The sequence below is a fragment of the Nicotiana tomentosiformis genome, chromosome 6 (assembly GCF_000390325.3).
Source record: "Nicotiana tomentosiformis chromosome 6, ASM39032v3, whole genome shotgun sequence".
Lineage (NCBI taxonomy): Eukaryota > Viridiplantae > Streptophyta > Magnoliopsida > Solanales > Solanaceae > Nicotiana > Nicotiana tomentosiformis.
In genome coordinates this window covers 114,524,007-114,584,954 of record NC_090817.1, presented here as the reverse complement: position 1 = coordinate 114,584,954, position 60,948 = coordinate 114,524,007, and the positions used below count along the sequence as shown (strand labels likewise).

At 38.9% G+C, this 60,948-nt stretch overlaps 3 protein-coding genes across 10 annotated transcripts; 1 reads left to right on the top strand and 2 right to left on the bottom strand.

The window, feature by feature from the left end:
- The first annotated feature begins 4,183 nt into the window (after positions 1-4,183).
- LOC104096847 (uncharacterized) lies at positions 4,184-7,230 on the top strand. Its single transcript, XM_009603284.4, has 2 exons — positions 4,184-4,653; positions 6,646-7,230. Exons 1-2 carry the CDS (start codon positions 4,429-4,431, stop codon positions 6,880-6,882), a joined length of 462 nt encoding a protein of 153 aa, XP_009601579.1. The 5' UTR covers positions 4,184-4,428; the 3' UTR covers positions 6,883-7,230.
- Positions 7,231-9,309: 2,079 nt separating this feature from the next.
- On the bottom strand, positions 9,310-16,111 carry LOC104096846 (uncharacterized). Of its 8 annotated transcripts, none has more exons than XM_033656307.2 (10): positions 15,729-16,079; positions 15,495-15,599; positions 13,297-13,357; positions 13,149-13,191; positions 12,279-12,374; positions 11,170-11,223; positions 11,010-11,075; positions 9,946-10,024; positions 9,739-9,867; positions 9,310-9,639 (listed from the first exon to the last, which is right to left on the bottom strand). In XM_033656307.2, exons 1-9 carry the CDS (start codon positions 15,861-15,863, stop codon positions 9,790-9,792), a joined length of 717 nt encoding a protein of 238 aa, XP_033512198.1. In that variant the 5' UTR covers positions 15,864-16,079; the 3' UTR covers positions 9,310-9,639; positions 9,739-9,789. The 8 variants fall into 8 exon arrangements, with proteins under 8 accessions (XP_033512198.1, XP_033512197.1, XP_033512199.1 ...); XM_033656306.2 differs by having other exon boundaries at positions 13,149-13,200; positions 15,729-16,072; XM_033656308.2 differs by having other exon boundaries at positions 13,149-13,200; positions 13,312-13,357; positions 15,729-16,066.
- Positions 16,112-25,480: 9,369 nt separating this feature from the next.
- LOC104108181 (SAC3 family protein C) lies at positions 25,481-32,242 on the bottom strand. Its single transcript, XM_009617169.4, has 9 exons — positions 31,884-32,242; positions 31,358-31,458; positions 29,838-30,059; positions 28,427-28,645; positions 28,205-28,290; positions 27,999-28,095; positions 27,484-27,576; positions 27,235-27,389; positions 25,481-26,390 (listed from the first exon to the last, which is right to left on the bottom strand). Exons 1-9 carry the CDS (start codon positions 32,113-32,115, stop codon positions 26,372-26,374), a joined length of 1,224 nt encoding a protein of 407 aa, XP_009615464.1. The 5' UTR covers positions 32,116-32,242; the 3' UTR covers positions 25,481-26,371.
- Between the last annotated feature and the right edge of the window lie 28,706 nt (positions 32,243-60,948).

Below are 60,948 nucleotides of genomic sequence, written 5' to 3'. Positions count from 1 at the left end.
TGGGTTACTCTAACCCCAGCTGGATCCTGATATCATATCCTTCTCTAAAACTATATCTGTTGGCTCCCACAGGGCATAATTAAGATGAGTGTGACCAATTGTATATAACTCTATTACTGTTGAAAGTAACTCACAATGCTTGTATTTCTCTGTCTGAATTACAAATACTGATAATCTTCATTAATTAGGTACCTCGTGCCCTTCTTCATCTTGCTTCTTTTACTTCCCGAAACTTGTATCCACCTTCTAATTCTCTTATTTCGTTTTTACCATATGGGTGGATAGATATTTATGCATTAGGACTCCTTATCAAGAAGCTTACACATCTTAGTAAAACACATGATCTGCTGAAGACTTCACATTTACTCATCATAAGCATGATGCAAAATCGAGTTCCTCTGACTCAACTCTTCCACAACCACATTCAATATCTTACCAACTGTCTTTCTGGATATAGGTATCGTTGTATTACGAATAAAATAAAATTTAGGAGTTTGAATTCTTCCAACTGAGCTCTACCACACGATCTAGAGTAAGAAGAAAGAGTGACAGTCTTAAATGCCTTGTAGCCTCATGCTTATAAGTGTGGTGCACAACATACCCATAAATAAGACTCTACTAGACATGACTTGTATACTCCCTAGGACAGAACTGCTCTGATACCACTTTATCACGACCCAAACTGTAGGCCCGCGACGGGCACCCGATGCCTAAATCAACCGAGTACCAACGTAATGTATCATTCTTATCATACTATCATGGTAAATGAACCGTAAATGCTGTCATGAGATAACTAGAATTAAACATAAGAGAATACTCGACATGGGATGACCTAACATGATATAGAATCTTATGCATGCGACATACGGGCCTATAAGGCCGACATAATCATTTGTATACTCAAAACATAGAACGACAAGGCTATACAAGTATCCATATACATGACATCCGTCTACAAGTCTCTATGAGTACATAAATATTATAAAGTTTGAGATATGGCCCCGTCATACCAATCAATATATGTCCAAACCATATTGACCATATAGGAAACTGAGGAGCAAGTGGAGTGCACCAACACCTTCTGCTGAGCTGATAGCCTACTAGGAGGACTCTCAACCTGTCTATCGGGACCTGCGGGCATGAAACACAGCATCCCCAGGCAAAAGGGACGTCAGTACAAATAAAGTACCGAGTATGTAAGGCATGGCAGTAATATATAAAAGACATGAAAGAAACATGGAGTAAAGAACTCAACCTGTAATTCTGAATAGCTCTGTGAATCATGAAAAATTTATAATGTCATGCATGTGCGTATAAATGCCATAACATGCGTAGGTATATGCATATATAACATCATCAAGCATATGAGGGCATCCCATCATATCATCTCAGCCATTGTGGGCGAAATCATCAACGTATACCAGCTGATCATGTGGTGGTGCGTATATAACGCCATAACATTTCCCCCATATACATATATTATACGCGTATATAACGACATCTGGTCATGGGATATACATGTATAAATGGATGCAATGCATAATGAAATAAGTCAATAAGGTCTCTCAGAATGTCATGAGACCCCTGAACAGACGATATGATAGTAGGACATATGGGGAATCAAGAACATAGGTAACCCTAGTACTTCTAGGAATAGAATCATTCGTGAAAGTGGCGTGCTTGCTCGTTTTGTTGTATCATATGGATCATGCCAAAAGGAAAGAAGGGATAGCTTTAACATACCTTAATTCCATTAAGTCCTTAATACCTTCCAAGCAATTCTTCAAACAACTCAACTCAATCTTTGAGTAAAGGCTAAGTCCACAACTTAAATTAGTAGCTCGTTTATGTAAATTTGGGCAGCATCTCCCCTGTAACAAGAGCCTCCTCTAATACCATATACCAAAAACAATGACCAGAGAAATTCAGAAATACATAATTATCAATAACAAAATACCATATAACAACAACAAGTCACAACTACTTCACGAAGAGCGACAAGCTCCGATTTAAAACCGTATACCCCATATCACCCTTATAGACTTCTTAACTTAACTTAACAGTATCATTAACATGATAATGAATTCATTAATCAATGATTCCATCCTTATACCAGATATTTATAACAAAAAAAATAATCCACAACTCCAACTATCCTCAATTAACAACTTTATTCACTAGTTCATGTCCTGTCTATCCATTTAACTTAATCAACATTAAGATAAACTTAAGCACATGAAAGAACATAATATAATTACCTCCTAAAGCGGATTCAAGTCGAAATCCATGTTATATATAGCTTACAATAGCCCAACATACCCCAATCACTTTATACCCAAAAGGACAACTATAATAGTGTCAAACACCCCGAAAATGTTACAAAGAACGACTAATCCACCATTTCGCCATTATGTGGTATTTATCCACACCATTTCTCCTCCACAACTCCATTAAACAGTAGAAAAATAGAAATCCCAAAAGCAACACGAAACATCCCACAAAACAGTCCACTACAAGTCAAATAACTCGAACTCACGACTTCCGATCACCGTCCCGTGAGTTCTAACTATTAGGAAACGAATTTATCAACCTTCCTTGATATTTAAAAGCTTAAATACAGAAAGTAGATATTTTCTTAACTATTAAATACATTCCAAAACTCAAACTACAAAGAAAAAGAGAGGCGATATAGCGATACTTACGTCGTAAAGATCGTTTTAATGTTATCGCTTCTTGATTTCGTGCCCGGGATGATAATCTTGTTTGAAGCCCTTGTAGAGAGCTTACGGGTAAGGTTAGGGGTGTTATTTGGTCGTGCTCTCTGGAAAAATGGAGAAAGAGACGAGATAAGGGATGGAAATCTCCCCTTTTTTTAAAAGTCAAAAAGGTGCTACTTGGCACCCTAGCATTGGTCCTTCTTCAGACGCTTATATCTTTTCATCTGGACGTCGTATGAACGAACGGTTAAGAGCATTGGAAACTAAATTCCAAGACCTTCGATTTGATATATAATATGTCCCAAAAAGACCCCATATAGCACACGAAATATATTGCTCAAAAAGCTCCATTACAAGACAAATCCTTAGTCGGTTTTTTCGTAACTTTAATCCGATTTTTCCCAAACTTTTATATTTCATATCCAAACATCATATATAGTCATATCATGACTTTAAACTCATTTAAATCATGATTAACAACTCATTTAAATCATGATTAACAAGTCTCATATTCATCTTAACTTACTTAAGATTTCGGTAAACCTTTCTTATCCTTGTAGAAGAATTTCGTCCTTTTAAAGCTTAAATTAGATAATCCTATAATGACAGTGACGTCTGAAGTATGGGGTGTAACAACATGTTCCCTTAGAAACATTTGTCCCCAAAAGATAACTCTTAAAGGCTTGCGAAAATGGGACGTAATATCATTAAATCACTTTATATACTTTCAAAAAGGATCTTATTTTCAAGCTTACATCAATTGACTTACGACGTACTTTCACGTACAAAAACATGAGGTGTAACATAAAATTATGAAAATGTTTAAGAAATATTTATAAACTACACTACAATAAATATTTTAACGTATTAACAACTTGTTTGGATGGTTGTTACCCATTGTACTGTATTGTATTGTTACTTTAAATACGATGTTTGTTTTGATTGTTACTAAAATTTTATTGTATAGTATCGTTAAATCCGTCGTTACATAACGACGAAATGTGCCACTTTATGTAACGACCGATTAGCATCATTACTTAGTCTTTTTATCTCAATCTCACCCTTACATTTTCTTTATAATATTGCAAGTTTATTCTTCATATTGCTGGTGTGTGATGAAACGATGGCAAACGATACAATCTATCCAAATATTGTATTTATCAAACGATACAGTACAATACAATACAGTACGATACATTATGAAACGATACATTACAACCATCCAAACAAGCTGTAAATATATTTAAAACTTGTATATATATAATGCCGGGTTGATTTGATTTCGATTTAATTTTTTTTAGTTAAAACCAAACCAAACCAATTATGATCGAGTTTTTTTTCTCAACACCAAATTAAATCAAATTATAGTCGGGTTTTTTTTCTCGATTTTATACGGTTTCTCGGTTTTGTTGTTGACGCTCCCTCCAATATTGACCATGACCCTTTCCGATCTTTTGTGGTCAATTGAGGTAGTGAAAAAGGAAAAGAAAAAGCTAAATTAGGCATTTTTTCCAGCTCGTGGCACAACTAAACTAGTCATCATCATTCATCGTCAATCGTCATCTCTACTTAGCGATTCGCCGATCACCAGTTACGACGAAGACGTAAGACTTAAGATCTGCCGCCGATTGTGGATTTGTGAGCCATTCACTGCTGCCTTCAGTTTCTGGTACTTGAAATGCATGTGTATCTATTTAGAACTAGAAAGTGAATGGGTATATTTAGGAGATTAGCTGGGTTTCTAGGGTTTTCAAAGGACGAAGGGCAGGAAGTGAGAGAAGATGTAGAAGAAGAGGATAACATAGGTGGAGGAGCTCAAAATAATAATAATGTACCTCTTCGCAAAGGATTCAGTGTCCCTGTTCAAGTTGCTGTTCCCAGAGATGTACCTGGTCCTATCCTTATTCCCTGTAATACAGGCCATGGCGGCGTTCAGGTAATTAACTGGAGAAAAAATAAACAGTGATAAGAAATGAAATTAGAAAATAGTTAGAAAAACTGGTCATTAAATTTGTCACTTAAAAATGCATCGTTACATCTAAATGAGAATCTTAAAATTGGTTTGAATTTGATTGCCATAACGTTTACTTCTTATGTTTCACTTCATGGTGTTTTTCTTTCAATTTTATCCAAATAACTGTTTTTTGGTGTGTACAAGTATTTTTCTGGCGTTATATACAATTATAAGCACATGCATATATTTCCTCCATTTGCGTCTTCTTAACTGAAATCCATGCTTTAATTGTGCCTTGTGCTTAAAGCCATCGCAACTTGGTGCTTTTCTACGGTTTCCGACAATACTACCTAGATGAAATGGCGTTTCAACCGTGATAATTTGGTGGTTGAAAACATTATCTTATAAATTCTAAATGAACGAGTGGAAGTTCAAATTACATATTCTGTTATAGAGCTAATAATCAATTTCTCTGGATATGAGGATTACTAAGAAGTAAAAAGGAGAGGATGTGATAAGAAAGAAGGTGAAATCCACCCAGTAGCTGTGCTGGTGGAAGGTAGGGTGGAAGGTAGCAGGTAAGTACTCCTTGGAATTAGTTGAGATGCGCGCAAACTGGCTCAGATACCACTGTTATCTGGAAAAAGGGAAGATGAAATCCCTTCAAAGCTATTTTGCGTCGCTCATATAAGTATTCTCTCTCATTAAATACCCCTACATATGATGTGTTGGACTTCTTGCCATTTCCTTTCTTTTAATAGCTCATGTTACTATTCTTTTGTTCTAAAAACCTATGGTGGCTAGTGGCTAGTGGCCACCTCTTTAAGAAAATTACTATTTGGTGTTGGGGAGGATGCACTTCCAGGCCAATTTTGGGGATTTACCAACTAAATGCATGTTAAATGAGTGCATCTGGTCACCTAAAAGGCTTCTATGCTCTTTTAAGCTTTTGTAATGCATGTCCTGTAGGCAATTGGAAGTGCATACAGCCATAAACTACTAGACTCAAAGTCAGAGAGTACCACTGAATACTGTAATATGCCTACACACTCTTCTCGGAACCTGGTATTGTTTGTGGCTAGGTTTCTAAGTTCCAGGGACTTGTTGAGATAAGGAGGGGAAGTCCTCTGGAGATCTCACTCCTAGCTTGTTATTGAACAAATACTGATGACTCTGGAGATAAGGTGTCTTTCCATTAGGGGCGGCCCATCATCCCGAGTTATGAAGGCTGCAGTTGGCCCAAAGGTCGGCTCCAAACTGATTTCTCGGACATTAAAAAAAATCAGGTGTCTTTCCATTAACCTTCTGTGGTATGAGCTCTGATGTTACGTGAAAGCCGGAAAGAAGAGTTCATTCATTAATTTGTTATTTCTCATATTCTTTTAACTTCTAGGACTTCTTAGTGCTCTCTATCATACTCAAAATTCCTATATAGCCAACCTTCTTCTTCCTCTAAAACGTACTTAAGAAATAGGAAAAAGGCGTCTAGTAAAAAAATTGATTTTCTAGGTTACAGAAGACATGGGAGATTGTTTAAAAGAGGATTCACTTTTTTGGGGTTTCTTCACTTGAGGTGTAGTCAATTAACTTCTTGAGACCATGGGTCCTGCTGCAGTTTTGTTAATGCCCGTCTGTGCTTCTTTGCTGGAAACTTTGGTGGTTGTGCATTTTCTTCTCCTTGCGTTTTCAAAAACCCAAAGTTAAGCTCATAATGTTACAAATGACACGAGTATTTAAGTTTCTTTATTCAATTAGAATCATGAGTAAAGGTGCATGTTCTTGGATGGTGAAGAGTGAATGACAACTTTGTTTGACAGTCCATAATCTATATCATGATCAACTTGTTCATATAACTATGATTTCTTGACTGATGCTGAGTGCATCCTGTTTTGTGGTTTCGTTGTCTGAAATTTAGAATAACTTGTTAGTTTGCGAGGCACATGTTCAATAGTTCAAATTTTTATCCATGCTTAGGGATTGAGATGGTATGCCAAGCGTCTTAGGATAGATGAAGATGGAGATGTGGCAAACGAGTTCCTAAGTGAGATCCAGCGGGATACACCTTCTAGTACAGAAGAGAACCACAGAAAATTCCCTAGGTTTGAATTGAAGTACAGTACGAAGCCTGCGAAGGTAACAAGCCAGGCACTCTCAACTTCTGGAACAATTAAACATCGTGTGGAATATCTAGGCAGATTGGAGTGGATTTGAACTTACTCTGGGTAGTTATTGAATTTGAGATGGGGGTTTCACTAAAATGACTGCAGCTACGTAGCTTGATATTTTTGTTTTATTCTCAAGGACTAACAGTGTGTTTACATGGGGTGGTATTGATGGATTCATTTTCCTGTTGGCTCTGATTTGTGGGAAGCTGGTGCCAGGGAGTGATGAAACGTGGAACAGCACGACTGTACTCTTAAAAATTTGCAGTACACACATACTATTGAACTGTCAAGAATATCATGTCTTGTTAGCTATTCACTGTATCATTGTATGTATTGAGAAATATTAGTTTGAGCATAAATTACCACATCCAACAAGCACTTTTGCAGATTTCCATTTTCCTTTTCTAACCAAAAGATTGTACGGTGTAGTGGTTTCTTTGATAGTTTGCTTATTGCAATCACATTTCTTTGATAGTTTGCTTATTGCAATCACAAAGATTGAAATCTCTTTTTGTGTTTTCAATAGCTGTAGTATGCCAATCTTACTTGCTTTGCTGTTTGAATTTATGAATGCCGAAATGCATAATACATGAATTTTAGACTCGGATAAATTAATTATGCTTCAAACAACGTTTTCTGAAAGTGGTTAGCATTGTTGGGTTTTTAATAATGTGATTCAGATTTTAAATAGCGGCAAAGGGCCAAATATACCTATGTACTTTCGAAAATGGTCTAAGAATATCCATCGTTATACTATTGGGTTATATATACCCTTCCCGTCATCATACTTTGGAACAAATATACCCTTATTTTGGATGGAGTGTCATGTGTCAGCACCAGATGAAAATGACCCTTTTTTTTTTTTACCCGATCCGTTTTAAAAAAACCATCACCCGACCTGTTTTAAAATTCAGTTTTTTTAAAGCATATATTTTGTAAAAACTGAAATTTCTTTTTGTAAAAACTGAAGAAAAAAAAAAGAATTTGCAAAATATATATTTTTAAGTCTTTTCAGTTTTTTTTAAAGTATGTTTTTGTAAAAACTGAAAAAAAAAAATATTTTTTTTAAAATGCTTTAAAAACTGAAAAATATATATTCTGTAAAAACTGAAAAAAAGGAATTTGCAAAATATATATTTTTCAGTTTTTTCAGTTTTTTAAAGTATTGTTTTTGTAAAAATTGAAACAAAAAAAAAAGATTTTGCAAAATATTTTTATTTTTTTAAAACTAATACATATGTAGTCCACTGCTTTAGGAGAGTCTTTTTTTTTCCAGTTTTTTTAAAAAATATTTTTTTCTTCAGTTTTTACAAAAAAAATACTTTTAAAAAAAAGACTTAAAAATATATATTTTGCAAATTCCTTTTTTTTTTTTCCAGTTTTTACAGAATATATATTTTTCAGATTTTAAAGCATTTTTTTAAAAAATAATTTTTTTCCAATTTTTACAAAAATAATACTTTAAAAAAACTGAAAAGACTTAAAATATATATTTTGCAAATTCCTTTTTTTTTTTCCAGTTTTTACAAAAACAAAATTCAATTTTTACAAAATATATGCTTTAAAAAAACTGAATTTTAAAACGGGTCGGGGTGGGTTTTTTAAAACGGATCGGGTAAAAAAGAAATGGGTAGTTTTCATCTGGTGCTGACACATGGCAATCCATCCAAAATAAGGGTATATTTGTTCCAAAGTATGACGGAAAGGGTATATATAGCCCAATAGTATAATGAGAGGTATTTTTAGACAATTTTCAAAAGTACAAGGGTATATTTGGTCCTTCGCAGTTTAAATAAATAGTTATTTCATGAAGTAACATACTTTCAAGAAAAAACACGTCAGTATGCTCGTGTATCTTTGTGAATACTTGCATAATGAAGAAGTCGGAAACAGTTCATCGCCTGTGGGCTTGATCTCATCTCTCCTCTTGTTTTGAAAGTTTAGTACTATTGTGTACAAGACCCTGGAAGGAATTCACCGTCTATGGCTCACTGGGCACTGGCGATTACATTTAAAAGTACACATTATCAAGAATCTTTTTTTCAAAATATAAATGGAAGTGTCTAATCTCGAGTTAGCATCTCTGAGGGGACTAAAAGATTGTTGAGTTAAAGACTATTTTCTGGAGTGCACATTAAGACACTTAAAGAAGGTCAATATCTACTCTGTGCTACAATAATTTGCAGATGCTAAGGTAAATATTACTCAATGCTTCTTGGTTAGAGTTGCTTTTGTGAGAGAAAACTGAACTCAGGAAAATATACCGTTGGTTAAGGAAATAGGAGCTGTGTTGAAGAGGAAACTCAATTTTGCTTCTCCTTGCACTACAGCACTTGCAAAGTTTTAAGGAAAAACAGATGAGAGAAAAAAAATAACCTAAGTATAATCCCCACCAGTACATATGAACACTTAAACAGAAGTATTGCATCAGTTTGCAGATTATGAAAATCAATAGCAATGCATGAATTCAGTATTTCAGATGAAAAATTTCTCACTGAAAAGCTAATTACTTGAACAATATCAAAGCATGATTTTATGACTGGCAGATTACAAGACGAAGGGGCTATTTTGAACATACAGAGGAAGCATTACAAGTAATATCAGATGCAATAAGACGAAGGGGCTATTTTAAACATACACGCAGCGCATTACAAGTAATATCAGATGTAATAAGTTTTAGGGAACAATCTACAAGTATTTTCAATATCCCTATCCTGATAAAAGTAGGAAGCTTATGCAGCATCTTTTGTTAGATCCTCCTAGGGCATGTACAAAATCCGCCTAGATAGTGGTAACTTTGTGACTGAAGATGAAATACAAGAAAAATCAGCCAATGAGTTTTACAAAAGTAAATAACAAAAGAAACAATGGCAAAAACATGGTGATTAAAGCATTTGCTCACCTCGACAAGCACTACCTTCAGCAGAACTCAGGAAAAGTGAACAACAGAAGGTCATGCCCAGAGTAGCGTAACTATGAGAAACATCATAAAAGCCAAACCAAAGCAAAACCCAGCAATAACCATGAAAGCCTGGATTACAAAGTCACATGGTTAATTGCAAAAAGCTTGTTACATTGACGATGCTGGAAAAATTCATAATTCACTTACTTTCCCTTGTGATTCAAAATTCATCTTGGTTGTAAACCATGATAATCCTCTGTCCACAAAAGGAGCGAGAGCTAAAGCCCTACGGAGAATCAACATGTGTCTAGATTTCAAATTCTCACAGATAAGATACATACCATGCAGAAGAGCTAAAATGTTTTTGCAGAGCTAAAATGTTTTTGCAGAGCTAACTTTTTAAGACTGAACCTCATACCGGAGAGAATCTAACAAAGAAATAAATTCTGTAAAAGCCCAAAAATTAAAATAAAATTTCAGGAAATCCCATTTTATGTAATAACGACCCGTACACATGGTGAGAATGTGTGCATTGGGTGACAGAAATAGTTTAATCACTCTGGAAAAATACAACCAGATCAGTTCTATCTGAAACGTGATCCATTATTTCCTCCTTTATTCTCGTTTCCTTGGGAAAATCTAAAAGGAAGGAAGAAAGATGTATAAACTAAGCATGTCCAGAAATGCAAAAAGTATGTGAAAGTACATGAAGCAGACACATACTATTCACTCCTAGAAACATTGATGATAAGGGTGGACTCACAGCTCATAATTCCAAATTTTCTCATATTAAATAAGCTGTAGAAATCAGAAAAGTTCTCTCATGACAGAAAATTCATTTTTGTTATGTCTGTTAAATGAATTCTACATGAACAGGAACCTATCTTGTGCATGCTGTAATATTGGTGCTTTTATCAGATGCAAAATGTCAGCTTAAGAGGCTGATCCAAGTTGTAGGATCATACGCAAACTGTCCTCTTCTTTGTCTACACTCGATTACTTCCTTTTACATGCATGTTCACTTCTTATATGATATGCTGGTTTCATCGTTTGTCTCTAAAGACATACATAGAATGAAAACATATTCAATTAATCAAACTAAAAGACAGTAAACAGATTTGTTTTATCTGAACTAGAAATAATGAAATAGACGATTCCAACAGAAACTTTTGCAGTTTGAAGGCTCTCACACTAACTCCAAACAAAGGCAAGGGACCAAGGACACATAGTACTCTATTCTGACGCTAACATGTACATCGTTAGATTCTCACCCTCCTGCTCTGACAAGCTTCGTAACTTGGCTACCAGCCCATACCATGGCCATTACTTTGAGAAACCTGCTGATGAACCGGAACAACTTAAATTTCTCCAAAGAAGCCAAACATAGATCTATCTACTGGAAAGGAAAAGAACTCATTAAGTTACAGTTACCGTTCAACTGCAGCAAGGTAACCCATTCTTCCAGGTGATGGAGCAACATAAAACCTAGAAACAAACAAAAGTTGATGAGAATGAAATGGACAAACCATATGATACAGTGTAACAGAGCATCTTTATCATGTCTGAATAGTCAGACAGATAGATGTGATTCTGGTCTTTCAAACAAATTTTATTATTATGAGAGACTAGCTGTGGATAGGAGTAAAACATTGTATGTTTTCTCCCCCTCGCCACCGCTTGGTAATATTACTCTTATACCTACCCCTGAAACTTCGTTGAAGTAATGCCTCTGGACAGAAATCGATTTTCACATTGGATAGCAGCAGGCATTGCACATTTGATATGTAAACTATGGCAGCTTGAAGAGAGGAGGCACAGTTTTTATTGATACCCTGAAATTTAATCACTGAAGTCTTGTCTGTCACCATTTTCAAATGTTTACCTTAGGCCTTGCATGCAAAGGCAACCAACCAAACTTTTTTTGGTGTGTTTGTGTGTGTGTGTATGTCTTTGAATGCATGTATGTATAAACAAATCAATGATCTAGTTTCTCATGCATAAATTTGCATAGGAATCCAAAGGATCAATTAACTGAGATTTTTTAAAAATCAGAGATTTCTCTTAGAAATGAAATGAACTTCTTTGTATATTATCTTTCCACGAATGAGTTGACGGAAAATGAACATACGCTTCCTTTGAAAGTACAATGAGATCTTTTCATGAGAGGAAGAAAATCTGAAACTTCTCTAGTAAAGATTAAATATTCCTCATGCGCAATCTTTATTGACAGAACTACTTTTCCTCTCCAGCCATGTCCACAAGAACTCACTAGAAAATCGATAGAACAAAAATGTTCATGTTTTTTGCACAACAAAATCTTTTTTATTCTATTTTAATGTTGTTTACCTATGAAATTGAAAGATGGATTTCTCCACAGGGTACAATTGAGGTGTGTAAGAATCTCCAAAGTCAGGCTTATAAGTTATCTAAGGACCGAATAGCTGATGGAAATAGAGTATCGCTGGTCAACTATGCTATTAAATATCGGAATTAGAAGTACAAATAATTACTGGTCCTGTTGTTCACATCACATGACATACCACACGATAAGAAAGGTAGTAAGATAGTATGCAGTATTCAGTAGTCCATATGATAATACTCCTGCAACGCCATATCTTCTCAATCTTGTCAGAATACTGAAATGCAGCAAGGGAAAAGAATTAGATCTCAAAATTAGGTGTTCCATAAAACTGGATATTGCAACTTTCACCTCAGCATAAGAAAGATGTGAAGGGAAACCTAATTCATCCTTTCATTCCACGAGAAAAATTAAACATATACCAAGACCATATTAGAATTTTCTGTCAATAAAGCGAAAGAGAAGAGGCAAAAGATGTTAAGAAAACTTGAAAATGCGGCCCCTATCATCAATTTAAAAACACATGAACCAATAGGTAATAAAAGATATTACTACAGTCCAGAAATAGATCATGAAAGACGTTACCAGGAGAAATAGCACTTCTGGCATAGTTTGATACAACATATAGCATAAGTCAAAGGTTTTATGGTTTTTTTTGGTGGTGTCATTTTTTAGAAGAGATGTATGTTTGGTATCATGTCTTTCAAAAGTGGAGATTTAGGAGAATTCCAATAACATTGTTCCACCAGAATTATATAGTCACGACTTATGGTATCCTCCGATTGAACCTATGTTTGTATGACATTCCACTTTATAAAACATTTGTTCAATATGTGAAGGAGGTAATTGTTAATGAGCCATAGCAAACAATATTTCTGCTAACTAACGGAGGAGAAAATACCAAATGGCACAATATTCTTACACATATTGAACTCTCAATAGTCAAAATAAAGAAGAGTCGAACATGGAAAGCTGTATAGATAGCAATATCAAGCATGTCTCAACTTTTCCACGCATTGTTGGTCAAAGCAGTGCAAGAAGTGGCACTTACTTGTTTGATGTGAGTGATTCTGTTTGACTAATTTCATGGTTTCCTGCAGTACCTAACAAGACATAAAAGCATACCCAATTATAAGGTTCGGCTGGTATGGAAAACAATATTCATTAACTGTTACAAGGTCATCAAATACATACTTTACTTTTTAGGGAAATACCTTTCTGATCTAGAGGACTATTTTGAAATTCTGGTGACTCGTAAACCTTGACTTGCACAACAGTAGAGAGGTTAGCTACGAGATAAATCACCACATCATGAAACATAGAAGTAGTACCAAGCTTAGGGACTTCATAAGGATAAGATTGGGGAAACATTAAAGAAAGACGAACGAAGACATATTTGATATTCCAAACAGGGGTACTGTGTAAGTTTGACACATAAAATGCATGACATGATCATCCGCAATACCATGTATTATTAGTCCTAAAGTGCATGCATTCCTTAATATGACAACCAATAACAACTACGCCAAAATCCAAAACTAGTTAAGTCTGCTACATGAATCCCCTATATCCATTCCACTTCCTTTTTGGCTCGGTTCCGTCAACTCAATAATTGTTTTTTTAGGAAACATACCAGTTTTCAATGAATCCAGCAAGACCGATCGAACCAAATAGTGGAGTTCTAGCTACAACGTAGATTGGTGCTTAAAGGACTGAAAGACCTATGCAACTCATGGAATAAAGCTGGGAAGGGGGCTTGAAGAGTCAAGCTTGTCCTGGATCGAAAAATGAAGCAAGCAAGAGGGATCAAAGCTATTGGAAATGCAAATGCACCCCATCTCTAATGCAATTGCATCAGGTATTTCCTAAGGTAACATGAAGCTAGTGAGTTCATTTGCGCCTACGCCAACTTTATTATGTGCAGTCACATGACTGAGCCATAATGATCCAGTGGCTTCCGGAACCAAATGTATGAAGAGTGAATGCAACTCCCTTAGATGCGTTAGCATCTCTTCTCCAAAGCTGAAACATGGACAAGGTTGTATTTTGAGCCTAGTCTTAGACACTCAATGCTTTGTATTAGTTCTCAATGGGCCTAACACCTAAACACTACAGTATAGAGTCAGATTTCATTTTGAATAGTCAACTTTTGATGAATTGAGGAGTTTCCAAGTTTATCTTAAAAATCCTCTTGTGACATTGTCCTCTATCTCTCCCTGTTGAATCGTAACTTGGATTAATTGAGATGACTAAGTATGAGTTCCATTATTTAGGTTCCTATCTAAGATTGTGTTTGAGATTAAGTTTAAGAGTTGGATTACCTCAGTCTAACGCTCATGGTTGTTAACAACAACAATAACAAGAAACCCAGTGTAATCCCACAAGTGGGGTCTGGGGAGGGTAGTGTGTACGCAGACCTTACCCCTACCTTTAAGAAGGCAGAGAGGCTGTTTCCGATAGACCTTCAGCTCAGGAAAGATAAAAAGGAAGGAGCAACAACACCAACAGACCAATCAGAAAACCGAAGCGAAAGAAACAACAAGTAATAACAGAAATCTAAGAAAAAGAAAATACAAGACTAACACTAAGTAATACACTAAAACTACTGATGAGAGCAAGGACAATGCTCGGCTACCTAACAGGTGTTGATTATTTGTATTATCAGGGCAAGGCTGCCAACAATGCTTGGATTTGTGCAAAATTTCATCCTTTAGTTAATATCCGTTTTATCCTTAGGTTCTACATCTGTGCTCATTCAGTAATTCTCCAAATTAGTGAAACCAAATAATTGTAAATAATTTACTCTCAAGTGTAGGCACTCTAGTCCAAGGAATTCGAGAAACGCTAATCAAATCAATCAATCAAGAATAGACTCCTCAACTTCAATAGTACGATGTGTGAACAATCAATCAACTACGCCTTAAACCCAAATCAGTCAGGGTTGGTTATATAAATCCTCTATATCCATTCCAGTCTATTCAGGTAATAGCATTAAGTATAAACAAGTCACCTAAAAACCAGAAACATTGCTGTAAATTGAGTCACATTAGAACTCATCTCTACCGAGAGATTACTACTTCCCCTTCACTAATACATTACCTCATTAGTTGGGCACAACAATGTAGTAGAAAATAGATCAGCTGTATCTCTCTGCTCTGAAAAAGACCAGCTAACAATTGAACTAACAACTACATGAAAATGATTGTATAAAAGAAAAAGAATTACCAATTGAATTTCTTTCAAAATGTACAAATTTAGTACAATATAGTGATACTTAGCACCCACGGATTTAAATCCTAAATCGACAGAAGGCAATGCACAGCAATATTTTAAGATACAAGATGAAGTCAGCGAATAAATTAACAAAAAACAAAAGGAAAAGAGAAGAGGCAGTTACACTATTATCTGCATTAATAGAACAGCGACGTAGCAGATGCCTCGAAGTTAACTGCTTTTGCGGTAGGTACAAGTGACGAGTACACAGCACGCTGGAATTGTTAACCTTCAAATTTATATGAAATTAAACAAAACAATCTGTCATATATCAACTAGTACGTCTTAATCTAAAATTCTTAAATTCAAATTATTTTTTTATTCAGGTAGAGGAACCACCATACTTAGCCAAACTCACATAGGTAGAATTAAGGGAAAAAAAATTGGTTAATTTTTGTATGAAGAATTGAGAGCAGAAAGGGCTTACGTGGCGATGGAGAAGGAGAGGTAATGAAGATGAAGAGAGTGTAATGGTAAGAGAGGAAGAAGACATGAATGGGAATTTAGAAAACAAAGGGAGCAAATTATAAACCGCTATTCTGTTAAAATGCCAAAGAGGATTGAAAAGAAGATGGAGACTTCTCGTTTCAAGATGGTTAAAGAGGGAAAATAATGGGGATGTTTACCCCAAACCAACTCTTAATAAAAGTCGCTCAAATCTTTTGGTGTAAACAGCAAAAACGGGGAACTTGTTAAAGGAATACCGGTAGAAGTCTTTTATTAATTTTCCTTTTCTTTTCGGTTACTTTTAATTTGAAAAATAAATGTTCATAACAAAGGGAGAACGGAATTAGAAACTGTGGGAATAGAACTAAAATGATTATGTGAAAAATTCCTATGAATACCATCGGACGATAATCTTTGATAGTTCATAAAATTCCTTTCGAATCACAATAATCATGCTTAACCTATTTAATTCTTTTTCTTATTAACTAGTGCAGTTGGTCGCGCTTCGCGCGATTAGAGCACTTCATTAAATTTGAATAATTATTATTTTATAAATATTTGAATATTAAAAATGACCAAAATGTACAAATATATAATTTTGCACGCACTTAATTCTCTGGTTTTGTACACGTCTTTACATACATATTCGTTCATAGAAGTGTATATATATTTTATTTTATTTTCTTAAAAAATATTCTTTAATTTCTCCTATATCCTTTTCAGTTTAATTTTTAAAATTAAATCTTTTAGATTTATATCAGTTTTATATGGTTACTTGTTTTATTCTAATTAGTTTTCTAAATTATATAGTTAAAGTATAGAAGATAAATAAACCTACAGTATTACATAAACAAAGTAGGAAAGAAAATGAAAAAGAAAAGGGAAAGAGCTACGTCTCATAAGGTAAAAAGAAAGGAAACAAAAAATCCAATAGAATATAGAATTGCATCGCAGAGAATAAATTAATGAATCTTCTAATGTCTCAAAACTACAATTAATAATAAAAATGGAACCCTCTACTGGTAGTACTAATAGCTAGGGCGGACCCTGAATATATTCAAGAGTTCATTAAGATATGGTAAACATTAGATGATGATAGTCTATAATATATATATATATATATATATATATATATATATATATATATATATATATATATATATTATTTTTAACCCGTTATTAGATTATAAATTTTCCTTTAAATTCTTCAGTTTTAAAATTTTATGATTTACTCAAAAGATAAGTTAATACAATAACATTCTAACAATTTTGAAGCACCATAAATATAAATAAAATAAGAATTAAAATTAACAGAGAATTTACTTGATCAATAAATAAATAAACACACAACTTAATAAAATAGTAAATAAATTTTAAAAGAGCTAATTGCAAAAAAGAAGAAGTGAAAAAATGCAATTTTATAACGTATGAAAGTACTCAAGTAATATAATCGACACTAAATAAATTTCACACAAACATAACTTTTAAAAGCTAAGTGTTATTTACAAACAATAAATAATATAATCTAAACAGATAACAATTAAAACTAACTTCTATATGACAATGGCAAATAATAAAATTCAAAACGAAAAATAATCTAACATTTTTAACATATTAGTAGATTAAACTAATTTAACAATAGTCACAATAGTCAGATGTCAAACAAGTAGGCCGGTCCCGGGCCTAAACGGGTTAAGTGGGCCGGTCCAAACGGTCCCGGGTCGGTCCCAAATTAAACGGGCCCGGGCCTAAAAGGGTTTTTTGTAGAGACCGGCCCGGGACGGGAACCGTTTGGTCCCGGGCTAAACGGGCTAAGTGGGCCCAACATATATTTAAAAAAAAAAAATTAAATAGATATTAAAGACAAAAGAATGTTAAAAAAAATATCTAAGGCAATGCTTTGTAAATTTTATTATAGAATTGTGACCTAAATTTTATTGAACTTCCTAAATTTTAATATTCAATATTTAATATCGAATATATATATAGTATATATATATATATATATATATATATATATATATATATATATATAAGTTATATTCGATAAGCTATATATACATCTTATATACTATATATATATATATATATTATATAGTATAAGGTATTTATAGTTGAAAATAGGGAAAAAGTGTAATTATAAAAAGTTTGGGATTAAAACAAAGTTGGGGGGGTTAAATGGCTATTTTATAAATAGCCAACGGCTATTTTTGACAGCCCAACGGCTATATTTTATTTTTATTTTTTTTAAAAAAAAAAATTAAAAAAAAATAGCCGTTGGGACCGTTTGGCCCGCTAAGGGACCGGGCCGGTCCCGGACCCTTGCGGGCTAAATGGTCCCGGGCCTGACGGACCCAAATCATAGGACCGGCCCACGAGACCGTTTGGCCCGTGGTCCCAGGCCTGGACCGGCCCACTTGCCACCCTTATGTCAAAGTGAGTAGCCGGTTACAGTTGTACTGTGCAAACATGTGCATTCCTCGTGATTTCAGAAATTTAAAATATAGGGAAGAGTCTGAACATAGCATATAATCGAATCCACATTCTATATCTTAAAATGACCTCACTTGACCATCGAGCTAACATTCCTCGTCGGTCCAAGTAGATTCATTTTATTTACATATTTGTTTATGAGTATAATTTATACGTATAAATAATAATAAAAATTGGCAAAGCAAGTTCAATTGAACCAACTTGATACAACGTGGGTCTGCCCCGGCTATTAGCACAACTATGAAAAATAAAGCAGCTTGTTTGATTAAATGACACCAAACACAAAAAGAAAAAGCGTTTTATGTAAAATATAAGGAATTGTCAGACTCTCTTTCCTTTTTCTTGAATAAACAATCTGAATAATTGTTAGTATAAAAAACTCTATTTGATAATTTGTCCATTTTGATCATAATCACAAAGAATAATTACACATACTGATTCTTCTATTTTTTATTTATGAATGTCGAATGAAATATGGGACGCCTATTTCAAAGATACACTTGTAGATTCTTTTTTTTCTGATTCACTGCACAAACAAATATAAAGAAATAGGAAATTTTACCAATTTTTTGTCAAATTATATATCCCAATCTTATTTTAAACGTCTGTTTCACACATATACTACAAATGTATAAATGAATCTACTAATTAAAGAGATTCTTTTGGTTTACTTCCTTTTTCTTTTCTCTATTTTCTTTATTCTCTCTCCTCCATTTATTCAACAAAATTGATTAACTTGGAATATACAAAGACGTGAAATTAAAGGAGAAAAAACTAAAACATGTAGATATTTGAACTTTCTTACATAAAACAAATGACGGGAAAACCCAAAATTAGAGGGAAAAGATAAATTCATGGGCATGCATGTAATGGAAATGGGATAATCATTCATTGTTTAGAAAGTTGTTGTTAATGTCGTAAAACATAAGGGGGTTTTGTGTTAAAAGTTATCAACAAACAATATTTAATGATTGTCTAATAAAAGCATGGTTGACTTACAAAAATTACATAAAAAATAGGAGAGACATAAAGAAAAAAAAAGTTACTAACCGTTCATCTAATTCTTCTAGCCTGAAAATGGATGGACGTTCTTTGCCAGGCTAACAATTATTTCGTCCATGAAAGCGAACGTGCTCCCAAGAAACGACCACACGTGACTTGGCGGAGACGCCTTATACAAGTATGTGCCACCGTCCTCATGGTATTAAACGGCGTTATATTAGAACCAAGCATATTACATACGATTTCTTGTGGTGGCACTGGTTCTGAATTTACATACTCCTCCTGGAAAATTTCATATTTCATTGCCACAAAATCACAAATCCTGTTAATACTATGAACGTCGGTATCTCGCGAGAGAATTATTGGAATAGTTATGATGGGATAATGGAGTTTAAGGCACGCAACTGTTTGATTCCTTTTTATTAGTCTGAACAGGTGCAATCATGTAGAGAGGTGACTTTTGGGCTTTCTAAAATATCACATAAATTAAAAAAGGTGATTAAAGTAAAAGAAATTGAGGTAAAAGATAAATAGAAATTCTAGTTGGAGAGAGTGCCACATCACCTCTCTTATGTCCTTCAATTATATATATATAGATTTTGAATTGGGTTGGCCATGAATATTCGAGTAAAACTTATTACCTAATTGACATTAGTGAAATTTTCATACAATACGTCTCAGTTCAATTCTCATTGTTCTTTAGCATCAAAAACGAATCTACTTATATACGTGGTTTCACGTGAATCCATCCTATTACTTCTCTAAATCTAGTATATTAGTGAACTTAATTCTAATAAATAATAATAAAAATGTTCTTGTGAACCCAATAACCACCAAGTAATGTGGTGCACTTGTAAATAATTTTTTTATAGTCACGGATTTTGGGTTGTGATAAGTAAATTTTTATATTATTAGTATAGTCACCGATGGTGGAATGGAGAGGTGCAAGAAAAAGTGAAGACCAAGAAAGCAGCGTATCTGAAGCTAGTGGATTGTGTAGACGAGGAGGAGAGAAGAGTGAATAAGGAGCAATATAAGTTAGCTAAGAAGGAGGCGAAATTAGTAGTTACAGCGATCAAGACGGCAGCTTTTGGTCGTTTGTATGAAGAACTCGAGGGCCGAGGCGCAAATAAGAGGTTGTTCAGGTTAGCCAAGGTGAGAGAAAGGAAGACCCGTGACTTGGACCAAGTGAAGTGTATCAAGGACGAAGAAGGTAGAATTTTGTTGGATGGGGGGCTTATCCGTAGGAGATGGCAGACCTACTTCTATAGTCTCTTGAACGAGCAGGGGGGACATGAACATTGTACTAGGTAATTTGGAACTCTCCGGGAGTCATTGCGACTTTGGGTATTGTAGGCAGATTAGAATTGAGGAGGTTGAGGGGGCTATGCATAAAATAAGCAGGGGCAAAGCGACCGGGCCGGATGAAATTCCGATGGAGTTTTTGAAGAGTGCGGGCAACGCGGGCTTGGAGTAGCTCACTAGTTTTTTTTATGTCATTTTTAGAATGAAGAAGATGCCTGAAGAGTGGAGGTGGAGCACGATGGTTCCTTTATACAAGAGCAATGGTGATATCCAGAATTGCAATAACTATCGGGGTATCAAGTTGCTTAACCATGAAAATCTGGGAGAAAGTGATGGAGCTAAGGGTGAGGAGGAGTATGTCTATTTCCGAGAACCAATTCGGGTTTATGCCAGGGCGTTCGACTACGGAGGTCATTCACCTTGTTAGGAGTTTGATGGAGCAGTATAAGGAGAGGAAAAGAGACTTGCATATAGTGTTCATCGACTTAAAAAAGACATACTATAAAGTCCCGATGGTATTTTTGTGGAGGTGTTTGAAGTCTAAAGGTGTACATGTTGCCTATATTAGGGTAATTAAGGACATGTATGATGAAGCAAAGACCCGAGTGAGGATGGTGGGAGGGGATTCAGACCATTTTCCGGTCATGATGGGGTTGCACCATGGGTCGACACTCAACCCTTTTTTGTTTGCCCTGATGATGGACGTTCTGACGTGCCACATCCAAGGGGAGGTGCCGTAGTGCATGTTATTTGCAAATGATATTGTATTGATTGACGAGACACAAGGCGGTGTGAACGCGAGGTTAGAGGTGTGGAGATAGACCCTAGAGTCTAAAGGTTTCAAGCTGAGTAGGACCAAGACAGAATACTTGGAGTGTAAGTTCAGTGTTGAGACATAGGGAGGGGAAGGGGAGGTGAGGCTGGACTCGCAAGTCATCCCTAGGAGAGGAAATTTTAAGTACCTTGGGTCTATTATTCAGGGGGATGGGGATATTGATGAAGATGTCACACATCGTATTGGAGCGGGATTGATGAAATGGAGACTCGCTTCTGGTATTTCGTGTGACAAGAAGGTGCCACCAAAACTTAAAGGTAAGTTATACATAGTGGTGGTCAGACCGACTATATTGTATGTGGCTGAGTGTTTGCATGTCAAGATAGTCCATGTACAGAAGATGAAGGTAGCAGAGATAAGGATGTTGAGATGGATGTGCGGGCACACTAAGTTAGATAGGATTAAGAATGAGGTTATGTCACGACCCAAATCGATGGGCTGTGACGAGTGCCCGAGTTTTACCTATCCTAAGCATTCGTCTAAGATATAAACATTAAATAAGTGTAGGTCATGCATAAAGTCTGAAAATAAACTACTAATTCCTATGAACAACCTACGTGAGAAAACATGCCCAAAAACATATATATACATATATATATATATATATATATATATATATATATATATATATATATATATATATATATATATACGGAATACGGTAGGGTTAGCCGACAAGGCCACATACTATCTAACTATACATGACTATCTATGGACCTTTATTAGAGTGTACAACTGTATAAAGGACAGGACTGGGCCCCGTTGTACCCATATATGTATGCAAACACATCGTACCAAAACTCAAAGCAGCTCCGGATCAAATGGAGCACACCAACTCTCGCTGATCAAGGATCCTAAGAAGGGAGACCGTCAACCTGTCTACCTGCACCTGCGGGCATGAAACGCAGCGTTCCCCAGGCAAAAAAAGACGTCAGTACGAATAATGTACTGAGTATGTAAAGCATGAAAATCAGTACATAAAAGACATAGATGAAACATAGGGTAAAGAATTTCACATGTGAGTCTAAATAACTTTGTGAATTCTGAAACATTTATAATGTCATGCACGTGTGTGTAAATGCCGTATCATGCATAGGTATAGGTGTACATAACATCATCAAGCCTCTGAGGTCATTCCATCGTACCATCTCGGCCACTGTGGGCAAAATCATCAACATATACCAGCTGATCAGGTGGTGGTGCGTATATAACGCCTTAATCTTTTTTCATATCCTATTTACATATAATATACGCGTATATAACGCCTTCTGGTCATGGGTCAATGTACATGTATAAATGCATGAAATGTATAAGAAATACGTTAATAAGATTTCTCGAATATCATAAAATTAATATTCCTTTCGGACAAACTTTATCAAATACGTATTTTTCTGGGATCCATGAATAAAGGATATAATAATAATTCACATGGGGAATCAAGAATATAGACACCCCTAATATTTCTATGAATAGAGTCATTTATGAAAGTTGCGTATTTTGCTTGTGTTGTTTGTATCATTTGGATCATGCCAAAAGGAAAGAAGGGATGGCCTTAACATACCTCAAGTCGTCAATGCAACTCAACAACAAGCTTATGACAACTAGCGCGCCAACCCTATAACAAAGAAATACGTATACAATTTAGATGGCGGTAGTATATTACGTATCTCAAACGATAACTCGATTATAAAATAAAACGGGCAGCATCTCCCCTGATTTTACTGCTCCCTCAAGCCTACTATAGGCGAGACACAAACATAATAAAATCAGCAACTCAAAACCAACCTAATTACAATTCGGGACCTTCAATACAACAAACCTCCCAAATATACCATAATACATCCAAACAACAAGTTATCAATTAGCATGTAACTACAATGACGAGCGACCAACCTACTACCCTATCACATGTGGCGTTTCTCCACGCCCTTTTTATCCTTCCAAACTCCATAAATCAGCAGCACAATAGACAACCCAAAAACAACACGAAACAACCCACAAAACAGTCCACTATAAGTCAAATAACTCAAACTCACGACTTCCGATCACCGTCCGCGAGGTCTAACTATTAGGAAACGAATTTGTCAACTTTTCTTGATATTTTAAAGCTTAAATACAGAAATTAAGAATTTTTATTAACTATTAAATACATTCCAAAACTCAAACTACAAAGAAAAAGAGAGGCGATATAGCGATACTTACGTCGTAGGGATCGTTTTAATGTTATCGCTTCTTGATTTCGTGTCCGAGATGATAGTCTTGTTTGAAGCAATATTAGAGAGCTCAAGGACCGTTTATGGTGTCCTCTGGTCAGATGCTATGTAAAAATGAAGAGAGAGAGACGAGTAAAAAATAATATATCAACTTTTGAAAAGTCAAAAGGTGCTAGCTTGGCACCCTCTGATTCGCCCATCTTCCGACGCTTATATCTTTTTATCCGGATATCGTATGAATGAACGGTTAAGAGCGTTGGAAACTACATTCCAAGACCCTCAATTTGATATATAATATGTCCCAAAATACCTAATATAACATACAAAATATATTTCTCAAAAAGCTCTGTTACATGGCAAATCCTTAGTTGGTTTTTCCGCAACTTTAATCCGATTTTTCCCAAACTTTATATGTTTTATCCAAACATCATATATAGTCATATTATGACTTTAAACTCATTTAAATCATGATTAACAAGTCTCATATTCATTATACGTCACCTTGAGACGCACATGGTGTAACAGGTTATTCGCGACAAGGTGGGTGTGGCTCCCATTGAGGGCAAGATGCGGGAAGCGATGCTTAGGTGGTTTGGACATGTGAGGAGGAGGAAAATATATGCCCTGGTGAGAAGGCGTGAGAGGTTGACATTGGAGGGCCTATAGAGAGGTAGATGTAGGTCGAAGTAGAAGTGGTGAGAGGTGATTAGGTAAGACATGACGCAGTTTCAGCTGACCGAGGACATGACCCTTGATAGGAAGGTGTGAAGGTCGAGGATTAAGGTAGTGGGGTAGGTGGTAGATTGTTCATACCAGTAGTATTAGTACCCACTCTCGCATTCTGTTAGTAGTAGGTTTCTATGACTACCTGTCGTTTTCCTTCATTTTGATTATCTTATCATCGTGTTGTTTTTATGCTGCTTTTACATGGCGTTTTGGTATTGTTCCTCCTTGTCTATCTTTTAATTAATGTGGTGCTTATGTTTTCCTGAGCCGAGGGTCTATTGGAAACAGTCTCTCTACCTTAACAAGGTAGGGGTAAGGTCTACGTACACACTACCCTCCCCAAACCCCTCGATATGGGATAATATTGGGTATGTTGTTGTTGTTAGCACAGTTGACTTGATAGTACAAATATTTTTACAGTATTAGCATATAAAAACTAACTAAAATTAAATTCATTTGGGAAAAGAAATGACTATTTTCCCGTTTCTATCGTGCAACTCCCAACCCTCCACCAATTACTTACAGATCTCAGCTCGACTACCCCAGAGTCACATGTTTGGCATCTATGCCTTTTCAATTAGTAATGTGTGCACCCATCTTGTTAAAATTCTGGATCTGCCCATGTTTTCCATTCCCCTGGTCCTGTAAAAAAGATGGTATCGAACTATGTTGTTCCCTGTTATAAACCAGGCATACCTAATGAAAAGGATGCAAAGAATTACTTTGTTAATACTAGCAAAACTTATTAGCGCCGTATCATGTCAAATTCCATTTTGAAATGATCCAATAATCAAATAAGAGACATTCATAGTCGTTATATCCATCGCTTTATTCTACTGGTCTCCTTGTGTTTGAAAAGAATTATTCTCAAACTCCTATATCCAAAGGACCACAAACTCTACCCTCGCTTTCTTAACTTGATCTTTTGCCATCTGAAGAAAAAACCTTGATCTTTTCGAAACAACCTTGGGACAAGGAAACAGTTACCAAGTGAATGCGCAGGCCTATAAATTAATGGCAAATTGGTATTTGCTATTACCGTTACCCATCAAATACTGCTCAATTGACTGAAAATGAGAAAAAAGAGAGTGCAATAGGCAATTTTGGGTAGTGGATTTGAATAAAAAACTTGGAGGGATAAGACAAATGAGAGAGAGTACCTATGTTATAGCGTACACTGTTAAAATTTGACATTAGAAAATAAATGATAAAAAGGTTCAAATGCTGAAGTTCATATAAACGATCAAAGCCAGCACTAAATATCCTTGAATTGCCACTCCCCTTCTTGATAATTGAGTACGTAGTTTTTGGTTTCTGTACTAATTCAAGCAATATCTCCTGTAAGACGCTTACAAAATTCCAACGAGCTAAGAAGATGGCATTAAGTTGACAAGATTCTCGTTTTCTCAACAATCCACTATAAGAGTTGATTTGCCGTTTGATAGCCACTGTGCTTCCAGCCCTTGTCTGATGAAAGCCTCGCGTCTTGGTCCGACAGAATCACGCTAGCGTTAGATGATCCCAATCCCGCAGGTCCCGTTGATAGAAAAAAAGAAGTAAATTCAACAAATATCTTTATCCCATCAACTAAGACTCTTGTATAAGAAACATATTTGTAAGCACAACTACTCGGCCAGCTTTGTTCTTTGTTGTTCTTTCTATATGGTATAAAGTGACAGGAATTATGATACAATGCCTCCTGAGGGAAAAGAGGAAAGGGGGAGGAAGGACAGAAATAGACTACTAAATTCAAGAAGTATGCAAAATGCAAACCTTAAAACACATCTAAATGGAATGGTTTAAGGATCTTTTGGTGATGCACATTACTTTCAAAATGAGGCATGTATGAAGATCAGAATACTGTCATGTAAACTAGATCTAGAGCTCTTCTTATGCTGAATCTGAAGTCTCAAACTAGCTCGACCAAGCCAATCGAATGGCTTTAACACACAACTTTTCGTGTCGCGTCCACCTAAGCTCTTACAGTTCAACAGATAACCTGAAACAAAAAGGTTGACTTAGCAGTTAGCAGGGAGCCTGCACTGTTTGTGCAGCAACCATCAAGTTCCGAGAATGCAGTAATTTTGCTTTCTGCAATTAGCTGAGGATCAAGATATAGTAATCACTTTGTTCGTAAGAATGTGAAAAATTAATTTTTTTTTATAACTGTAGTGTCCGGGCCAGCTCGTGTGCACCTTGACTAATTCCGGGGTACCTCCTACCTCCCACCAGTGCAGGTACTAGGTAATATTATCCACCAAGGCTTGGACAGATGGGATCCAAAATCCCAAGTACTTCAAAAATGTATGTCGGTCAACTACGGATTTCGAGCATAGCAAAAGCAAGTGAGCAGGTAATCACTATGGCCCGGAAATCCATTTACTCCCTTCTTCAGGGTTATGTATTGCTAGAGAGTAATAAATCAATGCCAGAGAAGATCGACCAATCAGCCTTGGCATCAGATAGTAAAGGTCCAATTAAATTACTTTAGAATCTTCAAGTAATTTTCATTCGCTACCAGAAGCATAAAATTTAATTATACATCCATCTACATACATACATACGTGAGAATTCTTTTTAGCAACATGATGGTTGACTTAGTGATAAATTGCTCCATATTTATAGTGAAGTTGGTCCCTGTCACACTAGTACAAGGTTATGCTCTTACTTGGACTCCCACATATTCTAATTTACCTGGTAACTTAGAGCTCATACAGCCAGCCTACTTTCGCAAAAGGAAGAAGTGTTTAAGTTTGTTCTCATAATTTAAGATCTTTCAGCTTTGCTTCAACGATTTTAATTGTTCCTGTAGGGGAATGAATGAAGAAATTTGTAGGACTCACCTCTCGAACCGATCTGACTCCAGAGGATAATACTTGTGCAACCCTCCTTTTGGATGGATAAGAGTTGTTTGCTTGGTAGGCAAGCAACTATTTCCTTCTTCATCGATGGAGGTCTGAAGGCCACTGTCATTGCAGAAAGACTCTAACTCCCATTCCTAAATAACCATGCATTAGAGCAGCCAAATTCAGAATGTGGAGAGCTGAACTTTTTTTTCTAATCAAAATCCTTAATACTAGATAGGATTTTACCTTCATCATTAGGAACTTGGAAAGAGCCGCCAGGGGAAAAGGCTGAAGCTTGTATCCTCCGTAATTCACACAGGAAATAGCTAGTGCTCGAACCTTAGTAACACAAATGGAGCAAATTAAGGGGAATCAAACTTATCCATAAAATAAAACATAAAAAAAATAAAAATAATAATAAATAGGGGGGGGGGGTGGGGAGCAGAAAAAGTTAAGAAGGGAATTCTATTTAAGTAGAGAAAATTGTTAAAGCACTTAAAAGTTGGAGCATTTTGCTTCTCAATGCCAGCATTAGTCAGGGATGCTTCAAACTAGACGTTAAAGGCTGCCATTTTAGACAGGCCTTAGTTTCCTGTTTTCTTCTCAGTAAGAAGCAGACTAATATGGTGGGAGAAGGATCAAACCCCAATTTTCTTCCAACAGTAACGAAAAGCAGGGGAGGAGTGAAAACAATATTTATCAGGCAAATGAGAGAGAGCATATGCCACAGAAATATAATTTGCTGATATATAAGAACTCACCTCATTGATAGAAGGTTCAATAATGCAATACTGCAGGTAGGATGCTTCAGACTCTGTTATATGGATAAATTTCTTGTAGAAGCCCAATTTAAAGTATCTGTCACAAAATAATTTACAAATAAGAATAAAAGGTTGAACTTCCCATATACAAAAATAAAAAGTATTCTACTAGCAACTATAATTGATACTAAATGCCTTTGATCTACCTCAAGATCTTCCGAGCAAAATTCATTTCTGTTGACTTCATAATGTGAGAAGGAACACGGCGGAACCATAAAGATAGTGTCTCCCCCTGCAAATCAAGAAGAACAATGTTTAATGAAATTGAATGAAGAAAACGGTCTCTGAGTAAGCTCCTGATAGTTATCAACAATTCACAATCTTTGATAAATTCAGAAAGAGGAAGGAAAAAAAAATGAAAACCTAACTGTTCCTTGGGTTTTAGAATCAAGGCGGAGAAGCACATAAAATGAAAAAAATTCAGCTTCATTTTCAAAGATGGATTCTGAAGTTCGACTTGCTTCATAAAGATTAAATAAAGTTGCCAATGCTTTCGTAAGCTGCTCCATGTTGAGGTATGACAGCGAAGAAATACTTGAACCGCTACATCTTCTAAGCTTATGCTGGGATATTATATGAAATTTAACCTGTGGAGAAAACCATATTAGAGCTACATATTTCTAAACATTCTGCAATCTGCATTAATACTAAAAGAAGGAGTACTTGAACATTTTAAGCTTAGAATCTATACGAAAAAATTATTTGCTTGGTTTCCTAAATAAGATGTTTCCTTGTCATACCAGCCAAACGAAAGATTACCAAAGAAGGGGGTTATATATCGAATGAGGAGGATATTCTCTACATTGAAGGAAATAAATACTTAGCCTACAAGAAGAGAAAAAAATACTTATTTGTTGTATCAGATTAAGATCACAATATAAGGAGGCGGGTACTGTGTAATGTCAGCAATCAAGTCACAGAAGAAGATGGAATGGGATGTCGATCCTCTAGCACTTATGTGAATCGTTTGGTGGGAGAGAAATATGAGAGCTTTTGAGGGAGTAGAAGAAGACTTTATACAATTAAGGAATAGCCTTTTTTCCCTTATTTCCTTTTCGTGCACCCATGAGGTTCCTATTTGTGGAGGTAATTGGGTGTCTTTAGCAGAAAACCATTTCTTCTTGTAAGGTTTAAAATGGTTTTCTATTTTTTGATATACTTGTATACGAGCACGTTTTTTGCCCTTCTTAATGAAACTATTACCTTATAAAAAAATGTTCTTCCCTCTTCTACTCCTTCACAATTTTTTTTCCTTCTTTTTTTTTTTGAGAAAAAGGTAAAGAAAATCATTAACAAAAGCACTCTGGAGGTACATAATTACTAAGCTATTTACATCAAAATTCAGTTGTTCCCTTAAACACACAGGGAACTGATGAAAGTCAACATGCAAGAAACTAGCAGAGTGATTGGGAGAACATGGCCAAGTGGTTAAGGTGGCCCAATGGCTAAATTTGTATCAACAAATTGGTTAAAAATTGTATCTAGTAGGGGATACAACATCCACATCTAACAACATATTCACTTCTTATTATCAAATCAATTCATCTTTTGAATTCAATCTACAAGCTTCTCAAGTTCCTTTATTGATCTTTTTCTGCTTTCTGCAATGTTAAAAATTTGCTCGCAGTGGATTTAAGACTCGAGGAAAGAAGATTGAGATGCAGGAACCGTAGGATGGTAAGATGCAACCATATCATGATTCATGCATCTAGACACACATATTCCATTCAGCTCTAATTCAAGTTCTTTTGGATAAGATAACCTGATTAATGAGCATACCATTCTCTCATACATAGAGACCGCTCGACTGCAAGCGATATTTTGCATGCTTAGATCTTGTCTAATGGCTCTCATCCTATCAAAGATGAAGTCATGAACCACCTCAAAGGGATGCTCTGTAGAATCCAGCAAGTTACTCAGATAATTTAAAGTGTCTTCCAACACTGAGAGAGGCCTCACGTCAGAATCTTGCACAGTCTTTCCAGATATAGTCCTGCAGAACTAACAAGAGAAAAATTCAATAAACCATCATTGCGACAATTGACAAAGACTGAGGAGTGAATTAAATTTTGCTAAAGTATCAAAAGTAGGTAAGAAAAGACTCTGAAATCACTTCCGCCGCAACTAACACTTGGCTTATAAGTATTACAACAATGAAAATGAAGTCTGAAAGGAGTACAACTGTTAGAATCTGTAATGTACTGCTTTGGGGTATATTTTGACACGATAAAAATGAAAATTTTCAGTGATCTATCTTTGTTTATCCCTTCAGAGCTCTACATTTTATTGCAAGTTCAGTTCCTTTTGAAACTTTCTGCACAAAATTTCTTTTGTCCTAAGCGATGTTGTTGATCTTTTATCCTCTCCAACATTATGGAATAGCGTTTCAATTTGATGCTTTTAGCTATGGACTACAACGTTAATAATTCTTACACGTGAAAGTTGAAGCAGGTGGTCTTCTACGTTCAAAATTCAAAGAGAAAAAAAAGAGGCCCTCTAACTTCTAGGGAACAAGCATGTTCTGTTATCCTTTGATGAAATGCGCTTGACTTGTACTAATATCTACAAATTTGGCAGTAATTAGTCAATGCATGGTAGGGAAAATTGTTTGATATTGTCCAAGTCACCAACTTTGTTCTACTTCCTTATATTGAGTTGCTTTACATTTGTTGTATTCACCAGCTCATCATCTTTCGTACAAAACCTCAAAACTGAATAGTCACTTAGCATTACCTAAAGAAGTTTTGAGGGGGTGGGGTGGGGGGCATTGTAGTGTCGTAAAACTCTTATACGACAGTCCAAGCTAACTATTAACTTTTATGGCCCAAAAGACAACAAAAATACGGTCTATCACCTGTATTATCACTGAACATCAAAACATTTACTTTCTAATCCATTATTTTATATTGATGCTCACAAAAGGGCCATTAGATGCTTGAAGAGCTATTACAACTTAAACTCTTTCCACATTTTTTGACAAGCTGGTTACAATCTAGAAATGCTTTGTCAAGTGAAACACAGAGCTAGTTAAGATCAGCCAATCAAACAAATTAATTTCAACTATCAACTAAACCTCAATATCAATCCAGTGTTGGCTATGCGAATCTGTGTATCCATTTGGCTATTTCAGTATTCAGAAGATTCATCAAAGATAAATTCTTTTATACTGGTCATCAACCTACCAATCTTCCTCTTTCTAGACCAGCTATGCTTGGAGTTCAGTAGATCAAACAAAAAGGGTAAAGAAATAAGCTAATCAAAATTATTCCTACTCACTAGAATACCCAAAATATTACTACCTTTTTAACAGCAAGGCTTGGTGATGATTTGGCAGGATTTCCATATAGCCTCTCGAACACAGCTAAGTCCCGCAGCCTCTCTCGCTTTTCCCTCTCCTCAACTGCAATTTATTTTTCCAAGAAAAAGACAAACTTATTTCAAGTTGCAGGTGCACATGGACCAGGATTTAAATGTATCAACTGCACCTCTTTATACAGACACAAACGCAGATAGAGAAATACAACAAACATACTTTATAAAAATTTATACTTCAAATATTCTATATTATCCAGTTAGACTAACAATGGGTACAGGAAGCAGAAAAAATTCCTGTTTACAACGAGCCAGTTAATTTACCCTGGTTAAGTGATAAATTAAATCATGTTAAAAGTTTATGTATTTATTGATTAGATACAAACATAGTGTAAGAAAGGTTTTTTTCTTTTTGTGTGTGTACCAGGTTATATGCTAGATTCCATCTTTGCGCACACAAAAAAGCATAATATGTCAACACAGAAAGAGGAAAAGTGAGGAAATAGGTGGTACCAGGACACATGAAAGGGCAGGTTCCAACTAAGGAAGGTAAATTCTGAATATCATCAATATCTCCATCAATGGCGGCTTTGTTGTCCCAATTGCTAGAGCTTGTCTTCTTCCGTTCTTCTGAATTGACATTTTTGGTTGAGTTGCGGGAAGGATGGAAGGATCTGGAAGAAGAAGAAGATGAAAAGTTGACTCCTCCTCTTGGCCTGTACGGCGGTTGATTCCTCCCCGCCATGGATCGGCCGTCTGCCTAATTAACTACCACTTGATCGGAAACAGAAAAACGAGCTACAGTTTTATTTTTTATTTTCAATAAAGGGCAATTCAAGTCACCTGAGATTCTGCAATTTCAAAAAAGAAAAGAAAAATATATTTTAAATTAGGTCTCATTTTATGCGACTTATAGTTAAAACCAATTCATCGCTTTCCATTTCTCTACAATTATATGTAAACCCCTCGATTTCGCCTCTATCTTCGTTTAGTCTCAATTTCAACTCCCAATGGACGAATATCATCCTTTTTTTCCGAGTAGAATGTGCAATAAAATTATAATAAATACTAGTAATATAACTGTTTACCCGAAAAATGGATAGAGTTGAATTTATATGCAGTTCCGAGGATATGTGGCGTAACTTAACACAAAATATAAGGATCAATAGAAATGTAAATATAAATTGCAGAGAGTACGAAATAGATAAGGTTGTCAGGAACAGTGAATCTTAGGATTCAACAAATAGTATCAATGTAAGAAATCTGAAAGAACGATTCTTTATTGTAGAAGAATATAACACTTTTATTACAATGTAAGCTTGAGAAAAACTTGTTGTACAGAAATAGTGACCAAGCCCTTTTATAGTGGAGGGATTTGGCTCTAAGCATAATAATATAAACATTCAGTGGGAGACCCATAATAAGTCAGCTTTTTTATAGTTTCTGCCAAGATTCTCTCTAGTGGGATTGCAACAGCTTTTGTCTGCGAGCTCGATCTTGCTTGGTACCCTCGATTTTTGTTTGAGCTTGATTTCGGCTCGAACTCGTGATATTGGTTCGAGCCCGATCCTGGCTCAAACCCTCGAATTGATTCGAAGTCAACGTTGGTTGGTCTCTGGATTATCAGCATGATAGATCTACTCTGCATCATGGTTCTATTTTGATTCGAGCTCGATAATGATATCGAACTCGACACGGATCAGCCTCCCCCGGTTCGAGGTTAGTTTGTTCCACCTTCGGGATCTTACTTAGATAAATTATCGTTCGAACTCGATCGGACGTGCTAAGGCCGAAATCTATTTCGACCGTATACAGATAGTCCCCTAGTTTCTTAGAAAGAATGTGGCGAGAAACGATATGACTTTTTTTTAACAACTCGATCGGATTATATCCTGTCATTTCCATCGGATTCGACCATGACGCATCTGATAGCTGTCCCGTCGGTTTAGCCTTTCAAGGTATTTAATGCATGTCAGGCGGTGGTCGGCCACTGTTGATACTGAACCGCCATCGCTTGAACCTATAAATAACCCTTTCTTTTATCTTTTACCATTTTTACATCTTATTTCTTCCAAATTTCCCAAGTTATTCTTCGTACTCTCCAACTTACCAGTAAATCTGTGATTTCTTTCCGCAAAAATCCCTCTTCAATTCCACCAAATCTTTGTCACTTTCTTCTACTCCTCACCCTTGAATTCGAAAATGGCGAAAACATCGCAAACCATTCCTTAGAAAGAGAAGGCTTCATCTTCACAGTGTGCCGCCGATAAGACACCGGCAAAACCACGGCCCGAGGAGTGTGTTCCCGGGGAGTATGTCCTTACTTCAGATTTTAAGGTCGATAAAGGTTCATCGGTCCCTGGCAGGTGTGAGCCGGTATCGAGGTACATGTGTTCGATAACCGAGAAGTACCTCGAACAGCTAAAGAAGGATTGCAATTGGGGTGAGAAGGAAATAATAATTCCTACGCCCGACGAAGATATCACTTCTTACTTGAAAGGGTTTTTGAATATGTATACTTACCCTTTCACTTTGGGACCCCTCGATTCCGTTATTATTGACTTTTGTCGACAATACCAGGTAACCCTAGGCCAGGTCCATCATTCTTTGTGGCGAATCATTATCCTGATCCGATATTTTGTGAGCAAGATCGAGGGGATGCCGTTCACCCTCGATCATCTTATCCGATTGTACCGTCCTCGACTTTTTCGAGGAGGGTTAATAAAACTCCAGCGTCGGGCTACCAAGGCTCTATTCTCAAGTATTGACGAGGACAGGGACCGGGGTTGGATGGGCAGGTTCATTCGAGTAAGGACTTTGGACCTGATTCCGACTGAAAAGATGCCCTTTCCCGAGGAGTGAAATATGAAACGTAAGTGTGATCTTGCTGTTACTTCTATTTTCTTCTTTCATTTATTCTCTTATCGACACTCCTTTTTTTTGTAGCGGTTCTCTGGATGCCCGGAGTAATTCCCAATCTCAAGAACTGGGTACGAGCCCTTGTTTTGACCTCCACATATGCCGAGCGCTCATGGCGTGATTTGTCAAAGGGTCGGTGGGAGGCCAAAAATCACGATAAACCCATTTCTCGGACTCTTTGATGATCCGAACGAGGTAGTTTTTAAAAAAAATATTTTATTAAAGTTTTCCATATGCAGGTTTGGGTAAAGATACGGTTTGGAGGCCCTTGTCCGATGAGGAGAAAATTTCGGCCTCCGTCCCAAAGCCAATGAAGGAACATAAAAGGAAAAGAGCCTCGGTTCCCGGAGATCAAAAATCGAAGAAGAGGATGGCTCGTAAGCCGAATAAGAATGTCATCCCTTTGACCGTGGAATCCATTCTGCGTCTAAGGGATGAAGATGAAGAAGAAGAAGAAGAAGAAGAAGAAGAAGAAGAAGAAGAAGAGAACGATGAGTCCGCGCTGGCGGTCCGAACGAAGAGAACCACCGATGCCTCATCGCCGGCTGGATCGATGATGCTCCATGAGGCTCTGCCTCGAACTGAAGATATACCGAAGAAAGATTCGGGTAGAGTCCCCGAAATATCAGATATCGAAGACACATCTCATCAGAGTCAACCGGCAGGGGATATTACCGAAGAGGCCCTTGAACCCCTTCAAACCGAGGAGCATCAATCGAGGATTCGCCTACCTTTCCCGCTTTTTCTACAGGGGTGATTCGGGAAGCCCAAGATCTGGGATCCCTCGATCTAGACAGGCCTCACGATAAAGAAGATCCCTTTTGTGACCTGTTTACCGGTATTGAGGACGTTGTCGGTGCTGGTGATGAATCAGATATTTTTCACGGATTGCGGCAGGCTCTGAATCAGGTGAGCTTTTAAAATTATTTTGTCGGTACTATCTTTATGTTCGTTTTTTGTTAACTCCGCTTCTTATTTCTTTGTAGGCAGCGACAGTTCATCAAGAACAATGTTCTCGATCCCAGAATGAGCTGCATCGATACGCGGCCGACCTATAACGGGCTACTGATGAGAGGAACTCCCTTAGTATTTCCCTAGGGCAGAGAGAAGAGGAAATAAAAGACCTCCGAGTTGAGCTGGCCAAAGCTTATCGAGATCAGACCGATTTGTCTGAGCAGGTAATAATGCTTTTGAAAGCCTATGGGCTTGATACCGGAACGATAGCTAACATTTCGGTCTTACAGCTGCAGCAAAAAATCGAGATGATCGGGAAGCTTCGTGAGGAGGTCGACGTGATAAGAACAGAGTCTTTGCGGTGGAAAGAAGGTATGGACCGCTTTGCTGCAGAAAAAGAGATTGCTCGAGCCCAGTTATCATCGTCCAAAACCCAGCTTCAGAAAATGAAGGAAAAAGGCCTGGTTCAAGCAAGAAGAATTGAGGAGCTTGAGGCTTTGTTGGCCTCTGTACTTGCCAAGGCCGAATCCGATGCCGAAAAGGCAAAGGCCGATGCGGATGAGCTCGTGGCCATCTTTCGGGTCAATGCCGAAGCTGCCCAAGTCCAGGCAAGAGAGGCAGCCGAGTCCACTGATATTCGAGCGCATTGGGTCGCCGAACTTGCTAAGTGACGATCCAGAAGGGAAACTCTCGAGGAGATCCATGCTCGTGGCTTCGATCTCGCTGAAGAGATAAAAAGGGCCAAAGAACTCGAAACCGATGCCGAAGCTCTGGTTTTTGATGGCGATGACGATGACGATGCGAGCAAAAGCGGATCCGAAAATTGGGGGGGGAGCCTGATAAAGACCGCTCCTGACCGAGAAGTTTAGTTCTTAGTTTTTACGTTGTAATCACCTATGCAGATAAATTTGTATATAGACATATCTCCCCTTTTGCCGACTTGCTTCTGATTTTGTTTTCTGTCTTGTGACGACTTTATTCATGCCTTATGAATGTTTTCACAATGATTTAAACAACTTAATCAAATTTGGACTTCGTACCCTCTGTAACCGAGCGAGCGCTTACTCAAACTTGGAGCGATGTAGCCCTTAGGCTTTTTAGTTGTCAATGGTTTAATCTTGAAGAAATATAGCCCGTAGGCATAATGGACGAGTTAGTGCTTGCTCGAACTTGAAATAAAAGTAGCCCGTAGGCTTAATCGAATGAGTGATTTGAACTCGAAATAATGTAGCCCGTAGGCGTAATGGTCGAGTGATTGTTTGCTTGAACTCGAAATAAAAGTAGCCCGTAGGCTTAATCGAAATGAATGATTCGAACTTGAAGTAATGTAGCCCGTAGGCGTAATGGTCGAGTGAATATTTGCTTGAACTTGAAATAAAAGTAGCCCGTAGGCTTAATCGAATGAATGATTTGAACTCGAAGTAATGTAGCCCGTATGCGTAATGGTCGAGTGAGTGTTAGCTCGAACTCGAAATAAAAGTAACCCGTAGGCTTAATGGTCGAGTGAGTGTTAGCTCGAACTCGAAATAAAAGTAGCCGTTAGGCTTAATGGTCGAGTGAGTATTTGCTTGAACTCGAAATAAAAGTAGCCCGTAGGCTTAATCGAATGAATGATTCGAACTCGAAGTAATGTAGCCCGTAGGCGTAATGGTCAAGTGAGTGTTTGCTCGAACTCGAAATAAAAAATAGCCCGTAAGCTAAGTCGAGTGAATGATTCAAACTCGAAGTAGTGTAGCCCGTAGGCGTAATGGTCGAGTGAGTGTTAGCTCGAACTCGAAATAAAAGTAGCCCATAGGCTTAATGGTCGAGTGAGTGTTTGCTCGAACTCGAAATAAAAGTAGCCCGTAGGCTTAGTGGTCAAGTTTATCTTAATTCTGATTGCATAATAAATCTCAAAATAGAGGAATTTTCCTTGGATATAAGAAGCCGATAAAGAAGAGAGCTTTCTTCGCACGTTATTACACGCCTGGGTTCGGGCCAATCTATATGAGCATGGTTCGCTTCGACCATTTGGCTCTTACAATTTTTCCTATTGGAACCCTGTTGTTGTGAAATAACTTTCTTGCGAGGCCTCAGATATTGTTGTAAATGCTGCACGATCAATGGTTGCCTCATTAAAAACCTTGTCGAAAAACCCATTTGGGATAAAACTGGTTTAAGGGAAAAAGAGTGCAATGCGTGCTTTCAAGCGAGAGAGCCATCTTAGCCCTTGTTCGGACTTCTGCAGGGGTCAGTTTTGAGATATAAAAGAATATGGAAAGGTTGTACCTTAGCAATAATACCGTTTTAGATGTGATACATTCCAGCTGCTTGATAGCTGTTTGCCGTTTATAATGTCGAGCTTGTACGATCCCTTTTCGATGTTCTCGAGCACCTGATATGGCCCTTCCCAATTCGGTCCTAGTTTTCCTTCATTCGGATTTCGGGTATTGATGGTAATTTTTCTTAACACTAAGTCCCCAGGCTTAAAATGGCGGAGCTTGGTTCTTCGGTTATAATATCTTTTGATTCGCTGCTTTTGGGTGGCCAATCGGACGAGAGCAACTTCTCGTCTTTTGTCCGATAGTTCGAGGATGGTATTCATGGCCTCGTTATTTGATTCTTCCAGCGCGAATCGAAATCTGGCACTGGGTTCACCAACTTCGACTGGTATCAATGCTTTGGACCTATATACTAAGGAGAATGGGGTCGCCCCCGTACTGGATTTTGACGTCGTACGATATGCCCAAAGGACTTCGGGTAGGATTTCTCTCCATTTCCCTTTAGCGTCATTCAACCTCTTCTTTAAGTTTTGAATGACAGTTTTGTTCGTTGATTCGGCCTGTCCATTCCCATTGGGGTGGTATGGCGTCGATAGTATCCTTCTTATCTTATGGTCTTCAAGGAATCTTGTTACTTTGCTGCCAACGAATTGTTTTCCATTGTCACACACTATTTCGGCGGGTATCCCGAATCGGCATATGATATGATCCCAAATAAAGTCTATGACTTCTTTCTCTCTTATTTTTTTGAACGCCTGCGCTTCAACCCATTTAGAAAAATAGTCAGTCATAAATAAAATAAATTTGGCTTTACTTGGAGTTGATGGCAGAGGGCCGGCGATATCCATTCCCCACTTCATGAACGACCATGGGGATAGGACTGAGTGAAGTCGCTCTCCGGGTTGGTAGATCATTGGTGCAAACCTTTGACATTTTTCACATTTACGAACAAATTCCATTGCATTTTTTCCCATATCGATCCAATAATACCCTGCTCTGATTATTTTTTGAACTAATGTATTGGCTCCAGAGTGATTCCCGCAAGTACCCTCGTGCACTTCCCGTAGGATGTAATCGGTATCTCCCGGACCCAAGCATACTGCCAACGGTCCATCGAACGTTCTTCGGTACAGAGTTCCATCCGAAGCCACCGTGAATTGAGCAGCTTTAGTCCGTAGGGTTCTGGAATCTTTAGGGTTCGATGGGAGTTTTCCGCTCTTCAAGTATTCAATATACTTGTTTCTCCAATCCCAGGTTAAGCTTGTAGAATTTATTTCGGCCTGACCTTCTTCAATTACCGATCTCGAAAGTTGATCAACATTCCCCAAGACCGAATCATTTACCTCGACCGACGACCCCAAATTCACAATCGCATCGGTCTCATTGTTCTGTTCCCTTGGTACATGCTGTAAAGTCCATTGTTTGAAATGGTGCAAAGTGGCAAGCAGTTTATCTAAATACCTTTACATTCTTCCTTCTCGAACTTCGAACGTTTTGTTTACTTGACCCACCACCAGCAAGGAGTCGCAATTGGATTCAATGACTTCTGCTCCCAAGTTTCTAGCTAGCTCGAGACCTGCAATCATGGCTTCATACTCGGCCTCGTTGTTAGTCAACCTGATAGTTTTAATAGATTGCCCAATAGTGCTACCCGTGGGTAGTTTCAAAACTATGCCCAGCCCAGACCCTTTTACGTTCGAAGCCCCGTCCATAAAAAGGATCCATACCCCCGATGATATACCTGATTTCAACAGTTCTTTTTTGACTTCGGGTACGAGGGTTGGCGTGAAATCGGCCACGAAGTCTACTAAAATTTAAGACTTGATAGCCGTGCGGGGTTGATATTCGATATCGTACCTACTGAGTTCGACAGCCAATTTGGCCAGTCGGCCTGATAACTCGGGTTTGTGCAAAATATTACGAAGCGGGTAAGTGGTTAAGACACATATGGGATGAAATTGAAAGTACAGCCTTAACTTTCTTGAGGCGCTTATTAGTGCAAGTGCCAATTTTTCTAGGAGCGGATATCTAGTTTTCGTTTCTCCTAAGGTTCGACTCGTATAATAAATGGGGAATTGTGTACCTTACTCTTCTCGAACTAGGACACCGCTTACGGCGACTTCCGATACTGCCAAGTACAAACAAAGTTTCTCATCTGTTTTTGGAGTGTGAAGTAGTGGTGGGCTTGATAGATATCGCTTTATCTCCTCTAATGCTTGTTGGCACTCCGGGGTCCAAGCAAAATCGTTCTTCTTTTTGAGTAGAGAGAAAAAATTATGACTTCGGTCAGATGATCTTGAGATGAACCGGCTGAAGGCTGAAATCCGACCCGTTAGCCTTTGTATGGCCTTCACGCTGTCCACAACGACGATGTCTTCGATGGCCTTAATTTTTTCGGGGTTAATCTCTATTCCCTGTTGTGACACCATGAAGTCGAGGAACTTGCCCGAACTAACCCCGAAAGCACATTTCTCGGGGTTGAGGTTCATGTTGTATTTCCTTTAAATCTCGAACGTTTCTTGCAAATGAGTCAAATGGTCCTCTGCGCGCAGGGACTTAACTAATATGTCATCAATATAAACTTCCATTAATTTTCCTATTTGTTCTTCAAACATTTTATTTACTAGGCGTTGGTAAGTAGCCCCTGTGTTTTTTAGCCCGAAGGGCATCACGTTATAACAATACGTTCCATATTTGGTGACAAATGAAGTCTTTTCCTGGTCCTCCGGGTTCATCTGGATTTGATTATACCCGGAATAGGCATCGAGAAAAGTAAGGATATCGTGGCTGGCCGTGGCATCGATTATGCGATCGATGTTGGGCAGCGGAAAGGAATCTTTGGGGCATGCTTTGTTCAAATCCTTATAGTCCACACACATCCTAAGTTTGTTCTCTTTTTTAGGGACTACAACTACGTTGGCTAGCCATTCGGGATATTTCACCTCCCGAATGGACCCTACTTTGAGAAGCTTGGTTACCTCACCCTTTATGAATGCGTGCTTTCTCTCGGACTGGGGCCTTCTCTTTTGCTTCACCGGTCTGAACCTAGGGTCCAAACTTAGCCGATGCGTCATTATGTCCGGCGGGATCCCTGTTATATCTAAATGGGACCAGGCAAATCAATCGATGTTATCGATAAGAAATTGAACGAGTTTCTTCCTGAGTTCGGGGCTCAAACCCGTTCCCAAGTATACCTTTCGCTCAGGCCAGTGCTCGATTAATATGACTTACTTTAGCTCCTCGATTGTTGATTTGGTGGCGTCGGAGTCATCAGGAATTAGGAAAGATTGAAGGACCCTTTGATCATCATCCTCTTCGATTTTCTGGTTGTCTGGCTGGGTCGAAGCCGATGTCTGTGATTGCTATTTGGTGTCCCATTCTCCTTCCGGGCCCGATCCCTTTATCGGCAAAAGTGAGGACATTGGTTTAGCTTCATCGATGGCGAACATTTCCTTTGTGGCTGGATGTTCTCCATACACCGTTTTGACACCTCCCGATGTCGGGAATTTGAGAGCCTGGTGTAGGGTCGAAGGTACAGCTCTCATGTTGTGGATCCATGGCCTTCCGAAAAGAGTTTATATCTCATATCGCCTTCGATCAAGTGAAACTTTATTTCCTGGATGGTTCTGGCCATGTTTATTGGTAGGATTATCTCACCCTTGGTGGTTTCGCATGCCATATTGAACCCATTAAGGACCAGAGTTGCAGGTACGATCTGATCCTGTAAGCCGAGCTGCTGTACTACCTTCAATCGGATGATGTTGGCCGAGCTACCTGGATCGATTAACACACGCTTAATTTTAGTTTTATTCATGAGTATGGATATTACCAGTGCGTCGTTATGAGGTTGGATGACCCCCTCTGCATCTTCATCATCAAAGGATAGAGTCCACATGGGTGCGTAATCTTGAGTCCGAGATCGCTTTTCCCTCACCATCGATGTTTTAGTGCATTTAAGTACTGGTCCCTGAGGGATATTGATGCCGCCGATGATCATGTGGATGACGTGCTGCGGTTCTTCTTGCTCGTTTTGCTGCTGAAATCCCTGCTTTTAAAATGGTTCTTCGCCCTATCACTCAAAAATTCCCGAAGGTGCCCTTCGTTAAACAAGCGAGCTATTTCCTCTCTTAGTTGCTTGAAATCTTCCGTTCTATGGCCATGGGTACCATGATATTCGCACGATTGATTGGGATTTCTTCGGGCAGGATCGGTCTGTATGGGTTGAGGCCATTTAGTGTCTTTGATGCGTCCGATGGTTGACACGGGAGCGGATGCACCAACGCTGAAGTTATATTCTGACAATCAAGGTGCTTCTATAGGATCGACATATTTATCGAAGCCGCTCTTACTCATAAGCCCCCGAGAATTTTGGCCTCGATCAATCCTTCGATTATTCCGAACTGCATTGCGTGATGAACCGTGGTTCACCCGATCTGCGACGTATGATCGATATCCGTCTCTGTTCGACCTTAGTTCTCTGTCGATCTCCTTTTGGTTTTTAGTAACTGTCCTGTTCTGATGAACGGGTCCGTACGGAGCTCTCAACTGATCATCCTCGACCCTAATTTTTGATTGGTATCGGTTGTGTACATCTGCCCAAGTTATCGTCGGATACTCGATCAAATTTTGTTTCAGCCGATGTGATGCTGTCGAACTTAGCTCGTTCAACCCTTGGGTGAAAGCTTGTACGGCCCAATCGTCTGTGACCGGGGGTAATTACATGCGTTCCATTTGAAATCGGGATACGAATTCCCTCAGCATTTCATCCTCCCTTTGCTTTACTTTGAAGAGGTCTGATTTCGTTGTTGCAAGCACCAGCATGTGCCTTTACGAACGAATCTGCTAACATGGTAAAAGAATCGATGGAATTCGGCGGTAAATTGTGGTACCAGATCATCGCTCCCTTCGAGAGGGTCTCCCCGAACTTTTTCAACAATACGGATTCGATCTCATCGTCTTCCAAATCGTTGCCTTTTATGGCACATGTGTAAGAGGTGACATGTTCGTTAGGATCGGTCGTACCATTATATTTGAGAATTTCGGGCATACGGAATTTTTTGGGGATTGGCTTCGGTGTCGCACTCGCCGGAAAAGGCTTTTGTATGAAGTTTTTCGAATCAAGCCCCTTTATCATTGGTGGAGCCCCCGGGATTTGATCGACCCCGGCATTGTACGTTTCCACCCTCTTGTCGTTGGCTTCGACTCGTTTTGTGAGTTCCTCGAGCAATTTAGTAATTTCAGGAGTAGTCCCCGATTCTTGCTCGTTAGATTTCACTATGGCGGGCTCTGTTCTGGGGGTGACTTCTCGAGGTGGATTGGAATCCGGCCTGCTTTGTGTGCGAGTTTGGCTCTGTAACTGAGCTATCACTACTTGTTGGGCTTGTAGCATCTCGAAGATCATACGTAAGCTGGTCCCGATTTCTCCTGCATTTTGGGTGTCTCGGGCTACGGATCGAGTACCGCTCTGAATGCTTCTTTCCGGTTCGGAGCGCTGATTCACCTCCAAAGCTATTTGTGAATTGACATCCAATGGTATTTCGACTCGAATTTTGGGTGCTTCGATTCGAGCCTCGGTGCCATTGTTAATTAGCCTTTCGGCCCCGGGTGCCAAGTTGTTGGTTCCATCTTGAAGGTCGGCTTCGTAATCGATCGGTGAAGCCATTTGATTGGTGGTTATTCGTAGCTGATCCAAAATTCAGGATGTTTTCGAAAATAAGCGCAAAGCACAATGGCGTGTTTTTTTAGATTTGCATCAAATAACCACTGTTATCCTCGGCCCCACGGTGGGCGCCAAACTGTTTACCCGAAAAATGGATAGAGTTGAATTTATACGCAGTTATGAGGATATGTGGCGTAACTTAACATAAAATATAAGGATCAATAGAAATGTAAATATAGATTGCAGAGAGTATGAAATAGATAAGGTTGTCAGGAACAGTGAATCTTAGGATTCAACAAATAGAATCAATGTAAGAAATCTGAAAGAACGATTCTTTATTGTAGAAAAATATAACACTTTTATTACAATGTAAGCCTGAGAAAAACTTGTTGTACAGAAATAGTGACCAAGCCCTTTTATAGTGGAGGGATTTGTCTCTAAGCATAATAAAATAAACATTCAATGGGAGACCCATGATAAGTCAGCTTTTCCATAGTTTCTGCCAAGATTCTCTCTAGTGGGATTGCAACGGCTTTTGTCTGCGAGCTCAATCTTGCTTGGTACCCTCGATTTTTGTTTGAGCTTGATTTCGGCTCGAACTCGTGATCTTGGTTCGAGCCCGATCCTGGCTCGAACCCTCGAATTGATTCGAAGTCAACGTTGGTTGGTCTCTGAATTATCAGCATGATAGATCTACTCTTCATCATGGTTCGATTTTGATTCGAGCTCGATAATGATATCGAACTCGACACAGATCGGCCTCCCCCGGTTCGAGGTTAGTTTGTTCCACCTTCGGGATCTTACTTAGATAAATCATCGTTCGAACTCGATCGGACGTGCTAAGGCCGAAATCTATTTCGACCGTATACAACAACTAAAAATACAAGAATCAATAAATATCCAAGAATCTTTTTTGTTTTGGGTGATTTGCATATCAATACTTTACTTTTTAAACATACAGATAAATGTTTATTAACTACATAAACTACAAATTCATATTCTTTATAGCACAAAAAACTCTTTGAAATAATAGTTGTCAAATGAAAAATAGTTTGACTTCCAAAATACAGTCGAAAGTTACAAAACCTTATTTTAAAGTTTGAGTAGCTAAACTTCTTTTCACGTTATTAATGTTATTTAAAGTAAATAAGTTTAGCAAATTAAATACGCAATTGTAAGTACTCCTAATTTGTTTGATATTTTTAACTTGATCTAAAGTAATAGATACAGTGGGTAAACTGTACTATGTTTATTTATACAAAGGACTGCCCTCTTTACAGTATGCAAATCATATTGTATATTACACCATTAGACTGTAGATGATATTCATACATTGATAGAAACATTTTCGATGTTTTCTTCATATTTCCTTTACTATACCAACCATGTATTAAGGCACCATATGTACAAAGGTCTACACTCAAACCAGTTTTATGCATACGCGAGAACAATTGTGAAGGTATTTTTTTCACGTCGTTGGATCGAGCAAATGCATGAAAGGAATTTTAGAGACCGAAATTGCCTACTGAAAATTGAAATGGCTCCATTGTAAAGTGTAAATACTTCAGTGAGAAGTGTAAATGCTTTGTAGTAAATAGGAATTCTATTTATCTACGTGGGGATCCAAACTTTATAAGAACCAATGCAAATTTGCACTTTTCAAATTTTGGAGATCGTATAAGAGCAACCATAACCCTAAATAGGGCGCTCTCTCTCTCTATATACAACTCTATGGATACATATTTCAAAGTTATTGACGAACCTTTTCATGATTCACCCGTGAATCACAATATTTTGTATCAAGATGTTAGGAGTCAACTGAAGAAGCTCAAGTGCGAGGTTAAACTATCATTGCTGAGGATGACTCGTGAAATTGGCATAGACTATATGAAAAGACTCTTAATAAATTCATATCCTCTAACCGGCATATATGACATGTTGGAGGAGCTACTTACTACTACTTCTGACCCAAATAAAGCTAACAACAATTTTTTTTATCAATATCAGTAGTGACACTGAAGCTGGCTAAGGCATCCAAGTCTCCATCTAACTCGCTCTTTTGATTCACCGATGGGGACTTGGATGGTTTATAACCAGCTTCAGTTTCCTGATGATATTGATAATAGAATTGTCGTTAGCTTCATTTGGGTCAGAAGCAGTAGTGAGCAGATCCTCCAACATGTCATATATTCCGATTAGAGGAGAGGAATCCATTAAGAGTCTTTTGATGTAGTCTACGCCAATTTCACGAGTCATCCTCAGCAGCAATTGGTTAACCTCAGACTTGAGCTTTTTCAGTTGATTCCTAACATCTTGATAGAAAATTTCGTCAATAACTTTCTTTGTTGGAGTCCAATCCATTTTTCTTAGATTACATAATAGTTTGAGGTTTAGGATGATCAAATACATATCCATAGAGTTGTATATATTGAGCCATATTTAGGGTTATGGTTGCTCTCGTACGGTCTCCAATATTATATTGGTAAGTGCAAATGTATATTGACAAGTAGAAATTTTGGGTCCCCATGTAGATAGTTAGGATCTCTATTTACTATGAAGTATTTACTCTTCCCAATGGAGTATTTACACTTTTCAATGGAGTCATTTCAATTTTCCGCAGGCAATTTCGATCTCCAAAATTCCTTTCAAGCACTTGCTCGATCCAGTGAGGTGAAAAAAGTACTTTTTGTTCTCGCGTGTGCATAAAGCTAGTTTGACTGTAGACCTTTGTACATATTGTATAAGGGTAAAATCAAGCTCATGGTGTACCCCGGCCTCCGATAAAATAAGTCAGGCTCGAGACATGGTGGCAAGGGATCAAAATCGAGCCAAAAGTCCCATCGAGCCGAAAGTCCCACCGAGCCAGAATCCGGGGCATGACTCCTGCCTTCGAGAATGTCGAGGTCATGGTTCTGGAATCAGTCCTAACCTCAAATGACTTCGAAGAACATTGTCGGACAATCAAGCATAGCCAACAGAAGGCCGAAACATCCGTGACCGACCGGATATCACGGTAGGGATCTCGGTACGTATCGATAAGAAACCGATAATTAGTTAATCAGAAGATTTTTTTACCTTTTATAGAGTTGTACCTAAAGTAGGACTCTTCTACTATATAAAGGGGGTCTAATAATTCATGAAGGACATTGTAACACACATACCAAAGTAATATATCATTATTTTATCTGTCACTAGCTCTTTCTCTTTTTCATTGGAGCCGGCCGTGGTGAGCCTGACTTGAGGGTGACTATTTCACTAAGGCTGGAATTATCCTACTCGTGTGGTTTGAATTTATTTTATCTTTGTTTGTTCAATAGTAACTTAATTTATCACTTTGTATCAAATTAATCAGCGTATCCTTAAAACCACTAACAAATTTAATTGTTATCCGATTTTGAGGGTAAACAGTTTGGCGCCCATCGTGGAGCTAAGGATAATATTGACTATTTGATACAAACTTCTATAGCACACCCTATTTTACACTTGTTCTTTGAAGTGTCTCTAATTTCAGGCCAAAGTTCAAAATGTCGAACTCCCAGTCATCCCCTCTAAACGTGGATGCTGAATCCGACAACCATGGCAAGAACAACAACGTAGCACCCGATAACGAGGTCCCCCCCGTCGATCTCGGCGCTAGCTCGCATGTGGCCATCAATGCAAATTTGCCTATCGATCCAGAGAACATCGTCCGCAGAGAAGTCTGATCGATCGCCCAGAATACACACATTGGTGAAGGTGATGAGACCAATTTGCGGGTGATCTTCAAAATATTACAGGCTCAACATGCAGCGATAGCCTAGTTGCAGAACCAAAGCCGCACGCCAAGTAGAATTGAGCCCGAGCCATCCCGGGAAGTCACCCGCAGAAATGAACCGATCACGGGGAGGCCGAATGAAAATGAATCGGAGACCAACTCCGAGATCATAAAGATGATCGAGGAACTTGGGCCCCCTTCCGGGTCCGTTTATCCATTCAGATCCGTCGACAGAGTCAAGAGAGATGTTGACCGTGTACCAAGATCGAACAGGGATCGGTATCAGCCATACAATGGAGACCGAAGAGGTAGTGGGTCTAGGCGAAACCCTTTGAGAAGTGAAAGGAGGAGTGATCTAGGTCAAAACAACCGGGGACTCATGAGCAAAAATAGTTTCGACAGGCCCATCGGGCCTAAGGAAGCGCCAAGGCTATCAGAGTACAACTTTAACATCGACGCTGGCGCCATCGTATCAGCCATTGGACACATCAAAGATACCAAATGGCCTTGACCTCTACAGTCCGATCCAGCCCAAAGGGATCCTAATCTAATGTGCAAATATCATGGCACTCACGGCCACATAACAGAAGACTGCTGACAATTAAGAGAGGAACTAGCCCGGCTATTCAACAACGGACATCTCCGAGAGTTCTTGAGCGATCGAGCCAAGAATCATTTCAGGAATAGAGATTCTAATAAACAGATCGAGCAGGAAGAACCTCAACACGTTATTAACATGATCGTTGGTGGGGTCGACGTCCCCCAGGGGCCGATGCTAACGCTCACCAAAGTATCCATCATAAGGGAGAAACGGACTCGGGATTACGTGCTGGAGGGGACCTTGTCTTTCAACGACGAGGATGCCGAAGGGATACAGCTCCACAATGATGCATTGGTAATATATGTACTCATAAATAAATTTCGAGTTACGCGTGTGCTAATTGATCCAGGTAGCTCGGCCAACATCATCAGATCGAGGGTCGTAGAATAACTCGGTCTACAAGATCTAATCGTGCCTGTAGTCCGAGTTCTAAACAGATTCAACATCGCGTGTGAGACCACTAAAGGGGAGATAATATTACCAGTGAATGTCATCGGGACCATTCGGGAAGTCAAGTTCTATGTAATCGAAGGAGATATAAGGTACAATGCTATGTTCGGGAGGCCATGGATCTACAACATAAGGGCAATACCCTCGACTCTGCACCAAGTGTTGAAATTCCCGATGCCATGAGAGATTAAAACAATCTACAGAGAACAACAAGCCGCAAAAGAAATGTTCGCGGTCGAAGAGGCGACCCCGATATCCGCACTTACAACGATAACAGGTCCAGGTTGGTCATCAAGGAAGAAGCCAAATAGCAATTACCAACATCGACCCCAACCCAACCGAAGAAGCATGAGACCGATAGAGACGATGACTATGGGGTTCCCAGGTCTTTTATATCCCCCGATGACTCTGACGACACTAAATCGACGGTCGAGGAGCTGGAACAGGTTATGTTGGTTGAGCATTTATTCGATTGAAAGGTATACCTGGGCACGGGGTTAAGCCCCCAGCTCAGAAAATCTCATTCAATTTCTTATAGCTAACATAGATTGTTTCGCTTAGTCCCACCTTGATATGACAGGTATCCCGCCAGAAATAACCACTCACAAGCTGAGCGTGGACCCGAATTTTCATCCAGTCAAATAGAAAATGAGACCTCAATCCGAAGTCAAGCATGCATTCATCCAAGAAGAGGTATCTAAAATCCTAAAAATAGGGTCAATTCGGGAGGTTAAATACCCGAATTGGTTAGAAAATATATTGGTAGTCCCTAAAAAGGGAATAAATTAAGAAAGTGTGTGGACTATAAAGATTTGAATAAGGCATGCCCCAATGACTCTTTCCCTTTGCCCAACATCGATCATGTGATCGATGCGACGGTCGTCCACGAGATCCTCAGTTTTCTTGACGCCTATTCTGGGTACAACCAAATTTGGATGAACCTGGACGATTAGGAAAAAATGTCTGTCATCACTAAGTACAGTACCTACTGCTATAACGTAATGCCATTCAGACTAAAAAATATCGGTGCCACTTACCAATGCTTAGTAAATCGGATGTTTGAAGAACAAATTGGAAAATCAATGGAGGTTTACAATGACAACATGTTAGTTAAGTCCCTGCGACTAGAGGACCATTTAAAATATTTTCAGGAAACCTTCAACATATTGAAGAAGTACAATATGAAACTGAACCCGGAGAAATACGCATTCCGAGTTGGATCCAGGAAATTCCTCGAATTCATGGTATCCAACCGGGGAATCGAGATCAATACTGATAAACTCAAGGCCATAGAATACATTACCGTAGTGGACAAAGTCAAGGCCGTACAAAGGTTAACCGGGCGCATAGCCTCTTTGGGTCGATTCATATCGAGATCCTCCGACAAGAGCCATTAGTTTTTTCATAGTTGAAGAAGAATAAGAACAAATTCTCATGGACTCCGGAGTGCCAACAAACCTTTGAGGAACTCAAACGGTACCTCTCGAGCAATTGCTTCACACTCCGAAAGCAGACGAACAAATGTACCTGTACTTAGCAGTATCTGAAGTAGTGGTAAGTGGAGTCCTGGTCTGGGAAGAGGAAGGTACGCAATCTCCAATCTACTATGTTAGTAGGACTCTAGGCGAGGCCGAAACTAGGTATCCTCACATAGAAAAATTGGAGCTCACTTTGCTAAGCTTCTCTAGAAAGCTAAAACCGTACTTTTAATGCCACCCCATATGTGTTGTAACTACTTACCCATTGAGAAACATAATGCATAAACCCGAGCTCTCAGGATGATTGGCCAAATGGGTCATTGAAATCAACGGGTACGATATCGAATATAGGCCCCAGACCGCCATCAAGTCTCAAATTTTGGTAGACTTCGTAGCTGACTTTACACCGACCCTAATACCCGAGGTCGAAAGAGAGTTGTTGTTGAACTCATGGACTTCTTCGGGAATCTGGACCTTTTTTACAGATGACGCCTCAAATGAAAAGGGGTCCAGACATGGCATTTTATTGAAGCCACCAACAGGTAATATAGTTAGACAATCTATTAGGACTGTAAAATTGACTAACAACGAGACCGAGTATGAGGCCATGATTGCAGGTCTCGAACTGGCCAAAAGATTGGGGGCAGAGGTGATCGAAGCTAAGTGCGACTCCCTCCTTGTGGTGAACCAAGGTAATGGGACATTCGAAGTCAGAGCGGAACAAATGCAAAGATAACTGGATAAACTACATGTAACATTACATCGGTTCAAGGAGTGGACTCTACAACATGTACCCTGGGATCAAAACAGCGAGGCTGATGCTCTCGCTAACTTGGGATCGTCGGTCGATGACGATGAGTTCAACTCGGGGGAGGTCGTACAACTCATGAGATCGGTAGTGGAAGAAGGTCACGCTGAGATAAACTCAAAAAGCCTAACTTGGGACAGGAGAAACAAATATATAGAGTATCTGAAGACCAGAAAACTGCCCTCAGACCCTAAGGAATCGAGGACTCTGCGTACGAAGGCGGCCCAGTTTAGCTTGTCCGAAGATAATACCCTATTCCGGAGAACGTTCGATGGCCCATTCGCAATATGTCTAGGACCAGGTGTCACCACCCAAAATCCTAACCTGTTGTGATGGCACCTATCTCAATACTAGGCAAACCGACAAAACCAATAACCCATAATTTCTTTTAAATACTGAAAACATAATAATTAAGTTTAAGAGTAAATCCGACAAATATTGGAAATAAATACACTCCCAAAACCCGGTTTCATTGAGTACATGAGCATCTATACATTACAAGTTTGGACAACACAGTCTATAATAGTCTAAGACCAAATACAGTAAACAAGGAGATATGGAAGGAGAGACAAGGTCTGCGAAATACGACAGCTCTGAATCTCCGAAAAATTAACTGTGCGACAGAATCAACACCCACTGTGTCCGGGATCACCTGTATCTGCACACGAAGTACAGGGTGTAGTATGAGTGCAACCAACTTAGTAAATAATAATACTAAATAAAGAACTGAAGATAGTGACGAGCTTCACAGCTAAGTCCAAATACAGTAATTTCCAACATAAAAAGGTAGACATGCTTTCAAGTTCAACTTTTAAAATTTCATAGTAATTTCATATCAACTTCGACTGAAATAAAAGATAATGTCTTTCAAAAATTTCCAAAATAGTGATATATGACCACTAAAATGCAGCAATAATAAAATCAGTGCATCCTCTTAGAGTAACAGTCACTCAGTCCTCCCATTCACTCCAACCTCAAAGTCACTCTTTCCTCACAGTCACTCATTCCTCACATTCACTCATTCCTCTCAATCACTCAGCACTCGACACTCGGCACTTGCACTAAGTAGGTCCCTGCGCTTACTGGGGGTGTGTACAGACTCTGTAGGGGCTCCTTCAACCCAAGCGCTATAATAGGTCAATCATGGCATAAATCAATAAAACATGCTGCGACGTGCAACCCGATCTCATAAATATCCTCACAATTAGGCCCTCGGATTCACTTAGTCATCAACCTCTTCAGTCTCTCGGGCTCTCAGAAATTATGATAAGCAGCCCAACAACAATGCTATGATGCATCAATAATGAACAAGAGAGACTTAGATGTAATATGCAAGTAAAACTGTGACCGGATACAAAATAGTAATTTAACAGATAATTCAATATATACACGACTTCTGTAGGTCCCAACAGTGTCAATACATGGTTTAAACATGATTTATAGTTCAATTTCCCTAATACGTGAAAAAATGTACGGGTAGTAACAATTTATTCAAAAACACAGATCCATGGAATTGACCAAATCACAATTCCTATGGTGCACGCCCACACGCCCGTCACCTAGCATGTGCGTCACCTCAAAACCAATCGCATAACACATAATCCGGGGTTTCATACCCTCAGGACCAAATTTAGAACTGTTACTTACCTCAAACAGTGTAATTCTTTATTCTGCAATGCCTTTGCCTCGCGAATCGGCCTCCAAACATCTCGAATCTAGCCACAAATAATTCGATTAAGTCAATACAAATTATAGGAATTAATTTCATATGAAAATATAAGTTTTCCAACAAAAATCTGAAATTGCACTAAAATATCGTCCGTGGGGCTCACGTCTCGGAACCCGACAAAAGTTACGAAATATGAACGCACATTCATCCACGAGTCCAACCATACAAAATTTACTAAATTCCGACAACAGCTCGACTTTCAAATCCTCAAATCTTATTTTCAAATCCCTAGGCCCAAATCCTCTAATTTCACCTAAAAAATACGTAATCTAGTCGAAATACTCAATGATGATCTAATAAATGCTTCTTATACGGTACCTTATATACTTCCTTCTTCCAACTTCAAGAAGCATATCAATAATACCACAACAACAATCTTAAGAACATGTAGGAGAGATGGAACCTTACTAAGTGCCAATTATGCTCCAAACAGTCATACCATAAGCAACTACGACGATCTAATCTATGAGAGATGGAGTGATAAATTCTCTATTATGATTTTTCTGCCCACGTTTTCCCCCATCAAAAGATAGAAATTATTTGAAAATAAAATCCCAAAGTTGCCTCTCAATCTCTCACGTTTTTGTGCTTTTAAGGCTAGGTGGTGATGCTTGTTAATAATATACATATTCTGAAAAATGCAACTTTGAAGTTTACTAATAATTAGTGGGTTGTGGGGCCCACATAATAATCATTTAATAAGAAAAAGAAGCTTGGCCATGGAGCAGCCACTAAGATATACCTATCCATGGAACATGAGTCATAAAGTGGAGATTTGAGTAGTCCTACGTGGACTCCATAATTTTCCCCTATTTTGGACACTTGTCTTCCACTAATCCCTAATTACATCCTTGCATTTAACTAATTACCCACATAATTAATTTCTAAATTTTATTTCACTTAAATACTAATATAATTCATATACCTTACTATCAAGGCCATATAATATAGCACTAGTCCATAAATATGAGGTATTATAGCTTGGACTGTATTTTATCCCAAAATGCCAAACTTCGACCAACCTCATTTTCTTCAACTCGTTTATCCTATGACCTTCACGACTCTTACTTATCACTTGTTTGAAATAGCATAATACTTATAACCATTAAAATTCAAATCCGGGGTCGTTTACACATAAGTCAACATCCGGTCATCTTTTTCAGCTTAAGTTTTCAATTATGAGACTAAGTGTCTCAATTCACTCCGAAATCCTTCCAGACCCGAACCAACTAACCCTGTAAGTCATAAAATGATTATAAAGTATAAATTGAGTAGTAAATAGGAAAACAAGGTTATAATACTCAAAATGATGGGCCGGGTCGTTACATTCTCTCCCTTTTAAACAAACGTTCGCCCTCGAACGGGTTTAGAATCATACCTGGAGCCTCAAATATGTGTGGATATTTGCTTCGCATCTCTTGCTCAATCTCCAGGTAGCTTCTCCAACTGGCTGGCCTCTCCACTACACTTTCACTAAAGCTATGTTCTTTGATCTCAACTTTCGAACTTGCCGGTCTAAAATGGCCACCGGCTCCACATCATAAGTCAAATTACCATCCAACTACACTGTGTTGAAATCCAAAACATGAGAGGGATCCCCGACATACTTCTGGAGCATAGATACATGAAATACTGGATGAACACCTGATAGATTAGGTGGCAAGGCAAGTTCATAAGCCACCTCTCCAAATTTCTTAAGCACCTCGAACGACCCAATATACCAAGGGCTCAACTTGCCCTTCTTCACGAACCTCAACACACCCTTCATGGGCAAAATGTTGAGCAGAACCTTCTCCCCAACCATGTAAGCAACATCACAGACCTTCCGGTAGGCATAATTCTTCTGTCTAAACTGCGTTGTGCGAAGCTGCTCCTGAATCAATTTAACTTTCTCCAAAGTATCCTGAACCAAATCAGTACCCAATAGCCTAGTCTCACCCGGCTTAAACCAACCCACCGGAGATCGACACCGTCTCCCATATAAAGCCTCATATGAAGCCATCTGAATGCTCGATTGGTAGCTGTTATTGTAAGCAAACTCTGTCAGTGGCAGAAATTGATCCCAAGGACCTCCAAAATCAATGACACAAGCGTGTAGTATATCCTCAAATATTTAAATAGTGCACTCGGACTGTCCGTCCATCTGAGGGTTACATGTTGTACTCAACTGAACTTGTGTGCCCAATTCTCGCTACACTGCTCTCCAAAACTGTGATGTAAACTGCGTGCCCCGATCTGAAATGATGGACACTGGCACACCATGTAGGCGAACAATCTCGCATATATAAATCTAAGCCAATCGCTCTGAAGAATAATTAGTACCAACTGGAATAAAATGCGCTGATTTGGTCAACCGATCTATAATCACCCAAACAACATCAAACTTCCTCATGGTCCGTGGGGGCCCAACTACAAAATCCATGGTAATACGCTCCCATTTCCATTCTAGAATTTCAAATCTCTGAAGCAATCCGCCCAGTCTCTGATGCTCGTACTTCACCTGTTGACAATTTAAACACCGAGCTACAAACCCAACTATATCTTTCATTCGCCTCCACCAATAGTGCTGCCTCAAATCCTGATACATCTTCGTGACACCTGGATGAATGGAGTACCTCGAACTGTGAGCTTCCTGGGGAATCAACTCACGCAAACCATCTATATTAAGCACATATAGCCTGCCATGCATCCGTAATACACTGTCATCCCCAATTGGCATCACTGTGGTGAACCGTGTCCTTAAAGACAAGCATATGAGGGTTATCATAGTGACGTTCTATGATAAGATCATAAAGAAAAGACTGAGAAACCACATAAGCCAAAACTCGATTCGGCTCGAAAACATCCAATCTAACAAACTGGTTGGCCAAGACCTGAACATCCAAGGCTAAAGGCCTCTCTACTACCGGTAAGTATGCTAAGCTGCCCAAACTCTCCGCCTTACGACTCAAGGCATCGGCCATCACATTGGCCTTTCCGGGATGATAAAGAATGGTGATATCATAATCCTTAAGCAACTCCAACCACCTCCGCTGCCGCAAATTAAGATCCTTCTGTTTAAACATATGATGTAGACTCCGGTGATCAGTATAAACCTCACAATGGACACCGTACAAATAATGCCGCCAAATCTTCAAGGCATGAACAATAGCTTCTAACTCAAGGTCGTGGACCAGATAATTCTTCTCACGTACCTTTAATTATCTGGACGCATATACAATCACCCTACCGTCTTGCATAAGCACTGGCCGAGACCAATACACGATGCGTCACAATACATAGTATAAGACCCTGAACTCGTAGGCAACACCAATACTGGGCTGTAGTCAAAACTGTCTTGAGCTTATGAAATCTCTCTTCACACTCATCCGACCACCTAAACGGAGCACCTTTCTGAGTCAATTTAGTCATAAGCGATGCAATAGACGAGAAACCCTCCACGAAGCGATGATAATAACAGGCCAAGCCGAGAAAACTCCGAATCTCAGTAGCTGAAGATGGTCTAGGCCAACTCTGAACTGCCTCTATCTTCTTTGGATCCACCTTAATCCCTTCACTGGACACTATGTGTCCCAAGAATGCCACCGAACTAAGCCAGAACTCACATTTAGAGAATTTAGCATAAAGTCTCTCCTCTCTCAGCCTCTGTAATACAATACCCAAGTGTTGTGCATGTTCCTTCTGACAACGTGAGCACATTAGGATATCATCAATAAATACCACGACAAATGAATCAAGATACGGCTGGAATACGCTATTCACAAGTGCATAAATGCTGCTGAGGCATTGGTCAGCCCAAATGACATCACAAGAAATTCATAGTGACCATAACGAGTCCTAAATGCCGTCTTTATAATATCCGAATCCCAAATTTTCAACTGGTGATACCCCGATCTCAAATAAATTTTAGAGAATACCTTCGCTCATGTAGCTGGTCAAATAAATCATCAATACGCGGAAAATAGTGCTTATTCTTGATTGTAACTTTGTTCAGTTGCCAATAATCGATGCACATCCGTATAGTACCATCTTTCTTTTTCACAAACAGAACCGGTGCACCCCAAGGTGACACACTAGGCCTAATAAACCCCTTATCAAGAAGTTCATGAAGCTACTCTTTCAATTCTTTCAATTCAGCTGGTGCCATACGATACAGAGGAATAGAAATGGGCTGAGTTCCCGACATCAAGTCAATACCGAAATCAATATCCCTGTTGGGTGGCATATCCTGCAGGTCTGTAGGAAATACATCCGGAAAGTCTCGCACTACTGGTACTGAATCAATAGTAAGAGTATCTGCATCAATATCTCTCACAAAAGTCAAATATGACAAACACCCCTTCCCAACCATACGTTGGGCTTTCAAATAAGAAATTACCCTGCTGGGAACATGATCTAGAGAACCTCTACATTCGACCTCCGGCAACCCCGACATCGCCAACTTCACAGTTTTTGCGTGACAGTCCAGAATAGCATGACATGGAGACAACCAATCCATACCCAGGATTACATCGAAATCAACCATACTGAGCAGTAGGAGATCGACTCTAGTCTCCACTCCCCCAATAATTACCACACAAGATCGATATACATGGTCCACAATAATAGTATCGCCCACTGGCGTAGATACACGAGCATGTGAAACTAAGGACTCACGGGGCATATCCAGATAATGAGTAAAGTACAATGATAAATACGAATATGTAGAACTAGGGTCAAATAATATAGAAGCCTCCCTATGGCACACTGAGACAATACCTGTGATCACTGCATCTGAGGCAACGACATCTGGCCTAGGAGGAAAACCATAGAATCGGGCCTGACTGCCACCTGATCGGCCTCCCCCTCTTAGGCGACCCCTAGCTGACTGAGCCCCACCCCGAGCTAGCTGGGCGGGTGGCGAAGTAACTGGTGCTAAAGTCGTAGTCTGACTCCTCTGCTGCACTAGACCTCCCGGGCGACGAGGATACTACCTCCATATATGCCCAAGCTCCCTACACTCAAAGAAACCCCCCGGTAATGGTGGTGGTGAGGACTGAATCGGGCCTCGAGCACCAGAATAACCGTTAGAAGCACCAGGTGCAAATGAACCCTGAACTGGAGGAGCACAAGACGAACTCTGGGCTGGAAGGGCACTGAGAGATGACTGACCCTGATGAGAGCTAGACGACCCGTCTGAGCGTGTCTATAAGGACGACCCCTGCCGCGGTAAAACTGACCCCCTGAAGGAACACGGCTGAAACCACCCGGTCCACGAGGCCTCTTGGCCTCCCTCTCTCCACGCTCCTGGCTACGGACCATCTCTATCTGCCGAGAAATATTAACTACCTCATCAAAAGTAGCACCAGATACCCTCTCCCTAGTCATAAGCAACCGCAGCTGATACGTGAGGCCATGAATGAATATCCTAATCCTTTCCCTATCAGTAGGAACCAACCAAACTGCGTGATGAGCCAACTCATAAAATCTCATCTCGTACTACGTCATAGACATGCCATCCTAACGTAACTGTTCAAACTGTCTCTACAGCTCCTCTCTGCGAGACTGCTGCACAAACTTCTCCAAAACGAGAACGGAGAATTCCTGCCATGTAAATGGTACCACACCAACTGGCCTGCGCCTCTCATTAGCCTCCCACCATCCGAAGGCAGTCCTAGAAAACTAAAAAGTAGTGAACGAGACCCCACTAGTCTCCAGAATACCCGCTGTCCGAAGCATCCGCTGGCACTTATCCAGAAAACCCTGAGAATCTTCTGACTCAGCATCGCTAAATGATGGAGGTCGAAGCCTCCCAAATCTCTCAACTCTCCTCTGCTCATCGTCTGTCATAATGGGGACTACCTGGGCCTGAACAGCTGTAGCCGGCTAGGCTGGTAGTGCCCCTGGTATCTGAAGTCTCTGTACTAACTGCTCTGGAGTATGGAAAACAAGGGTATGAGTACCTCCCCCAGCCTAAGAAGTGGCTGGTGTGGCCTGAGCCGAAACCACCTAAGCAAGGCCAGTGCAAACTGTCAATATCTGGGCAAAAGCCTCCTGAAGGCCTGGAATCACAAAGGGCATAGCTGGTGCCTGAGCTGGTCCTGTCGGCTAAGCTATATCTGGAATCTGATCCTGAGCTGGAGCAACTGGTGGTACTACTGGTGCTGCTCTAACTGCTGTACTAGCTACATCTCGACCTCTACCTCGGCCTCAGTCTCAACCACAGCCCCGGCCTCTCGCGGCCCTAACTGGTGGCTGACCGTCCGATCCAGTAGCACGTGTCCTCACCATCTGTGAGAGAATAGAATAATAGAAATTTAGTCTCTGGAATCAACAAATTCTCACGACAGAATACAAGATAGTGAATTTTTTCCTAAGAGTTTGGCAGCCTCTCGAAGATAAGTACAGACGTCTCCGTACCGATCCGCATGACTCTGCTAAACCTGTTCATGACTCGTGAGACCTATGCAACCTAGGCTCTGATACCAACTTGTCATGACCCAAAATCCTGACTTGTCGTGATGGGGCCTATCTCAATACTAGGCAAGCCAACAACACGAATAACCCATAATTTCTTTTAAATACTGAAAACAAAATAATTAAGTTTAAGAGTAAATCCCATAAATATTGGAAATAAATACACTCCCAAAATCCGGTGTCACTGAGTACATGAGCATCTATACATTACAAGTCTGGACAACACAGTCTATAATAGCCCGAGACCAAATATTGAAAATAAGGAGATAGGGAAGGAGAGACAAGGTTTGCAAAATACGGTAGCTACCTCTGAATCTCCGGAAAATTGACTGTGCGACAGAATCAACACCCACTGTGTCCGGGATCACCTGGATCTGCACACGAAGTGCAAGGTGTAGTATGAGTACAACCAACTCAGTAAGTAACAATACTAAATAAAGAACTGAAGATGGTGTCGAGCTTCACAGCTAAGTCCAAATATAGTAATTTTCAACATAAAAAGGTAGACATGCTTTCAAGTTCAACATTTAAAATTTCAAAGTAATTTCATATCAACTTTGACTGAAACAGAAGATAATGTCTTTCAAAAATTTCCAAAACAGTGATATATGACCGCTGAAATGCAGCATTAATGAAATTAATGCATCCTCTCAGAGTAACAATCACTCAGTCCTTCTATTCACTCTAACCTCACAATCATTCTTTCCTCACATTCACTCATTCCTCTCAATCACTCAGCACTCGGCACTCGCACTCAGTAGGTACCTGTGCTCACTGGGGGTGTGTACATACTCCGGAGGGGCTCCTTCAGCCCAAGCACTATAACAAGCCAATCATGGCATAAATCAATAAAATATGTTGCGGCGTGCAACCCGATCCTATAAATGTCCTCACAATTAACTCAGCTACACTCAGTCATCAACCTCTCCAGTCTCTTGGGCTCTCAGAAATCATGATAAGCAGCCCAACAACAATGATATTATGCATCAATAATGAACAAGAGAGACTAAGATGTAATATGCAAGTAAAACCGTGACTGAGTACAAAATATTAATTTAATAGATAATTCAACATGTACACAACCTCTGTGGGTCCCAACAGTGTCAACACATGGTTTAAACATGATTTATAGTTCAATTTCCTTAATACGTGGAAAAATATACGGGTAGCAACAATTTATTCAACAACACAGATCCATGGAATTGACCAAGTCAAAATTCCTACGGTGCACGCCCACACGCCTGTCACCTAGCATGTGCGTCACCTCAAAACTAATCACATAACACATAATCCGGTTCATACCCTCAGGACCAAATTTAGAACTGTTACTTACCTCAAACCATGCAATTCTTTATTCTGCAATTCCTTTGCCTCGCGAATCGGCCTCCAAATGCCTCGAATCTAGCCACAAGTAATTCGATTCAGTCAATACAAATTATAGAAATTAATTCCATATAAAAATACAAATTTTCCAACAAAAATCCAAAATTGCACTCAAAAATCGTCCGTGGGGCCCACATCTCGGAACCCGACAAAAATTATGAAATATGAACGCCCATTCATCCACGAGTCTAACCATACCAAATTTACCAAATTCCGACAATAACACGACCTTCAAATCCACTAATTTCATCTCAAAAACACGTAATCTAGTCGAAATACTATGATAATCCAATAAATGCTTCTTATACGGAACCTTATACACTTCCTTCTTCCAACTTCAAGAAGCATATCAATAATAACACAACAACAATCTCAAGAACATGTAGGAGAGATGGAATCTTACCTTAATAAACTAGGACGTGCCAATTATGCTCCAAACAGTCATACCATAAGCAGCTACGACAAGCTAATCTATGAGAGATGGAGCGAAAAATTCTCTATAATGATTTTGCTACCCACGTTTTGCCCCATCAAAAGATAAAAATGTTTTGAAAATAAAATCCCAAAGTTGCCTCTCAATCTCACACGTTTTTGTGCTTTTAAGGCTAGGTGGTGATGCTTGTTAATAATATACATATTCTGAAAATGAAACTTTGAAGTTTACTAATAATTAGTGGGTTGTGGTCCCCCATAATAATCATTTAATAAGAAAAATAAGCTTGGCCATGGAGCAGCCACTAAGATATACCTATCCATGGAACAAGAGTTATAAAGTGAAGATTTGCGTAGTCCTACGTGGACTCCATAATTTTTTCTTATTTTGGACACTTGTCTTCCACTAATCCCTAATTATATCCTTGCATTTAACTAATTACCCATATTATTAATTTCTAAATCTCATTTCACTTAAATACTAATGTAATTCATATACCTTACTATCAAGGCCATATAATATAGCACCTATCCATAAATATGGGATATTATAGCTTGGACCGTATTTTATCCCAAAATGTCAAATTTCGACCAACCTCATTTTCTTCAACTCGTTTACCCTCTGACCTTCACGACTCTTACTTATCAATTGTTTGAAATAGTATAATATTTATAACCATCAAAATTCAAATCC

What these genes read in the sequence shown, in the direction of transcription:
- LOC104096847 (XM_009603284.4), top strand. Translation starts at nt 4,429, where the DNA reads ATGGGTATATTTAGGAGATTAGCTGGGTTTCTAGGGTTTTCAAAGGAC. An exon ending in CAGGCCATGGCGGCGTTCAG is followed by an intron (nt 4,654 to 6,645) that starts GTAATTAACTGG and finishes ATCCATGCTTAG; the next exon opens with GGATTGAGATGGTATGCCAA.
- LOC104096846 (XM_033656306.2), bottom strand. Translation starts at nt 15,863, where the DNA reads ATGTCTTCTTCCTCTCTTACCATTACACTCTCTTCATCTTCATTACCT. An exon ending in CTATTAATGCAGATAATAGT is followed by an intron (nt 13,358 to 15,494) that starts GTAACTGCCTCT and finishes GTGCAAGTCAAG; the next exon opens with GTTTACGAGTCACCAGAATT. An exon ending in GAATCACTCACATCAAACAA is followed by an intron (nt 12,375 to 13,148) that starts GTAAGTGCCACT and finishes GCTGCATTTCAG; the next exon opens with TATTCTGACAAGATTGAGAA.
- LOC104108181 (XM_009617169.4), bottom strand. Translation starts at nt 32,115, where the DNA reads ATGGCGGGGAGGAATCAACCGCCGTACAGGCCAAGAGGAGGAGTCAAC. An exon ending in TTTGCTCGGAAGATCTTGAG is followed by an intron (nt 28,096 to 28,204) that starts GTAGATCAAAGG and finishes ATTTTGTGACAG; the next exon opens with ATACTTTAAATTGGGCTTCT. An exon ending in TTGAACCTTCTATCAATGAG is followed by an intron (nt 27,577 to 27,998) that starts GTGAGTTCTTAT and finishes TGTGTTACTAAG; the next exon opens with GTTCGAGCACTAGCTATTTC.